Source organism: Hibiscus syriacus, unplaced genomic scaffold (genome assembly GCF_006381635.1).
Source record: "Hibiscus syriacus cultivar Baekdansim isolate YM2019G1 unplaced genomic scaffold, ASM638163v2 tig00002840_pilon, whole genome shotgun sequence".
NCBI lineage: Eukaryota > Viridiplantae > Streptophyta > Magnoliopsida > Malvales > Malvaceae > Hibiscus > Hibiscus syriacus.
In genome coordinates this window covers 11,097,779-11,160,956 of record NW_024061947.1, presented here as the reverse complement: position 1 = coordinate 11,160,956, position 63,178 = coordinate 11,097,779, and the positions used below count along the sequence as shown (strand labels likewise).

Below are 63,178 nucleotides of genomic sequence, written 5' to 3'. Positions count from 1 at the left end.
CTGGCAAGCTTGACAAAGATTATTACTTTTATTCCTTGAAAAAAGGATGTTGCAACTCTTTAACACATTGACAAGGATACCTTAGGAAAGGTGTCCAAGTCTTTTATGTCAGACATCTAAATAATCTAATTTCACATCAGAAAGAAAGTAATTTTGTGAATTTAAATACGTATTAGAAAGAAAACCATGTTGAACACTGTTATCCTTAACAGGCTTATTTGTAGAATGAACAAACTTGTAAAAACCATCACTTTCCACTCCCTTCATAACCACCTCTTGTGTATGAAGATCTTTCACTTGACAATGCCTTGGAAAGAACTCTATAGAAACCTGATTATCCTATGTAAACTTCAACACATATAACACCCTTTTAGTGATACCAGGAACAAACAACAAATTATTCAACTTAAAGTTTTTGTGAGCAGAAACAAGGCTAGACTGACCACGAAAATGTATGGGTAAAGTATTATCATTCCTAACCTGCATTGAGAAATCATTCGTTAGATGATGTGATGCACCTGAATCAGAGTACCATGAATTATCATCTACAACCTCTGGAGTTGCAATGAGAGCTTGAGGTCTTGCTTGTGGTGAATAAGATGTTTGAGATTGATAAGGTACTGCCACTTGAGGAACCATGTGCACAACACCTTGCTACTGTGAGGTAACAGACCTGGAAATGTACTAAGAAGAAATAGAATTAAATGGCATCATAGGAGTATTGATTTAAGGAATAACCTGAGTGTAGCTATGTGGAATAGTAGGCATGGGTGAATAATAAAGAGTAGTAAATGGAGGAATAGTTGTAAGATTGGCCTGACTGGTGGAATACTTCCTATCCCCACTAGAGTTGGTCCTGGAACTATCATTCCTTGTAGACTCGATCTTAAAACTCATATCAATTCTATAATAGCAATGTTCCACCAAATGTCTCATCCTACCGCAGAGCTGACATTGCGGCCGAGAGGACATACCTCGACCTCTGCCCCTATTGTTGTCCCTACTGAACTTCCCAGACTCAGAATAACCACTGGACTGCCCATACACTGTGGCAATATTAGCAGAATTCAAGTTCACACCAGATCCAGACACATCATTTTGAGCCAAATGAGCAGAAGCCATTATATTACTAGACATGTTAGTTTGCCTAGCATCAGCATCAAGAAGGACAGTGCTGATAGCATAAACATTAGAAGAAATCGAACCAGCGGTTAATACAGTAATTATCGAATCGTATTCAGCTGGCAGATCGTTAAGGATGGTTGTCACATGCTCATGCCCAGAAATAACCTCACCACAATTTGCTAAGTTATCACAGATTGGTTTAATTTTTAGCAAGTATTCTCTCATGCTAATCTCATCATTCTTTTGAGAATGAAGAAGTCTGTTGAAGTACATAAGACGAGAGGTTGTTTTACCACTATAGAGTCTATGTAATGTATTCCATATCTCATATGCAGTATTAAGACCTATAAGATGAGGTAAAACATTCTCACTAACAGTAGAGAGAAGTTAGGTAGACAAAGTTCCATCTTGTTCCTCAAACGCCTCAAACTCCAGATTCACAATAAACTGATAGTTATGTACTAAGGTGGGGGTGTAATTTTATTGTCCATATACTTTTGCAATCTGTGAGTTTTTATAGTCAACACTAGCTGATGTCACAATAGATAATTGTGGTCATCAAGAAAAACATTGATTTTCTTAGAGGCAAAGAACCTATAAGGATTGTTTATAGAGACATTGGTAACAATATCAGTATCTCCTATTGCACCAGAAGAAAACCAAACAGAACAAACCAAAAACAAAGAGCAGAACACAAATCTTAACCAAGGCACAAGAGCAGCAGAAGAAATGCAGCAAAAACAAGATCAATCAGCAAAAGCAATCATCAATTTGAACAGCAGCAAGATGAGAAGATAAAAAAACGGAAACAAGAACACTAGAAATCAGAGAAGAGCACACGAAGCGAGAGGCAACAAATCAGAAGCCGAAAGAGAAGTAATCAACAAATTGAAGAGATAAAACCTGATAACTGATGAACGTAGATCTGCAGAAAAACGGACTGATGAAAGATCGATCGACCAATCGATACAACAGCCGAACACCTGAAATTGGGAGAAACTCGAGCAGGAAGCAAAAACTACCGAGGAATGAACAAAAGACAAGCACGACCTCACCGGAGATTGACTGGAAAAAGCTCTGATACCATGTCTGAAAGTCTCACTGATGAATAAACTCAGATGAACAGAGCAAGTGAAAGAGAAAAAGTAGAGAAGAGCTGTTAACCAAGAAATATTAAGTAATGAACATTTAAACTTATATAGGCCTTACAATTGTAACGGCCCAAGTAACAGAATAACCACCAGGTATAACAAACTTATAAAAAATGTATATGATAAGTCTATTCTAACATTTCCCTGGTTTTCTTCTCTTCTGACATTCGAACCTCATCAACGGAAAGAACACCAAGCTTAAGCAAACAGAAATTAAACAAACGTATATGATAAGTCTACTCTAACACAACATACCTTCCCCTACACATAACACCATCGTTAAATATTTGTATATAGATCATCATATAAAACAAAAAGCAGAATCTGAGGTATGCGATCCTTCGTCTAAAGTCTAAAACTAAAATAATGAAGGATGAAACATCTTTACAGTTATATTTCTCCTATTAACTCTGTTTTCCTTTTGTTCAGTTCCTCTCCAACTAACTGCGCAGCGTTAACTGGACTCCCTTTTAAGACTTAAGTTCATTGCATGGTAATTGGAATTCGGACAAAGAGTCAGTCTGATTTCTGCAGCTGCACGTACTTCTGTACGGATCCAGGATCCAAGATCAAAGGCCCTTGACCTGGAATGTGCCTAGTGATCCTAGATCAAAGTGGTGCAGTGGTGTTATGTGCCTAGTGATCGAAATGGAATGGCGCATTGGCTTGTGCTTGATGGGGTGCGTAGAACCGAGCCTTTCAAGGCGTGGTGGTAACTTGTGCAGTGGTTTCTTCTCTGTGCAGGGCTATTTCTTTCTGGTTAGACCTGATGGAAGCTGGTGAATGTCGTGCATGCTTATGGTGTTGGTTTTTGTCGTGTTTAGAGGGAACTGTGTTCTGATGTTGCTAGTCGGTATGGTTGATCTCTAAAGCTACTGGTTTCTTCTTTAGCTGCTCTGTTTGTTATGTTGGCCTTGTCTTTGTCGGTTAAGGTTGATAACCAATCAAAATTTCTTGGTAGGTTTTTGTGGCCTTAGTTATCTTTCCAAGGTTGGGTTGGAGCATCGTTGTCAAGTCATGCAGCCGTATTTTGTCCTTCATCAAGATGGTGTTGGCTTTATTTTGTACTGCTCGGTTTTTTCTGTGTTGGTTGTAGACAGGATGTACCAAGGGGTGCTGAGGTGCGGTCGCACCCCTAGAAATTTAAAATTCCCTTATATTTTAGATATTTTTTTGTATTTTATATGAATTATTTAATTTTGCACATCATAAAATTTTATAATTTTGTATGTTTGTATCCCTGACACAAATTTCTACGTCCATCCCTGGTTGTAGAGATGATGATTGTGTTAAATCTTTCAGAGTGTCAGTTGAAGGGGCTTGTTGTGACGTTAATAGACACTCAGTCACGCAAAGCCTCACCTAAACTGAAGGGGTTACCACAAGCAGCCAAGACCAAATGACTAATACCAAGCTTGAGTGTAGAAAACCCTGCTGTTACTCGTCTATCGAACTCAACCAACAACACAGTTTGATAAGGGGACTAAGCATACAGATAATTTAAAAGCAGACCATATTACTAGTAAACTAAAGAAAATACTAGGTTACTACCCTACCTCCCCCTTACCCCATTACATATGGGAATAGGGTTTTGTTGTTGTTGTTGTTGATTGATAGTATTTAGAACTAAATAATTTAATGGAATGTTTCTTTATAGGTAACCAAAAATATCGCATGTTTCAACAAAACCAAAGGCTTTTCAGCCAAGGAAAGTTGGCAAATTTAGAGCATATATATTAGGGTCGCCTTTTTTTTAGTATAAACTAGGTCCTGCCATAACACGTGAAAAGTTGAATTAAGGATAAATACCCCCAAAACGAGAACCATATAGTAGGAAAACAAAAATGGAGGAAACTAAGCTAAGGCTTGTTTTCCTCTTTTCTGTCACCCTAATTCCAAAAATATGGGCAAACATTGCTGAATTTGATGATTTTTGGAAGCAACGTCAAGAAGAAGAATGGAAGATTGCGTTGGCCTCTTATGAACCGACCCCAGAAAATGTCACGAATCACCTGAATTTTCATGTCAACAAGTAAAACTTTTTCTACCCTTTTCTTTTATCTCTATCTTCTTCTTCTTCTTTTTACATATATTATCTCGGACAACATGTTGCAGGGTTCTTGATAAAGAAAGGGCCAATCAAACCATAGAATTTAAAGGTGTTATAAATAACAGCACGAGAAGATCCTTACGAGGTAAACACAAAAGGTACAAAGGTCCGTGTATGAAAACCAATCCAATTGATAGATGTTGGCGGTGCAAGAATAATTGGGCTAAGAACCGAAAAAGATTGGCAAAATGTGTGCTTGGTTTCGGCTACAAAGCTCGTGGTGGAGTGAATGGAGAATATTATTTAGTGACTGATAATTCTGATGATGATGTTGTAAATCCTAAGCCAGGGACTTTACGTCATGCTGTGATTCAAATGAGACCTTTGTGGATCATTTTTGCTCATGATATGCACATCAAATTGTCGAAAGAGCTATTAGTTCAAAGTGATATGACAATTGATGGTCGTGGAGCAAATATTCATATCGCATATGGATGTGGTATCACACTCCAATTTGTGCACAATGTCATCATCCACAACATTCATATTCATCATATTATTACATGTCAAGGTGGCCTAGTCAGAGACTCCACAGAACATTTCGGTTTACGAACAGTCGCTGATGGAGATGGAATTTCCATCTTTGGATCATCAAATATCTGGCTCGATCATATTTCAATGTCCGAGTGTCAGGATGGACTCATTGACGCAATACAAGGTTCCACTGCCATCACCATCTCGAACTGTCATTTCACCCATCATGACCATGTAAGTTTTACTTTAAAATACTCACCATGCTACGCATTTCGCTACCCAATTTTCAACTAAATATTTTCGAAATTTTCTTTTAGGTGATCTTGTTGGGCGGAAGCGAAGCATTCGAAAAAGATTATTATATGCAAGTCACACTCGCATTCAACCATTTTGGTAAGGAATTGGTACAAAGAATGCCTAGATGTCGATGGGGATTCTTTCATGTCGTCAATAATGACTACACTCACTGGAAAATGTATGCCATTGGTGGTAGTGCACATCCTACCATTGTTAGCCAAGGCAATAGGTTCATTGCTCCAAATGACCCCAATGCTAAAGAGGTAAAGAAAATATAATTAAATAGTAGATAAAATCCATTTATTTTGTATATGTGATTGTACCATTAATTTGTTTTTTGTTCATACATTTCTACAGATAACTAACAGGAACTATGCACCAGAATCAGAATGGAAGCATTGGTTATGGACATCAGAAGGAGATTTGCTCATGAACGGGGCCTTCTTCAGAACTTCTGGGACACCTCCAACTTCTGGTTTCAAATTTAAGAGGAAGGAAATTATCAAAGCCAAGCCCTCAACATTCGTTAGAAGACTAACTCGTTTTGCAGGGGCACTTAAATGCAAAGAAGGATCCAAGTGCTAAAAGGAACTCTTAGTTCTATGAACATCTACATCCTTTTTCTTCTTTCTTGACTCATAAGAAAAAATCTCCTGTGTAAAATGTTAACATGACCTGGGTTAACATGATATATATAAATGGAATAAATGTATTTTTCTTAAATTTAATAAAAATAATTCTTAAAATCTAAAATGATATTAAAGTTGGAAAATTAAAAGTTTAGGAAGGTTGTTTGGTTTAAATTAGGTGAAAAGAAGGGTAAAATTAGACCAATAATCCAAGCGTAATAATTATTTGGGAAATTAAAAAATCAACTCAAACATTAATTTGCAATCTACGACATTTGTTACAGTGAAGGGCAAATTCGTCACACTCACTTGGCGAGTTTGTCCATATATTATTTTTAATTGACCCAGGTTTATGTGTCCCATGAGGTCTAATTGTTTAATATATTTCTCTAAACTCGTCATGCCCACATGAAGAATTACTTTAAAATATATTAATTTTTTTGTAATTAAAATGATATATAATAATTATAAATTTAATTGTTTTTAATCATGAAACTCGTCATGTGGGCGTGACGAGTTCTGTTTAAATTTAAAATTATAGTTGTTAACTGAACAACGTTAGGCAACGAGTAAAATTTTAAATTTCGTTGAAACTCTTCATGCGGGATGACGAGCTTTAAAGTGCTTTTACTAATTAAAAATTATTTCATTTAGTTTGTAAATGTTTTCATGTTCATATCATTTTTTAAAAAAAAAAATCATGTTCATCATTTAAAATTTATTCATCTTCATATCATTTTAAAAAAAATTCATGTTCATCATTTAAAATTTATTCATGTTCATATCATTTACTCGTCAAGAACAATTTTTTGGTATAAATAAATATTTTCATGTTCATATCATTTAAAAAAAATCTTTAAGTAATAATTAAAAAATATATTAAATTTTGACAAATTTAATAATTTCATTTATTTTGTAAATACTTTATCACAAACTAATAATTAAAATTTACTTTTCTAAATACAATCACTAATAATAATAAATTTACTTATATTTTCTTAATTCTTGATGATGTCGAGGAGTGGTTAAATGATAATGACTTGGGGCTCAGCGATTTCTTTGTGGCCGTATATCTTGTGTTCTTTTGTATTTGTTTCTTGTTGATCTGATGTAGTGTACATCAGTCCACCACTTTGATTTCCACCTTCGAGTGATAATGATGGAGAATTTAAGGTATTTGATGTCATCATTGACGTCATTGACTCAAAATACATACCAAAATCACTAGATGATTGAGCATATAGAAAGTATCTCATGGACCCGCAGTTTCTGTCGAAGGTGGTCGAGAGAATGACACTATATCTCATTCCAGTCGAATCTCAATTGAAGCCTGATATGGAGGATAAATATCGTAACTTGCTTGAGATGCAAAATAATCCGCAGAAGAAGAAGAAGATGATGTTGATAATGATTTCTTGACATTTGCATATTTTGCCTTCATTTTTTTCCATTCGACCCTATATACTGGCATTGTTAAATATGGTTTCCCATTTGCTTCATAATTTTAGAGATAGAGAGATATTGTGGAATTAAAATCATCTAGTACAAGCTCAGAAAGAAATGGTACATATAAATGCCTCTCATTCCATTGTTGTATATATGCAACATGCTTTCTCAGTCAATTCCTTTTATGCTTCCCACGTCCATCAATTTTGTTTAGTTCGTCCATGTCAAATATTTGCATTGGAACCGACTGATGGGACACAAACTATCGCAACACGTTATCCGTGACATGGATTTCAATAACGGTGAAATGAAGTAACAGTGTTACGGTACACCACATGTGCTCTCCTTCAATAAAGAATAGTGTTAGACACCGTTGGATATCCGACTCATAATATGAAATCCAATTAAATTGTAAACATACTACATTAGTATTGACAAGTGTCGTTTTACTGTCAAAATAATTTCGGCTTCTTAAAAATAAATAAATAAATAAAGAGTAGAGTAGGGAAACAGGGTTCGTCCACAAGGACTTTGGTGTTTCTAATTAAGTGAATTTTCTGATTTAGAAAAGGATGAGATAAGGTAAAGTTTTGGATGAGATTAAATAGGGGGTTTAAAAGTTGTTTTTTAAATAATAATAATAATTAAATAAAATAAAATAATTAATTAAATAATTTAAAGAGATTGAGATAAAGATAAACTTATAGTGAAATTAGACTCGAACTTCAGCTTTGCCTCAATTACTGTTGATCCTCAGAATAGATTTTTACTTCGTTATTTGTCGGTTACAGTCTATAGGGCCCAACCCCTGTAACTTGTTTTTCTCTCTTGTGAACCGATAAACCAAAATATATTTTTGATATCAGTCATTTACGGATACTAACTATGACTATCGTCGTTAGCACCAACCTATTTTATAGATCTGGAAAAACCCATCTCGAACTATGTTGTCTCAATAAGAATCTAGCCCGATCTCAATTTCCCTTAGCGGATCGCCGCTAAGTGTGTTCACAATAAGCAAACTTGCTACCAATTGATTCTCCCTCCTAACTGTAAATCAGAAAAACTTTCGAACCAACGTCGACTTTTTGATTAACAAGTGTTTTGATTTTAAAAAGATAGGTCGATTACCAATCTTATTCCTCTAGAAAATTGAGAAAATAACTCAAAGTTATTTTAGTGTTTTTTAATCCTCATAATAGGGATTGAGTCATCGCTTCAGCCCTTGGCTATAGAGAAATTAGATAAGTATGGCAATCATACCTAGCATTTTTGAAAATAAAAATAAAACAAAGAAAAATTTTGAAAAAGAAAAGAAAAACTTTTATTAAAATAAGAGAAAGAAGAAGAATGATTTCTGAATGTGTTTCTAGGCTTACCCTGAGATGATATTTGTAGCCTTTAAAATCCTAAAAATAAGGAAAATATAATTCCTAAAATAAAGAGAATTCCTAATGAAAATACTTAAACTATTTAAACTAAAATACTAAAAACAAAGATAAGATAAAATATAATATAATATTTAAACTAATATCCTAAAAACATGAGTTTAACTCAAATTCGAATTGCAGAAACGTTCGACTGATCCATTCGTCCTTCTAGAAGCGTTGGCTGAATCTTTTAGAAGGTGTTGACTCATCGCCTCGTCAATTGTGTCATGCCCACTAATCCAGTCTTGATTCCGAAAATAAAAGAAATGCATAATTCTGTCCTTTTAGTGCAATTTCCAGAATCTATTGTCCTGCATAGAAAATGAATCAAAACTAAAAAAATCAACCACAAAAACTAATAATTAAGGAGCAATTTAAAGTCAAAATAATAACTAAATAAAACACCTATCAAGTACAAATAAAAATAAATTCTCATAATTTAAAAGTTATACAAAAATTTTAGAATATTTATTGCATGTCTACCGACGATATCAATCCTCATTCGTACATCAATTTTCGTCGCATCAGCCAACTTTGCATCAGTAATTCTATGTCGCCATCTAAACAACATAATAAATACAAACTGTAACACCTCCAACCCGTATCCGACCCGAATACGAGTCATATGTGTCACATTGACTTTTCAAAACTTTTACTTTTTCCAAAAGAATGAATTTGCTAACTTTTATTAATCCAAAATACATAATTTACACAAAAATTTAAATTAAAGAGTTTACAAAACTTATCAAATCTTATACAATTCAAATCTTTGAACTACATGCCAACTAGATTTTATACAATAAAATACATATTATTTATTTCTCTTCTGATCTGACCTTCGGTAAGGAGAAATTGACCTGTCTTGCTCCTCATCGATCTATAAGCTCGTCGAAACCTATGTGTGAAACACTCACACGCTAAGTCGTTGACTTAGTGAGACATGTAAAGATATAATGTAAATTATCACTAATTAACAAAATATGTATATATCATGTAACACAAAACAATAATTGTATGCATACATAAATTATCATCAACATGATTATCATTACTTATATTATTATCTCTACTTCCTTTTTATCATATTAACATCTACTTAATAATGCATGAACATTTCACAATTCATATCATAATATAATACAACCAATTCATATACATGCACACATATCATTATTTATTCCAGTCACATTCTTGTCATTATCACTATCATTAATCTATTTATACATATAATTTGTTCTTAACCTTTGAAGTATTTCATACTATATCTTTCACAAACAAATCATATAACATCATACATGATTTCGTTATGTTATTTCTTTGTTTAGCCCATGCATACTCTTGAGAACTTAAGATATGCGAGTACATAGATGTTGTACACAATGTTATCACCACAGCTCGTATAAATCCCACTAGGGGCGCGTAGAATTTGTCCTGAATGACCACTATGTTCCGAAGGACCATTTAGAACCCTGGACTCTTGGCATGCCAACTATACCTATAGCTCTCATAACACATAACATGGGCATTATATTTTTTATCATTTCACATATTCACATAGGCATATCGTTTACTTTCACGCATCACATTACTTCTCACATTTACTTGTATTCTTTTTCATATAACTCATAGTCATGGATCTTATCTCATAAATATATATTCCCAGCCACATGATCTCATATAATTCTTATCGTTTCTTATACAATCACATAATTCCATCATATCATTTAACATATCTTATTACGTTGACATGTATTCACATAATTCATCTAACAGACATAGCCTATCATGTAACATTCTAAGACAATCACATCATTTATCACACATACATACATTCACATAAATCATATATAGAAATGTACTTACCTCCAAACTTACGCATGGACTCAAGTACATCTATGCATCATATCCCTATATGTTTATATTCACATATTTATGAAACCTAGTATCGGAATTAGACTTATCACAAGTATTAATTCCATAACATACTTACACTTATCATCATGTACTCACCTGGGTCTCAATGGACACTACCAAACTCTTGTTCTCTTGAGAATCTTACTCTGACGATATATCCGAACTTTGCTTCCTATCGATATCTACACAAATACGCGATTAATGAATGACGAGATTCAAATTACTTGATATGATTCATATCAATATAAACTAATTAAAACTCTTATTTCAACTTTCCAATTTTAGTGGTATCGGTACCACCCTCACGGAACCAATACCTCTATGCTAGGGTACCGATACCCTACCTTGATATCGATACCAAAATTAACTTCGATGTTCGCCCTGTATCGATACCCTCCATATAGGTACCGATACTTCTTCCATAGGGTATCGATATTGTTCATACAGGTACTGATACCCCTTGCATCATATCCTCGTAAATTGTCTTGTAGTATCGGTACCCACTCAACCGGTACCGATACCCCCTTGCCCAGAAAATGCTTCTTAGCTCGAAATTTCCATCACTTTACCTCAAACTCTAACTATTTACCTCTCGTCATGCCCTTAAACTTATCAATACACATGTAAGCCTTCTTTAAACACTATAACACTTCATTAGCTTCAATATCTCACTATAACTCCTAAATCAAAGAATTTCATCAAACTTTCAATGTGTTCTAAATTCATTTCTAATGCTCTAAACTTCTTAATTCTTCTAATGACAATTCAAATTCATCAATAAAACTTCAAAAAGCTCTTTATATCAAAATTTCATTTCTAAATCCTTAATTAAATTTCCTTTCTAATTCTTTCTTCTTAAAGTTTTAAGCTTATATAAGCTTTCCATAAGCTTATATAACACCCAAAGAATCAAAACCCACTTAGAAATTCAAGAAATCAACAACTAAAATCAAACTCACCTTGAGATGGAACCAACGGGAGAAAGAAGAAGACAAGAGAAAAATAGCTTCCAGAAAAATATCCCCAAAACCCACGTGTTTCACTGTTGAGTTAATCGAATGACGAAATTGGCCAAGAGGGGGGTGAATTGGCAATAAAAATTTTGTGGAAGCTTTTGCAGAAAATTGAAAATAATTGCACAGCGATTTACAGTGGTTCGACTTTCTCAAACAAAGTCTACGTCCACTACCTTAGCTATCCACACTAAGGATTTTCCAACAAATTCACTAATTTGTTCTTTCTTTTGAGGCCAAAGAGATAACCTTACAATTCCCTCAAGAGTATACCCCAACTCTTGAGAACACTCTTTTCTCAAAGAGAAGATTACAAATTTGCAAACTTACAAGAAAACCTCACAAGGTAAGATGTTTGCACAATTCTAGAACAAAGAAAAGAACACTCAAAGATGAATACAACTGAGCACAAAAAGTGTTCTTGAAAGCAAAATGAATATTGAATGAAAATGGGCTTGAAATGCTCAAACTTGAGGTTTGATGCTTTCTCTTTGATTCTCTCTTGATTCTAGTTGCTTGATATTTCTTGTTGTTGATCAATGGCTTCTAAGCTTGCTTAAATACACCTTGGATCACTTCTGAACGTTGGGGATAATTAGAGAAGATATTATAGCCGTTTTAGTGTGAAAACATTTAATAAAACAGCTTGGACAGTGGGGGGAATCGGTTCCCTCTCATAGGGAATCGGTTCCCTAAGTGTAAAATTCAAATATTTCGACCGTTGAACAGGGGGGAATCGGTACCCCCTTGGGGGGAATCGGTTCCCTCCGAGCATTCTGGAAATCTCGGAGCCAAACCATTCAGGGGGGAATCGGTTCCTCCTATGGGGGGGAATCGGTTCCCTCCGAGCATTCTGGAAATCTCGGAGCCAAACCATTCAGGGGGGAATCGGTTCCTCCTATGGGGGGAAATCGGTTCCCTCCGAGCATTCTGGAAATCTCGGAGCCAAACCATTCAGGGGGGAATCGGTTCCTCCTATGGGGGGGAATCGGTTCCCTCTGAGTAATCTGGAATTTTTGACTTTGAATTGGTTCGAAATACTTTATAAAATATTTTGAAATTGTTTTATGATTAAAACTTAATTTTACACTTAAGTAAGGATCAAAAATGATTTTTGAAATATTTGGAGTAATGTTTTGATATTCGAATATACTTAGAAAATCATTTGGAAAATCTTAAAATCCATTTAACTTAATTTGTTATATCGAAATATTAAAATGTTTCAACATTCACTCTATATAAAGGAATCAAAAAATCCTTTAAGCTGAAAAGACTAAATTACCCCTTTAATTCATCCATCTTTTCTATTTAATCCAATATTAAAATTCTTTACTTAAGTCCCTAAACTTTTAACTTATTTCAAAATTGAGCACCAAATTTCCAAAATTTACATTTTAGTCACTGACCTGGTTATTGGGATATTACACAAACTAACAACTACATTATTAATTCAAAATTTCTAAACATATTAATTAATAATATAATTTACTAAAACATAAATTTAAGAAATTACCTTGCAGCTAGAGGAAACTCAATTGGAGTTATTGTTATTGGCGTCAAAATGGAAAGCGATTCCATGCCCATGATTGTAATAAGACTAAACAACCAGTTACATCCACTTTTGACCCATTGTCACGATTATAGCCTTGTAAAGTTCATGGTATTGAAACGTCAAAATCGCAGAACTCCAACTATAATGAAGACACTCACTAAAATTTTCCATTATCGAAAGATACTAAGTGTGCACCAAATTCCTGAATTTATCTAGTAACAATATCTCTTCAATCAGTTGGAGAAGATATGCTCGGGTTGCGTACATGACCTCTTGCTTGGTAGAATGCTAACCACTTGAGATACACTATCCAACCCCGCCTTTTGTATCCGAAATACATCTAACATTTTTCAGTGGCATATTTCCTAATAATCACTTGCAAATCTCATCTCGCTTATAATTGTTATGTCTTACCAATGCTGCACGATTTATTGGAACACCAAGTTGGTAAGCCCCATTTTCCAAAGTAATCGTCGCTTCACCACTAGAAAAATGAAAAATATGAGTTTTGAATCTCAAACGTTCAATCAATGTTGAAATTAGTACATATATCACCCTAAACCCACGAAGAAATGTGACAAGATATAATCCAGATTGTTATAGATAAATAACAATTCGCATGTGGCTTATCATTTTCCATTCATCGACGACGAATACCTTGTTCATCTTCCTATAATTTAAATTTAAACAATTAATAAAATTTTCAAAACAACAACATTAATATTTGACAACGCATCGTTTTAATTGCCAAATAATTTATGCCTTAATCTCAATAAAAATAAAATATAAATAAGTAGAATAGAGAGAGTAAGGGTCAATCCGCAAGGAATATTAAAATTGTTGATGAATTGATCTTGCTTTTGGGGTTAGGCGTGAATTGCAAAAGAAAGTAAAAAATGGGGGTTGTTTGAAGAATTAAAGAAAGTAAAAATTGAAAGAAAGTAAAGTTGAAATAAAAATCTAATTGTAAAAATCAGCCTTCGGCTTTCACTTTGCCTCAAATTCTATCGATCATCGAAATAAATCTTAGCTTCGGATTTACGTCGGTTACAATCTATAGGGTCCAACCCCTATAACTTGTTTTTCTCTCAATTAAACAGACAATCCAAAACAATCTTTGATTGTAAGTCCTTATGTGGACCAATCACGACAATCGTTATTAGAGCCAACTCGATTTAAAAGCTTTAGAAAAATCAGACTCGGATAGTGTCTTACTTAGAATCGAATCCAATCTCAATTTCCCTTAGCGGACCGCCGCTAAGTGTTTTCATATGAAGTCAAATGTGCTACAAGTCAATTCTTCCTCCTAACTATTAATCAAAAACACTATCAATCCAATGTGCATTTTTTGAAAAGAAAATGTTATTGATCATAAAAGGATAGTCAATTACCGATTATTGATCACAAAAAACTGAGAATGTAACTCGAATGGTATTGAGTGCTTTTCAATTCTCACAATCAGAATTGAGTCATCGCTTCAGCCTTTGGCTATGAAAAACTTAGCTAAGTATGATAGAAATCATACTTAGCATTTTAAATGGTCGATTGCCGATCATTAATTCCATAAAATTGAGAATGTAACTCGAAGGGTATTGAGTGCTTTTCAATTCTCACGATCGGAATTGAGTCATCGCTTCAGTCTTTGGCTACGGAAAACTTAGCTAAGTATGATAGAAATCATACTTAGCATTTTAAAAGAAATAAAGAGAAAAACTTGAAAAGTAAGAACTTTATAAAAGAAAGAAAAACAAGAACAACGAATTTGGAAAATTCGAGATATGTTTGAAGTTTACCCAATGGGTATTTATAGCTTCCTAAAACCCCTAAAAATGTTCAAAATAATTCCTAAAAATTACAAAAGATAATTCCATAAATTGTTTGAATAAAATCTCAAAAATAAAGACAATTCCTAAATTTGAGTTTGAATTTGCAGCTGAGTCTTCTGCTTTCACGAAAATGCTAATTGGACCTTCTAGAAGATGTTAACTAGATGTCACGTTAGCTGAGTCATACCCACTGGTCCAGCCTTGACTCTAGAAAAATAAAAATTACAGAATTTCGTTCTTTTTAGCATAGTTTCTGGAATTCAATGCCCTGCACAGAAAATAAGAGAAAACACCCTAATTAACAATATAAACCGATGAATCAATGAGTAATTAACAATAAAATATTAACGAAATTAAACACTCATCAATATTATAATTTGAACTTTTAAAAATATAAGAAATAAATCTTACCAGATTCAGTTCAAGCGATGAAATCTGGACATCATCTAGATGTAACATTTCTTATTAGGTAGACATTTTACAACAAATTCTTTAAAAAATAATTTTTTCTCTCAGTTGTTTTACTTCTCAACAAATCATAATATAAACCTTAAACTCCAAACTCTATTTATAATTCCAAAACCAATGGTCATAAACGGCTAGTTCATGGAACTCGCCATGTGGGCATGACGACAAGGACGGACGTAAGATTTTATGTTATGGGCCGAACTTAAACTTAAGGGGGATGAACTAAAATTCTATGGGGAACTAAAATTCTAGGGAATGTGAAATAGATTTTCAATAGGAAATACATAGAAAAAGTTTAAAATATATAGTAATTTTAAATTTTCAGGGACGGTTGCCCTTACCCATCCCCTCGATCCATCCATGTGTGATGAGTTCCATGAACTAGCCATTATGGCCATTAGCAAATGTTCATTGCCCAACGTTTAGTTAACTACTATAATATTTAAATTTAAACAGAACTCATCATGCCCTCATGATGAGTTTCATGATTAAAAATAATTAATTTATAATTATTATATATTATTTTAATTATAAAAATTAATATATTTTACAGTAACTTGTCACGTGGGAGAAGAAATATATTAAATAATTAGGTTCCACGGGATCCACAGACTTTAGTCCATTAAAAAATACTATCCGAGCAAACTCGTAATGTGAACTTGACGAGTCTATCCTACACTATAGCAGATGGCGTATAAAGCAAATTAAAGTTTGGTTGATCTATTGGGCCTAATAATTAATCTGCTTAGATTATTGATCCAATTTTTTTTTGTTGGGTGACAATTATTGGTCCAATTTTACTGAAAAGAAGCTCTTAAATTCTAACTATTCAAAACCACAAGAGGCGAAACCAATGATAATCATTCTCTAATTTCCCAATCAACTCTTATAAAAATCACAAATTCCCTTCTAATTAAGTTATTTAGTTTTATATTCCAGGAAATATATTCAATAAATTTCCTTTAAAAGAATTTAATTGCTTTGATTATAAATGATTTTGCTTTAACCAACACCTAGTTAGTTTAGTGAGATGAGGTATTATATATCCTTTAATTATGATCAAAGGTTCGAATCTTGACTGTTGTAAATAAAACAAACTGGTTGAAAGAATTGATATTGCCTCGCAGTATTCAATTTAAATTAGTCAATAATTAGATTAAATACACCTATGCACGATGGTAGGTGCCATTGGTTAAATTTTAGCAGGTTAATTGTTTGGTTTATACAAAAATTTTATCGAATTTCTCAATGTAATACAAATAATTTTTTTATCTCAATTTCATATATTTCACCTCAACGAATTTAATTATTTCAGTTAGAAAATCTAAAGTAGCATGTGAGACAAATCATAAAGTGACATGTGTTATTTAAGAAAAAATTATTTACTTTCTATAATAACAAGATTAGTCCTTAGAAGTTTTATATTTTTTTAGTCTCATCCTTAATAATTAAACAATTAAATATTTATTTTAATAAAATATTAAAAATATTTGAGCCAATCAACGATTGACATATGACATAGTATTAAAAAATTAATATTTTCTTGATCGACTTTCTCCTCTGGCCACCATCATCCACATCCAATGCCCTCCTTAGTCTTTACACTCCATCTTATCTACTATCTCCACGCTCTTTGTTTCTGATTCTCTCATTCTTTCTCGTTGCTTTGGATCTCATCGAAGGACGTCTTAATTTTGTTGTCAAGAATGAATGTAAGATTTCATGTTAGGGTATAGGAGAGCGAATTTTTAAAATTTTAGAGATAAAAATAAATTATTAATAAAAAAATATGAATATAAAATTTATGATAATTTAAAATTTTTAGTTAGACCACTACCTAGCCACTTCCTCGATTTATCCAGGGACAGAGCTACCCTTTGCCCTGGGGGCTACCGCTTCTCCCATTTTTTATTATTAAAAAAATACATGGAAATATATTAAATTAGAGTCCCAAATTTTAGTTTATTTTAATTTTATCTTCCTCCTTTTTTTATGATTAATTATACTTTACCCTTAAATTGGAATTATCCTACTTATTTTCATCCCCTAACAACAAACTTAAATCCAACAACCTCTTAAAACTCACACGTCCAGTCCTTTCATTCCCTAATCTTCAATTCTATCATGGGAGGTTGTACGTGCAAGCAAACTTAAGGAGCTAGTCGGCTGCCCTAAATAATTAAGTCTTTAATTTTTTTTAAAAAATAATTAAATTCATCTATCATGTTATAATTCACATATAAATAATTATATATACATCAAAAACAGTTACGCCAATATTATAAATTGTCATACGAATGTCACAATGATCAGCAATGACTTGTGTTTGTCAAATAATCATATTAATCACGAATCAAATTATTTTAGTGGTTAAAGAAATTGTTGTTATTTTTTGAGGTATTGAGTTCGAGCACCAACGACCCCAGCATGTGCGATTGAGTGTTCATTGTCAAATGTTTGAGAGGATTTATAATAGATACTACTTTATAATTACCTTATCTTAATTAAAAAAATAATCATACTAATTAATTTTTGGTGAAGTTTGAGTCTTTTCCGATTTTGAAGGAATATAGTTTGATCTATAATTTTGTAAAGATAACAATTAACTATTTATGCACTTTAATTTAAGAAGTAAATAATTTCACGGAAGGTCTATTTATAGGTAATTGCATGTTCCCACAAAATATCCAAATTAAGCTGGCAAATTCAGAGCATAGATCACCTTTTTTTAGTATAGTTGAAGTTGAAAATGCCCTTCTGAAACAAGTATAAATATTCCAAAAACAAGAACCATATCGTAAGAAAACAATAATGGAGGAAACTAAGCTAAGGCTTATTTTCCTCTTTTCCGTTTTCACCCTAACTCCAAAAATATGGGCAAACATTGCTGAATTTGATGATTTTTGGAAGCAACGTGAAGAAGAAGCATGGAAGACTGCGTTGGCCTCTTATGAACCCAGTCCAGAAAATATCACCAATCATCTCAACTATAATGTCAACAAGTAAATCCTATTATAACCTCTTCTTTCTTCTGTTTCTTCTTTTTATATAACAAATTAACAATCTTTCGTGTATGTACGCAATAATATTAACAATCTTGGACAACATGTTGCAGGGTTCTTGATAAAGCTAGGGCCAACCAAACTACAGAATTTGAAGGCGTTATAACTAATAGAACGAGAAGATCCTTAAGGGGTAAACACAAGAAGAACAAAGGTCCGTGCTTGGCAACCAATCCAATTGATAGATGTTGGCGGTGCAGGAAGAATTGGGCTAAGAATCGAAAAAGATTGGCAAAATGTGTGCTTGGTTTCGGCTACAAAGCTCGTGGTGGAGTGGATGGAGAATATTATTTAGTGACTGATAATTCTGATGATGATGTTGTAAATCCTAAGCCAGGGACTTTACGTCATGCCGTGATTCAAATGAGGCCTTTATGGATTTTTTTTGCTCATGATATGCACATCAAATTGTCGAAAGAGCTGTTAGTTCAAAGTGATATGACGATTGACGGTCGTGGAGCAAACATTCATATAGCATATGGATGTGGTATTACACTCCAATTTGTGCACAATGTCATCATTCACAACATTCACGTTCATCGTATCATTACATGTCAAGGTGGTCTAGTCAGAGACTCTACAGATCATTTCGGTTTAAGAACGGTCGCCGATGGAGATGGGATTTCCATCTTTGGATCATCAAATATCTGGCTCGATCATATTTCAATGTCCGAGTGTCAGGATGGACTCATTGACGCAATACAAGGTTCCACCGCCATCACCATCTCAAACTGCCATTTCACCCATCATGACCATGTAAGTTATACCTCGAAATACTCGTCATGCTACACATCTTATCATTCAATTTTCAACTAAATATTTTCGAAATTTTCTTTTAGGTGATCTTGTTGGGCGGAAACGAATCATTCGAAAAAGATTATTATATGCAAGTCACACTCGCATTCAACCATTTTGGTAAGGAATTGGTACAAAGAATGCCTAGATGTCGATGGGGATTCTTCCATGTAGTCAATAATGACTACACTCACTGGAAAATGTATGCCATTGGTGGTAGCGCTCATCCCACCATTGTTAGCCAAGGCAATAGGTTCATTGCTCCAAATGACCCCAATGCTAAAGAGGTGATGAAAATATAAATAAATAATCTATACCATATGTTATTCTGTAAATGCATAAAAAACATGATGTTACCATAAATGTGTATGTGATTGTACCACTAATTTGTCTTTGTTCATTGAATTTCTGCAGATAACTAACAGGAATTATGCACCAGAATCAGAATGGAAGCATTGGTTATGGACATCAGAAGGAGATTTGCTCATGAACGGAGCCTTCTTCAGAACTTCTGGGACACCTCCAACTTCTGGTTTTAAATTTAAGAAGAAGGAAATTATCAAAGCAAAGCCGTCAACATTCGTTAGAAGACTTACTCGTTTTGCAGGGACGCTCAAGTGCAAAGAAGGATCCAAGTGCTAGAAATAACTCTCAATTCTATCAATATCTGCAATTTTTCTTCTTGCTTCACGTATAAGAAGAATTTAATCTTCTCTAAAATATGTTAATATGACACAGATTGTCACTATATATAAATGAAATATTTGTAATTTCATCTTAAATTTAACAAAATCAATTCTTCAAATATATATATATATATATATCGACCATTGCAATGGCCATCATTCTGACCACCGTCGACTATCATCGTTGACAATCAATATTGAGTTCTAAAATTTCCTTCTGGACTCATTTATCCCTTCTAAACATGAATCTGATGTCTATTTAATCAGAAAAACACTTTAAATTCAATAAATCTAGTGTTGAACGCTTGATTTTCTTATTCTTTTATCTCTATCGTTTATTATTGAACGGAGTCCGAATGGAAATGTACGTGTTACTCCTTACCTTAGAGGGGCTTTTCTACTATTGAGATTTTCAAACGAAGGCTCTGATCGCTAGAGATCACCAATGTTGAATCAATTCAGTTGGAAATTTTTAAGTGTGTTACCTAAGAATCATAAGGCAGGATCGAAGATTAAATTGATTGCTGTTGTTATTAAACTCTTGCTGCAAAAGATGCTTGTATTAAGAATGAAATCTATAAATCCTCAAGCTAACAAAACAACACATTGCACTCCAATATAAAATGACGTGGCTAGGTGGCTAATTAACAAGACACGCCATCTTCGTTTTGGCATGCGTTAAGTAGGGATGGTTGCAGAGTTAATGTGACGATTGATTTAGCTATAATAGCTGAAGCAATGGTATGGATGGGTGTTCGATTAACGGTTGATTTGAGATGAAAAACGATGAAACATGGGACAATGATGACCGACAACGAAAAGGGCACTCAATAGAGACAATGAAATTACTAAGAAGATGATGAGATGAAAAAAAAAAACATGAGGTGGACCACTGGCGTAGTTTACCCTTTTCTTTTTTAACTTTTTAAACATCAGTGGTGAAAACAAAAACTACTCCAAACATAAGTGACCACTGGCGTAGTTTACTCTTTTCTTTTTTGTAATTCAGCATATATAATGGTAAAATTTAAGTTTAAATGCATAACAAAACTCATTTTTTATCCAAAGAAAGAAACTATTTTAGTTCTTACAGTTATTGTTATAAAAATTATTGTAATTGATTAAATGTAATTCAATTAATATCATGATATGTTGATAAATTTAAATATTATATTTTAATACCTTGATAAGATTAATGATTATTTTACAAATTTTGATAAACTTTAATGACCATTTTATAATTATTTGGGAAATGGAATGACCATTATATAATATTTAAAAGTATTTTGACCAAAATAACCCCTTTGACATAATTCGGTGACCTCTAATATACTTTGAAATTGAGGGTCCCCTCGTCAGCCCGTGCCCGTCTCCACGTCATCAATTCAGTAATGAATCTAACGACTCAGTTTCCCCATTCCTTTTCCGTTAACAGTCCAAACGAACGCCGTTTATCCCCAATCCAATTTTTTTTTCCTCTTATTTCTTTCTCTTTGTTCACACTCTCCTCCCAAAAAAAAATCTCATTTCTCTCTCTTTAAAAACTCGCATTCTCTTACTATACCCCTCTATACATACTTCTCTCTCTCTTCAAGAGTAAAGTTTTATCTCGAGAATTCATGTCGGTATGTAATCTTTCCGGGCTTTTGTTTCCCTTTTCATTTCTGTTCAAATTCATTAATAGAAAGGTCTAATTTTGTTGTGTGATTTAATTTCTGTTCTTTTATTTTGTAGTTTTGAGCTTTGGGTTGTTTTGAATCATATAGTTTTTGGGTTTCTTATTCTGGGTTTTAAGTGAAAAATTCATTTGCTGATGATGATCAGAGTTCTAAATTTACCTTTTGCATCTTTTGATAGCTGCTTTCCTTGATGCGTTTTGCTGCTTTTTTCTGGAAAATGGATTTTTTTTTCTTTTTTTTTATGTTTAACTGATGAATTGTATGCATTTATTTATGTAATGACATTATTTACGGATTGGAAATATTTTTTTGCAAGATAAATTTACATTGGATGAAGATGGAATGTGTTGACAAATGGGTGAATTGTTTCGATGTGTTTATAGAATCTTTGTATGAATATGATTCAGGAAGGTTTGATCAATTTATCACTGATTTTGTGTGGAAAATGTAGTTTCTGATTAATTGTAGAAGCTGGGAAGTAGGAAGCGGTAAGCTAGGATTTTGATCAAGTTCTTTTCAATACTCGGTGTAGATATTGAAGGACGCTCAGCAGAGAAAATTAGCTTTTCTTGGGGGTTTCAGAGGGCATGTCTTGTTACTTATGTCTTATTGGATATTTGTGAGTTGTATTACGATTAAACTCTAGTTTCCTACCTTATCTCTAACTTTTATATCCTAGTTTGTAGGAAAGATAACTTCTAACCTATCTAGAACTCTTATCTACTCTTGTATAAGAACCCCTAATGTATCCCCTTGTAATCAACAGAAAATCTGAATAAAATAAAAGCTTTTCTTCTTAAAAACCCTACTTCTACATGGTATCAGTTTAGGTTAGATCCTTTATTGCCTTCTCTCGGCTACTATGGTCAATCCCCTCATCAGGGAAAATTCTTCTACTACTACACAAGAATCACCGTCAAAGTTGTCATCATGGACTAGAAATTTAAAAATTACTCGGCCTTCCTCTTCTTCTCAAGAAGACTCGTTATCAACAGGGAATGTTGGACAGTCCGCTTTTTCGTGGTTTACTAGTGGGTTGGACTTGTGCTCACCTTCAAAATATCCCAATGCGGATGATAACTCTGATGGAGCTTCAACACCAACCTAATCTGGCTTTTTCAGAACAATTAAAAAAGGCATAGTTGACTCATCTAAAAATGTTGTGACAGCTATGCAGGTTAAGGCTCGGCATGTTGTTTCAAAAAACAAACGAAGATACTAGGAGGGAGTATTTGACTTAGAAACGACATACTTCACCGGTCGCCGGCAACCTTCGAAATCATCCCAGCGTGAATCGCAAGGAAATTTTGTTCCGAATCTGCAGGCGGTTCTTTTAGCTGTCATCGAATGGAGGAACTCAAACAGAATTTTGGTCAACTTCAGTCTGCTTCCGAGCCCAAACATGCTTGTGTTGTCCGCAAAGGTAGTCCCGACTTTGCTACGTTATCCCCTTCACCTGGTTTTGTCTCTCGGAAATTTCTCTTGGAAATTTCAATCTTTATCGAATTTTTCAAAAAAGATGGTTCCTCTTGTTGCGTTCACACAGCAGATGGTTCTCTTTCGCCTATTGTGGGTTGTGGCTCGATTCGTCTTAATCGCCACATTGTTTTATCTAATGTTCTTTATGTTCCGAATTTGGCTTGCAATCTTCTCTCGGTTAGTAAATTGTCTGCGGATTTGAGCTGCACTTTTCGTTTTAACTCTAATGTGTGTGAATTTCAGGATTTGAACTTGGGATGGTGATTGGTGGACTTTACATTCTCGAAGCCTCTCCTCCCGTTCTAACCCGAGTAAACTGGCCTATTATATCTTCCTTTGTTTCCATATCCCCTAATGATGTGGCTGTCGAGATTATCATGTGGCACTTTAGGTTAGGTCATCCCAGTTTTAGTTATCTTGCAAAGATGTTTCCCAAACTTTTCATGAACAAAAATCTCGCATCATTTTCTTGTGATATTTGTCTTCTTGCCAAGCACATTCACAATTCATACCCTCCTTCTCCATCTCGTTCGCCTAAACCATTTTCTTTAATCCATAGTGACATTTGGGGATCTTCTCGTGTCAAAGGCTTAAATGGGGTTCATTGGTTTGTTTCCTTTATTGATGATCATTCTCGTACTACATGGACTTTTTTGTATGAGGGAAAATTTGAGGCCGGTGACATTTAAACGCTTCCATAAAACACAATTTCAGAGTTTTATTAGCTTTTTTAAGTACGATAATGGTAGTGAATATTTCTCTCACTCGTTGGGTTCTTTCTTTTAGGAAAAAGGAATTGTCCATATCACTTCTTGTGTTGATACTCCTCAACAAAATGGAGTAGTCGAACGTAAAAATCGTCATCTTCTTGATAACCTGAATACTTCTTTTTTCTACTCATGTTCATACCTTTGGGTTGAGGCTCTCTTAACCGTAACTTTTCTCATTAATCGTATGCCAAGTAAACTTCTTGCCTTTAAATGTCCTCGGGATATTCTTTCACAAATTTTTCCTCATTTCTAACCTTTCACCACATTTGCTCCTCTTCGTGTCTTTGGTTGTACAGTCTTTGTCCATGATCATAACCACACTAAATCTAAGCTTGATCCTCGAGCAATCCAGTGTGTCTTTGTGGGGTACTCATCTCTTCAGAAAGGTTAATGATGCTACTCTCCTTCTACCAAAAAGTTCTTCACAGCTATGGATTTTACATTCCAAGAACATAAATTGTTCTTCTCAAAAGATGAAATCCAGGGGGAGAGTGAGTATGAATTTCAACTTTTTCCAATTAATATTGAACTACCCATCAATCTATCTCCTACTGAACCACCACTACTCAACCATCACTTGACATCACTAAACTTCCACCTAACACCACTACATCCGATGCTGAAAACCAGACCGTTAATCCAGCTGAATCTCCTAAAACGCCAAGACCATCTATGACACCCCTTATTCCCCAAACTGATCTCCTTACCTATAAATGTCGACCCAAACATGTCCCACAGACCACTACGCAGCCATGCATTGTCAAGAGCCAGAACCAGGTTTAAATTCCTTGACAAGCGAAGGAGACGATCAAAGTAATTTGGATGTGATGATAGATACTAGTGAGTTATCGATTGCTCAAAGAAAGGGAGTACGACGATGTACAACTCATCCTATCAATAAATTTATTGCTTATGGTAAACTAATGTCTGGTTTTAAAACATTTACAGCTCAGGTTGACAGTATTCACATTCCAGAGACCATAGAAGAAGCATTAAAAAGTCCCGAGTGGAAGCATGCAATAGAAGAACTTTCGGCCCTTAAAAACAACAAAACCTAGGTTATTGTCGATCTTCCTAAAGACAATAAACCAGTCGGCTGCAAATGGGTCTTTACTGTGAAATATAAGGCAGATGGTAGTGTTGAGCGGTATAAAGCTAGACTTGTGGCAAAGGGTTCACTCAGACTCATGGACAAGACTAGCAAGAGACTTTTGCTCCGGTTGCAAAACTCAATTTGGATCGAGTACTATTATCCTTAGCCGTAAATAAGGATTGGATATTTCATCAGCTAGATGTCAAAAATGCATTCCTCAACGGCAATCTTGAAGAAGAGGTCTATATGCGAGTTCCACCAGCGGTAACAATTCAATCTGGAAATCAACGAGTATGCAAGTTGTTACAGTCTTTATATGGTCTAAAACAGTTTCCTCGGGCATGGTTTGACATATTCACGAAGGTACTTTTGCAAGACAACTATACACAATGTCAGTCTGATCAAACTTTGTAAAAACTGCTCCAGACAAGAAAAATGCGATCTTGATTGTCTACGTTGATGACATCATCATCACGGGAGATGACTTAGTAGAAATTTAGAAATAAAAGACGTTACTAGCAAAAGAATTCGAAACCAAGGACTTAGTATGCAAGTTGTTAAAGTCTTTATATGATCTAAAACAGTCTCCTCGGGCTTGGTTTGACAGATTCACGAACATACTTTTGCAAGAAAACTATAAACAATGTCAATCTGATCACACTTTGTTTGTAAAAATTGCTCCAGACAAGAAAAAGGTTAACTTGGTTATCTACCTTGAGATATTTTCTGGGCATTAAAGGGGCAAGATCAAGAGAAGGAATTGTCATAAATCAAAGAAAGTACATTCTAGACTTACTTTCTAAGAATAGAATGACCGATTGCAAGCCCTCGAAAACTCCCATGGAAGTGAATTTGAAGTTAAAAAAAGATGGGAATCCTGTAAACAAGGAGCAGTGTCAAAGGTTAGTTGGTAAGCTCATCTATCTATCTCTAACTAGGCCAGACATCACCTTCTATGTTAGCATTTTGAGGCAATACATGAATGATCCTAGAGAATAACATGTGGAGGCAGTAAATCGAATTTTGAGATATCTAAAGATGACATCGGGACATGGGTTGATTTTCAGAAAACATGAAGATAGAGCAGTAAAGATTTTCTCAAATTCGAGCTGGGCTAGAGAATTAACTGATAGAAAGTCAACCACGGGTTATTGTTCGTTTGTTTGGGGAAACTTGGTGACTTGGAGAAGCAAGAAACAAGTCATAGTTTCCAGGAGCAGTGCAGAAGCAAAATATCGGGCGATAGCACTCGGGATCTGTGAAGGTGTTTGGTTACAAAGGCTCTTAACCGAACTAGAGATGTACGACAACAACCACTTTCAGCTTCAGAGTGACAGTAAATCAGCAATAAGTATTGCTAAGAATCCATTACATCACGACAGAACAAAACATGTGGAGATCAGTAGACACTTTATTGCAGAGAAAGTAAATGACGGAACAGTGAACTAAAATACATCTCTTCACAAAATCAGCTAGCCGATGTCTTGACCAAGGCACTTCTGAGGATTACTATCGATGAAATTATATCCAAGTTGGGTCTTTATAACATTTACTCCCCAGCATGAGGGGGAGTGTGAGTTGTTTTACGATTAAACTCTAGTTTCCTACCTTTTCTCTAACTTTAATATCCTAGTTTGTAGAAAATATAACTTCTAACCTATCTAGAACTCTTATCTACTTTTGTATAAAAACCCCTAAATGTATCCTCTTGTAATCAACAGAAAATCTGAATAAAATAAAAGCTTTCTTCTTGAAAACCCTACTTCTACAATATCTAATCTACAAATAGCAGCTTGATTGTGAATATCGTAATCCATATATTTCTTCACAATCTGACATAGATGAGTCTTTTATGTCAATCTTTTTGCATTGAATTGACCTGCTCTAAATAAATAGAGTTCTTTATGGGATCTATGGTATCCTATATTTTTAAAGATGTCACTAAATTATGCTAGGTATTTGCATGACTTGCTACTATTTTGATACTTTATGTAACTTCGTGTTCGACCTTTTGCAGATTCCTTTTTGTCTTGTTGCTGGATAAGTTAAGCTTTTCACTGTATCTTTCCGAGAATGTGATTATTTCATGTTATCTGGTTGTGGCTTCATATTGATAATGCATATGATTTTATATGGTCATTTTTATCTCCATGAATGGTCATTGTGATTTACATTCAATTATTGCTCATGTAGAGGCTTTCTGTTTGAACTGTGTATTTTGCACTGTTGCTATTTTGGCATGGCTTTCTTTCATTGTTCTACCCACTTAACATCCCCCTTGGATAAAGATTGTTATGTCAGCAATTATACCGTTGTTTAAAATACTTGTTTCATGAACCATTTATGATTTTTTGTTTGATATCCTAATTAAAAAATGTGATTACGATGACAAGGGTTTGTGGAATGCTTTCTCTGCAGCAATAACCAGTGTTACTGTTCAGTTAATTTGAACTACACTGTTTATTTAGGTTTTTAATAATGCAAGCTGCAACACAACATGCCTTTTTAGCCACACCGTGCTATGAACCAGACAATGTGATCTAAGCTCTGCTGAGTTGCATTTGTTTGTTCTTTTTTTTTCTCCTTTAGTAAGCAGTTTCACTAGCATTTACGGTTTAGATTGTATCAGTAATCTTATCTTCGGTTGAATGTGTTGCTAGTTCAGAACAGAAAAGATTTGCTGGTATGTCAATCTTACAAAAATAGAAGTCTATAGTGATGTGAAAAATGAAAAACATCTTATGTCTAACACTAGAAAGTACCCTGGCAGCTTGAGAAACAGTTGATAGTGGGTTATCATAGCCTCCTTTTTCCCTTAAGCCTATTTTTAGAGTTTAAGAACTATCAATGTAGACAAGTAATTGTTTTTCTGTAAGGCATGCCCTTGTTTATTGATCGTGGACAAATTCTTAATTTTTAGCTTTGAATAATTCTGTATGCTTGTTGGAGAGGACTAGCAATTAATGAAACAGTGTGAAATTGAATACATCGTAGCAATTTGCTACCTGGCAAAACTCGGACATGCTTTATTTTGGCCATGTTACCTTGATGTTCTGTCCATCTGCTTACCTTTTTATAAGTGTCTCGATGGGAATTCACTTTTTACTTTGCCCAATAGGAAAAGGGTCAGCCATTGCCTAAATTTGGTGAATGGGATGTCAATGATCCTGCCTCTGCTGAGGGATTTACTGTAATCTTTAACAAGGCAAGGGACGAGAAGAAAACAGGTGGCAAACCTGAGTCACCAGCAAAGGCTGATCCTCATGCTAAGCCTAGAGCGGAACCTGGCAAAACCCAACCTGTAAGTAATGTATAATGATATGCTGTTGGCATCTAATAACAGTTCCCCTGAATGTTGCACCATTTCCATATGCAATGATCGTTATAAACTGTTGCTGTGATGATTTTTCAGAAAAAATGGTTTTGCTGCATTCAAACTCCAGCTGCAAAATGATGAACTCAAATAAGGCTAAGAGCTTCCACAAGAATGTTAAAGCCCCGCCATATATGCCGATACAAGATAGGAACTATAGGGCTTGATAAGCCCGTCTAGATTTCCATTTTGTGGTGTAAAATTTAATTCTGGGGGAAGAATTAAACAAGACAAACGCTTGCTGTATCTATATATTGATTTGGTGGGTTGTTATCAGAAACTGTGTTATTTCATTGCCTTTTCCGCCTGTGTTACAAATCCTTAGTGCTTTGCTGTTATACATGTAATTGGTGTGTTTTCAAAAAGTCGTTTTTCTTTTTTTCTTTTCATTTTCATCTGTTTCTCTTCTTTTTTATTGGAGATGTATCTCAAAGGAAGTTCATAACATGCAGAATAACCTGTTTTCAGATAATGGCCGGATTTCGATGGCAGTTTATAACATGTAGAGAAACAGGTTTTCCGACTATGGCTGAACATCATTCATCAATGGGACCATAAAACAAATTTCACCAATCATACTTTGAAGTCTATGTCACTCAACAATGTTAAATGTGGAGTCTCAACCGAAACGGTTAATGTCAGTGACCTCATGTATTAATGTGTACATCGAGTGCCTGAGATGACAATAGTCTGCAGGATCCCTTAACTAACAAAACATTGCAGTGCCGTGCAAAAACTAAACCCGGGACATTCCAAGCTTTCTTTCAAAAAGGCGTCGGAGTAGGTAAACTTGCAGAACACTGGCTCCGATTAGTGCTGCAGATTCGTAAAAGGCCTTGTGAACCGCTCTTCTACTCATAACTTCATTTACTGCATTACAGTAAGAAAATTATTAGAGGGAAAAATAAACTGGAAAGGATTCATATGAGAGCGTTTTAAGCAATGTCTACATCAAAGGTTTCTTTTTCGTCCTCACAATATTCAACGAAACTTATATATTAGTTCTCCGATAAAACCATGTACAGTTACATATATCGAAATAAACTCTTCTTTTATCGAGTGAGTAAAATATTGTGAAAAATCATTCCTAGTATTCAGATCTAAAAGATCTATTAAACATAGTGTAGCAACCTAAATCACAAGATAAACATTCCAGGTACCTATGAGTCTGAAGGTATAGTAGCAGATATATAAGTTCCAAAGGTATCAAAGTCAGAACATCATCCGGAATTGTCTTAGTTAAAAATAGAAAAAGGTTCAGACAAATATACCTATTGCCTGACGTTCTGTCTGAGCCTCTAACCAGTGCTGTTCGAACTGGATGTTATAAAGAGCTTCCTCTAACTTGGATATTTGCTCTAACAAAGGGTTGAAATGCTCTGCAGATGAACAGAAGCCGGTACGCTTCATATTAAAGGTTCAGCAAGGGAAGAGAAACATTAAAGCAAGTGAAACATGACTTACCATCCTTCGCATGTTGATCATAGTACGTAAAATGGCTTTCATGGACATCAAAGTCAACTGTCTCGTAATAAGGAGATTTATTACTGAAGCAGAAACGGTGTACTCCTTTTTTATGAGCAACAAACTCAAATTTCTCACTTATCTTGTCCCGATAATCTTGAATCTGATCACCAGAAGGTCCTTTTACCTAATAATTGCAACAAGTGGTAAGTTCGATAAGACAGACTTCTGAGTTCCCAAACAATTTTGCAAATAGGCAATTCTAAGGAAAATTGGGGGGAGGGGGGGACCCTTTACGTTCATCTCATTCTTCGACTTGAAAGCACTACAAGTAAAATCTTTTCAGAGCCTGATTGCAGAATCTAACTTATTCAGATCAAAATAACATAGTACCACCCTAAAAGATCACCAAAGTTCGGAGAAAAATAACAACTCTTAATAGCATTTGCAGCTGATGGGTTTCTAGAAGCCAAAAAGTTGGAATCTGTTTCCGTTTCTAGTCAGCGTTAATGACATGAAAAATACATTAGTGCTACAATCCTATGTTTTCGGTATAATACTAACTGTAGTTTCAAATTTGATTTGCTGACTTCGAGAAATAGGTATGGGGTAAAGGTGGTGTCCAAATCTGAGAACCGGACTCACAATCAGCTCATGAAGGAGTGAGATCTGATTTAAATTCATAAGATCACCCACTTTCACACGCTATTAACTTGCAGTTCACACTCTTAACAATGCCCTAAGTAAGAAATATCAATAGTGCAATAACTGAACTACATGCTAGCAATTGAAATACGAGTACACGAAGTTAGAAAGAGATGAGGAAGCTTACCACAAGATCAACACCCTCGTGACTATTATGCCAAGATGAATCGGACTTAATGACAACAAACGACACATGAACCGTATCCCCTTCATACTTAACATCGTGAGAGAAGCATTCTTCTCTATCGATTACAAATCTAATCCCAAACACGCCATTCGGGATACACAAGAATACTAGCAATATAACAGCAACAAATTCAAGGGATCCGATTTTCATCTGCAGAATCATAGTCAAAGGTTCCTAGTCATGAAACATGATATAAAAAATATGAATACATCATTACATTGCACTAATTTCATTGTAAAAATAACAAATTATATAAAATCAAAGACCAACAGATTAATACTTCACAAAACCCAACATAATAATAAAATCTAAACAGTAACAAGTAATGGAATCAAAAACCCAGAGAAAATGCCCACCAAATCACTCATTTCCCCCCTTCAAGTTCATGATAATTGATTGAAATTAAGAGAGAGAGAGAGAAATCCCCACCAAACATTTACAAAAAAACATGAAGAAGAAGAAAACCTGTTCAAACCAGAAATTTTCAGGTAAACGCCGCAAATATCGAAGGAAAAGCGAAGAAGAAACATATAAACAAGGTGAAATAGATCATAAAAGATGCAAGAAGGATATTAAAACAATTGTTTATTTTTTTACAAAAAAAAAGCTATAATTTTTTATAAAAATTTTACCTTTTCTCCCCACGTTGTTCCTGTTTTTTTTTTTTTTTTTTGAAGAGTTTACAAGAACGTGAAAGATTTAGATCGTGTTTTGAAGACGGACACTACGAGAGGAAAGAGTTTTAAATGTCCGAGGAAGTTGTCTTCGCCGTGGTTACAATCGTCTGTATCTCATGTGCAGAATAACATTTTCTTTATCTAGCGTGGCTGAGCAACGAAACCGAGAAAATCGAAAAATCGATACGAATCGAGTAAAATGGTTCGGTTTGGTTCGATTTGGTTTTAAACGGTTCGGTTTTTGGTTCGGTTTAAAGGCTTCATTTTTTGATTCGGTTCGGTTCGAGTTTTCCATATGGAACCCATTTGTTCCATATTGAACCGAATAGGCAATTTTTGTAAAAAAAATTATAGTTTCAAGTGATTTTTTTATTGAAAAACCGATAAACCGAACCGAACCGAAAAACCCAAACCGTTAAAAAAACCGAACCGAACCGAAAAAATCGGTTTCGGTTTTTTAACTATTCGGTTTCGGTTTCGATTTAAATATTGAAAACCCGTTTATTTCGGTTCGGTTCAATTTTTGGTAAAAAACCAAACCGAACCGAACCGAATACACCCCTAACCCTATTGTTGTTGTTTTTTTCTTTTCTTTGAAATTATTTTTTAAGGTGTAAAACGAAAGGAAATTATATTTATTATAAAATTGTAAAAATACTTCTAAATAAATATTTATAATCATAAATTAATTAATTATTGAAATCAAATAAATTGAATCGATTTTACTATAAAACCAAAATAACCGAGTTAGTTTCTTCCTTTAAGAATTATTTATTTATAGAATAAAATATCATTGTCAAATAAAATGTCTATATACAATTAATTAAATGTTTTAATTTAATTATTTTTTATTTTTGTATTGTGATTTTACTTTGATATATGAGATATAAGTTAATTTATGAGAATAATAATCAAAACAATATTTTTGATCAAATGGTATTTAAATAATATTATTTACTGAAATGATATTTTTTTTAAAGATATTGAAACGTTGTTATTTTTGGTAAAGGTGCATCATATGGAAAGTATTTTTCAAAATACTTGTAGGTTTGTTGGGTCTCAAATTAGCACCATCTAGGATTAAAGGGTTTTTTTTCTCAATACGGCGTCCGTCATATTTATTTGGTCCACTAGAATAACTTTAATTTTATTTTGGGATCTACATCATTTTTTACAGTGTCAAGAGAATGTAACAAATTTTATGGGATATTATTTTTATATTATATGTCTAATATTTTATTTTATTTTTTTTGAAAATAATTATTATGTGAATTTAAAATTTGAAAATAAAAATATACTAGACGAGCTCCGTCTGGGTTTAAAATTTATAACCATTTAGATTTGAAAATAATTGTTGGATGTGAATAGTTCCAACGTTCTTTTTTTAAAATTTTAACTATAAATAGGAGTTGAGTTAGTAGATAGAGTTATAGGAGAATAAAAACATGTATTTGTGGGAATAATATTTTAGGTAATTTTTAGAAGATCATCTTTAGTCTTATTACTTTGATATTGATGATTCGGGTTCAAGCTTGTATTCAGATGAATAGTGGGTGAACAAATCAATAAAGTCTATTCTTAATCAACATAAAGAGTTGAAAAGTGAGGAGGATGAGAAGAAGGAGAAGAAGAAGAAGAAGAAGAAGAAGAAGAAGAATGAAGAGTTAGCAAGCGGACACAACAAACTACTCATAAAAAAGAATGAGAATAAAAAAAATAATAATGTAAAAATTGAGAGGATCAAGAAGAAGAAAAGTTTTTTGTTTTGTTGAAAAAATATTTTAAATAAATGTATGAATTTGAATTTAGTTAAATGTTATAGTTTGCAATTATAAATATTAATGATTTTATTTTATGTTTATGGTTTCATAAGGTTAGTTATATTTATGTCCTTATGTTGATGTATTTAGTTTGTAGTTTTTTTTCTTAATATACATTTATGAAGGTCTAATATAATATTTATAGTTTGTTATTCTTTTCAATATAATCTATCACATTTTGGAAAGCAATAAAAGTTAAAATAATTCGTCGTCTCTATATGACGAGTTCTAATGTATTTTTTTTAAATTTTAAATTCACATAATAATTTAAAAAATATTTTTTTAATGGGCCTGCAATTAATCACAATAATATTTTAAAATTTTGGACATGCAATATAAAAATATTATTTTATCGAGGTGACGAATTCTTCTGATACTGTAAAAAATAATGTATATCCCAAAATAAAATAAAGGTTACCCTATTGGGCCAAATAAATACAGCAGGCGCCGTATTAGCCCAAAAGAACCAGAATTAAAGTGAATGAAATGAAAATAGCGGATCAGAAATTTTAAAAAATATATATACGAATTTTATTTAAAAAGAAATAATGTTCATGTTACGTGTCGAAGATATGTGTTTGTACGGACACAAGGCCTACAAAATCTAAAATTTTGATGTTAAAATCGAAAATCTCTTTTACGTTGAAATTAAAAATCTAAATTTTGTTCAAATCATGGAATGACAAATACAGAAAATGAAATGAAAATTCATCAAGTCAATAATGTAAAACAAGTACAAGCTGACACAGCCAATACAACTGAATTGATGGCTATGGAGCTTGGCATCTTGCCATTGTCCTTCCTAATGAAAACTCCTTGGTACAAAGGCCAGTTGATGAGAACAAGAATGGCACAAAGAACAAGTTGCAGAGGCATTGTCTCACAGGTTCTAATGATACCCTCATTCATGATTGCTCTCTTCATCAATCCAGCCAAGCAGACTAGATTCACCGATGTGATCGTTGCCAGCACGGTGAACGTCGGAGACGAGCCTCCGAACTCCATTATCTCTTTCACGTATCTGTCGTAGACTTCCTGTTACGAGGCTTTCGCCGTGATTACGAATGCTGTATCCGGATTTAGTCCTAATGTTTTCGCGATGGTGTAGATGAAGACCAAGAGATAGGAGCTTGTTCTTTTGTAAAGCCATATCCTTTGTTCATTCCACCACCCTAGGACAGTGCCGCCGCTCCATAGGAACTCTGCCAGGCTATACGTATACTTCGAGATTATGACGTATGCAAACGGAAGAAACCATGGACTTGACAACTGGATATGTTCATAACGTGTTAATTTCAGCCATCAACGGATTAAATCGGAAATCAATCGGAAGTAACGTACCTCGGGGAACAAAGGAATGCCTCTTAGAAGATAAAGGGAAGGGGCAACAGAGTAGTACAGCACTGCCAAGCAATTAGAGGCCCAGAAGCAGTAACAGCAATGTCCTAGCTGAAGGCCTAAGCTGATCTTTCCATTGGCAAACCAAGCCGGACTGTATTTCGAAAGTAATATCTGAAAGTCACCTTCGGACCATCTCTTGTGTTGCACCAGAGTCTGTGCAAGCGTTGTTGCTGCAACTCCGAGAAAAGCCTTCCTTTCAGGATTATAATACACTGACTTCCATCCCCGGCATTGGATCGATAAACCTGTAATCACATCTTCAACTGGACACCCATATTTAAGTCCCATCTGAAATCAAACATGCATCAAGGTGAGAGTAAGCATTGCATAAATACATAATTCCATGTGTGCTCGAGTGAGGGAGAGTAAGAGACATATACATCCTTGCCCCACTCGGTGTTATTTTCGTATGCACAACTAGCAAGGACCTTTGATTTTTCTTCCAATACATCTGCAGCTTCTACCCTTTCTTTGCCGATTGCGATTTCGAATTCATTGTCACTTTCCCTGCTAAACTTTCTTCCACATAGTACATCTTTTCTGTGAAAGCAGCCATCTCCAACATAAAGGGGGACTCCATAGCCATCCAAACCATGAAACTTCACCTGTTATTTTTCAATATTTCACATTGAAACAACGAGATGCTTACCGGAATCATAATTACCTCGCTAATTACTCTGAGTGAACTGCCATATAGGTAGTTCTTGGTAGTATTGTCAAAATTGTGGAAACTGTACAAAAGCAATCTCATGGCCCTTTTTATCATACATGAAGAAGCAAAGAGCATCCCTCACAGCAAGTGAATTATTCGAGTACATGTCGCAGTCCACATTTAGAATAATCGGGCATCTGCTAATTTCAGACGATACCCTTATCTGCATTTCGTGTAATGTCAAGCTGTTAGGCTTGTTGGCATCAGAAAAATCAAGTGTAGGTTGCTCGGTTGCATAGATAAGTAGGTTCTAAAACCATTTAATTATTTTAATTTAGTCCTTTTGTATTCATTAATTGCTTTAAATTTTTATCTTTAATTTCAATTTCTTGAATATAGTCTTAGAATTTTAGGTTTTAATTTAAACCTTTTGATTTAGATTTAGAATATTTTAGTACTAATCTAGATTACTTAGATTTCAGGTCTAGTTCTTAAATTTAGACTCCTTTAAATTTAGTCCTTAAATTAGGAGAATTCTTAATTTGGTCATCGCTTTTGCTCGAGGTTCCACTTTGATTATTCGAATTGTAATATTGATTAAAATTAATTTAAGTTAATATTAGAGCCTCCACTTTAGATTAGATTTCAATTTAGTCCCTTTAATTTAAGGAGTAATTTGAGTTGGCCCTCGCCTAAATGCTCAAGGGACCATATCGATTATTCGATTTAGTAACAAATTAAAATCCAATATGATTAATACTAAAGCCTATATTTTTAAGTTTATGCCTCTAATTTCTTTAATTTTCATAATTTGACATTTTAAGATAGAAAAAGCCTTAATCTATATTTAGTTTAATTAGGATTAATAATAAGTTGTTTGATTGCATCTTATTTTAAAACCTAATCTCCCACGGAAGCTGCTCTCATCCTAGCATTGGGGGCAGCCTACTATCCTACCTCCCCCTTACTCTATTACATATGGAAACAGGGTCAGCTAATTAATATATTATTTTAAAACCTAAGGTAATGTTCACTTATTATGGAGTCAATAGTATATATCCCGCAAGTATGTTCAGGAGGTGACTACTGGTGATCCCGAATTAGGTCGACATCATTTTCAAGACTGCATCATGATTTCTAAAATTGAGGCAATGTCCGGTTATTAGGCATAATAGTTGATCTCCCGTATTCATGTTAGGGGGCGAACACTATTGGCTTAAAAAAACGGATATCCTTTTCAACTGTGCATCCATAGTGAATTTTTTATTAAACAGAGATCGAACTCAAAATTTCCAAATCTAAATATAGAGTAATCAACTAGGTACCAATTTTTAGGCGTTATAGTGGTGTTAATCCTTCCCCACGCGTAATTGACTCTCGAACCTATTTTCTAGTTTTTGAAGACCCTAAAACTTAGTATTTTTATAAAAATAAAATGTTTTATTAAAATTACCCAGTTTTTAAGATGCTCCCATCGCACCTTAAAATGATTGGTAGCGAGTCCTCACATTTTAAAATATTTTCAAAGAAAACCCCTAAGTGATACGAGTTTTTTCACACCCGGACGAAATACAGTGTTGACAATGAACTAAAATTTGGATTTACATATCATCTCTCTTTCTTCCTCCTGTTTAGAGAAAACAGGGGAAAACAGTTTTATCTATACATTTTAGTTCTTTGCTTTAATAGAAAAAGAACAAGCTAACCATCATCAGGCAAATCATATATGTTTTGGTGTTTATGAACATGCTATTGATTTGGTCTCAGTTTCTAAGGAGATTCATGGACTTACAGGAGCTTAATAAGATGTTAAAAGACTGAAAACTATACCATTTAACATGTTACTAAGAGAAAGTGGTAAGGAATTACCCACCTCTTTTTCTAGCCATTTTATTGGTTAATAATTCTAGAAAGTGTTTTGGGACTATGAGGTTGCTTCTCTAATGATAAAGTAAGAATTGGGGGAGAAAAAGGAAGAAAGAACAGAGCTTAAAGTAACTTCAATGATAAGCTACTCAAAATGAAAACGCGTATTTTGTAGCTTAAAAAACTCCCGCATATGTTTTTAACTTTTACCGGTTTACAGGTCCTGGTTATTGACATTTTTGTAATGGATTTTAGTAAGTTCTATTGGTTGTTGTCCGAAACTAATCTGTGTTATGGACCACCTTCAGGCTCGACAACCGGAAGGTCAGACTCGGACGTGCAAGTAAGGATTTTCGGCTCCCTGCGGAGCTTGACAACAACCGATAGTCCTAGTCAAGAGACTGCCCCCTCAAATACCAGAGGTACTCAAAGCATTTCGAGAACAAACGCCAGTGAAAATCCGGAGGCTCCGGAAGTCGTCGATTTTGTTGCTGCCGAATTAGCTCGATGCAAGCCATGCCAACTTCTGATATCCCACACTTTAGGACACATATCCCACACCTTCATAAGCTAAAATTGCCCATTCTGATATGAAAAGAGAGTATTAAAAGCTAGATAAGCAAGAAGGTGCTTACTTTTAAGACACACTGTGAGTCATTAACACCTAAAGTTTAATGAATTTTGAGCTTCCATTTTCCTGGAGGGAATTGATATTCTACGTAACTTTGAAATGCGATTCAACAGATTTCTTGTACAGAGGAAAAGTGAATTTTGAAGTTACTACTCATGGATTAGTCATATTTAATATTGAGACATTCTACATGAGTATCCAGTAAAGTACAATCTTGGAAAGCCCAACTCTCTCTTTCTCAATAAAAAATGGCTTAATAAAAAATTAGTGTGACTATATTTAAAATTAAATTTGGAGCTTAAAAACTTTTTATTAAAAGTAAATATCTAATATTTTCTACATTCTATTTTTATGTGATTATCGTTAAAAATTATTAAAAAACAAATATCATATTTATATACTTTTAAAAATAAAATATTATTAAAAATATTTTTTTAAAAATATAAATGTAACACTTATTATTTATTTTTTAAATGATAGAATTCTAAGAATGTAACATAAAAAAAATATTAAACATTTATTTTTTACAAAAAATTCTTTAAACACATTTTTTTTTATATAAATTAGACATTATTTTTATATTAAACCATAAAAAAATCAGTATTACATGTTTTCTCTCTCTGCGCTATCCTTGCTTATATAATTTTTTTTTGTCTCAAACAACTTTCAAATATTCACTCTCTTTCTCTCTCTGATGTTGCAAATATTTACTATTTGAATCATTCCAAAACACTAAAATAGAAGGTAGCTAAGCCAAGCCCTTTTTGACTAAAATCCGCGAAAGTTTTGTTTTTCTTTTTCCCCCAGAAGCCTAATTGTCTCTCCGCAGAGAAAATTTAATCAAATATTATTGGGAGATTTCTGTCCAAAGTTTGGGTCTTTCTTGGTGGGTTTTGGTGTTTAAGTTGAACGATTAAAAGGGTTTTTTTAAGAAGAAGGAATACTATGAAGAACAAAGATGTTCATCAAGCTGTGAAGGGCTTTTAGTTTTTGACAAGGTAGTTCTTCAATCTTCCTTTTATTTTTCATTTGACTACTTTTTGTTAACTGGGTTTTGATTGTTCCTTTTTGGTGTTAGCTGTCGTGGGTAAAGTTTTGCTCTTTTTTTTTACAGGATTTTTGTTTGTTTTGTTAAATCGTCTTTTATAGTTAATTTCACTTCTATGCTTGACTTTGAGATATCAATTTTGTCATGTTCTTGAATTCTAGAAAACTTTCTCAAATATATTCCTTTCTTTGATGTTGAGCTAGGGTTCTGTTGCTCGAATTTCTGGGCCAAAGTTTAAGCTTCCTGTTCTAAGAGAAGGTGATTAGATAGTTGATTTGGTTGAAGACTTGAGAAGGATATTTAAGGTATGGTCAGCTTCATGGTGTTGAAATCTTCATTGATGATTTTGACTGTTTTTGCACTGTAATATATTTTCATTGATGTATGTTGTAGTGAGATTTTAATATGAACTTTCGGGAAATCTATTTTTCTGTTTGTTGATTAGTGTATCTTTGCCAGCCTGATGTTACTGGTCTATGTCGTGATAGAGCAATCAACTTAAGATGCCGATAAATGTAGTAATACAAAAGAATCTTTTGGTTCTAGAGGGGTCTCGAAAGTTTCTTTGAGATTCTGTTTCACACTCTTTCTGCTGAGACGTGTTGGTTTTGGAGATCATATTGCACATCATTAAGTTTCTGTAATTTGTCTGATTCATGCTGAGTTTTCTCCCCTTCGTTCAATTTGTGAACTCCAGACAAACATTGAACACACAAAACGTTATGGTTGCGAAGGGGCGTCAGAGTGCTACCAACTCTCCGAAAGTGGAGGTGGGAGAGATAGACACTAGTGCACCTTTCCAATCTGTTAAAGATGCTGTCACTCTTTTTGGTGAAGGCGCTTTCTCCGGGGAAAAGCCAGCCATAAAAAAGGCAAAAGCTCAATCTGCAGAGGTACCACTGACTTGAGGAAGTTTTCTTCCTTCTTTCACATGAAATGTTGTGTCAATTCGTAGCAGCATCTGTGTTTTCGAGAGTTAGATATACATATGGCGTGTTCAAGGTTTTCCTTTCTGGTTTTATTCCTTTGTTCTCATTCATATATAATGGTTGTAAATGTTAAAACGTCTAAGAACCGTACAATTGAGGATCATGAATATCTACTTTTACGTGAAGGCTGAGAAGCCTATGTAGCAACTAGACCTTCTTATGGAGTGTTTTGCCGTCTTCCTAAGATGTGTTTATAAATATTCTCATAACTATGTATACAATTGGAGCTTCATGGATTGTTTTCTGGGAAATTGAGTTATATTAGAGATTGCATGACCGCTAATATTCATCTGTTATTTGTTTTTGAGTTGCAGAGAGTTATAGCTAAGGAGACTCAGCTTCATCTCACTCAGAAAGAGTTGAAAAAGTTGAAGGACCAACTAGAAAATGCTGAGACAACTAAGGCTCAAGCACTTGTAGAGCTAGAAAGGGCAAAAAAAACCCTCGAGGAACTGTCTCATAAACTCAAAACTGTTAACGAGTCAAAAGAATCTGCAATCAAGGCTACAGAAGCTGCAAAGAATCAGGCAAAGCAGATTGAAGAAGCAAATTCTTGTATTTTTCCTGAACCTGACTGGGCTAGGAGCCAGGTCTTGGAAACTGCTAGGGAACAATACATGACTGTGATAACCAAGCTCGATGCTGCTAAACAAGATTTGAGGAAGGTTCGTCAGGACTGTGATGCGTCCATAGAAGCGAAAATTGCTGCCTTCAAACAAACAGAAGAAGCTGAACATGCAGCAAAGGTTAACATTGAGAAGGTTGGAGAGCAGTCTAAGGAGATTTCATATGTACAGGAATCAATTGGACAAGTGAAGCTTGCATCTCTTAAAGCACAGCAAGAACAAGCCAAAATGTTTGCTGAAAAGGATACTCTAAGGCAATCATATAAAGCTACCCTTGAAGAGTCTACAGAGAAGTTGTTTGCTTTGAAGAATGAATTTGACCTTGAGCTTATGCGAAATCTCGAAGCCCAACTGGTTGAAACAGATAATCAGATTGGGGCTTTGCAGAAGCAGATGGAAAATGCAAAGGCTTCTGATATGGAGTATGTGCAAATGGTTACTTCTGAGCTAGATGGCGCTAGAGAATCACTGCAAAAAGTCGCTGACGAGGAGAAGTCCCTGAGAAGTTTGGTGGAGTCTCTTACAGTGGAACTAGAGAATGTGAAGAAAGAGCATTCTGAGCTGCAGGAGAAGGAAGCAGAAACAGAGTCCATTGCCGGGAATCTGCATGTTAAGCTTCGGAAAAGTAAAGCAGAGCTTGAAACTTTCCTTGCAGAGGAATCCAAAACAAGAGGTGACTGTGATGAAATGATTTCAACCCTTCAACAGCTATCGGTAGAAACAGAAAATGAACGGCAAGAAGCGGAAGAGATGAAAAAGGAAGCTGAGAAGCTGAAGCTGGAAGCTGAAACCTCGAGAACTGCACTCGACGAAGCGGAGAAGCAGCTGGCAGTTGCCCTGGAAGAAGCTGAAGTTGCAAAAGATGCTGAGACTAGGGCACTTGATCAAATAAAGATGCTTTCTGAGAAAACAAATGCTGCACGGGCCTCATCCTCTGAATCTGGAGCCAATATAACTATCTCCAGGGAAGAAGTCGAGTCGTTAAGCCGTAAAGTTGAAGAGTCTGATAATTTAGCTGAAATGAAAGTGGCAGCTGCTATAGCTCAATTAGAAGCTGTGAAGGCTAGTGAAAATGAGGCCCTTAAGAGGTTAGAGGCAACTCGGAAAGAGATTGAAGACATGAAGGTTGCAACTGCAGACGCTTTGAAGAGGGCTGAGATGGCTGAAGCTGCAAAGAGAGCTGTGGAGGGAGAGCTTCGAAGGTGGCGCGAAAGGGAACAGAAGAAAGCAGCCGAAGCTGCATCTTGGATTCTGGAAGAAGCACGGATGTCAACAGAATCATCCCCGCAGCACTTCAGAATTCAAAAGCCTCCCAACCCAACAGAAAAAATTGTTCAGGTCAGCAAGTTAGAAAAGGAGAAGTCGTCCATCTCGAAAAAGGTTCTTTTACCTAATATCAGTGGCATCTTCAATCGAAGAAAGAACCAAATTGAGGGTGGATCTCCCTCTTTTCTGCCTGGTGAGAAGCCTATGTAACATTGTACTTGCCTGATCTTTGCACATTTTGTCAATGGTTGAGAGGAACATCTATATGGTTGTGTACATCTCATAACTGTGAAATCAAATCCCCGTTATTCTTGTCTGGTGTGAGGAATTTAAATTGGAAATATCCAAGGATTAGTTTGCAAGCAACATGGAGTAAATGACACCTGTGTATATGACTATTATTTGATGACTTAGCCATGGAAATGAATGCTTGTGTTATGCCACCGGCATTTTAGATGTCAAAAGCTCTTTTGAGAGCAATGTGGCAGCAATGATGGTGATGAGCATTTGGCAGTAAGCAAATTTAAGCTTTTAATGCTTCTGGTCCCTAAAATGACTTGTTTTTCAAGCCTGGTGGAATGCATCCAGGCAATGGCAACCTCCATTTATTTCATATAAGTTGGTGACCAACTTTAAGAATTAAAGTCTTCTAATCTTATTTCAGTGGAACAAATTAAACATTTTCCTTAAATTAGGCTAATGGTGCCCCAAAATACTAATAAAATGTTCAATATTGAATATACAAATCACTATCATTTACATCAAATATCCAAGAATACATACGCAACATGTTTTCATCACATCCTGATTATCAGCCTGAAACTTATTTGCATTATTTTGATTGAACAATGAGAAGCAGATGAATCATATATATATATATATATATATATATATATATATATATATATATATCTTAATACTTGATTTTGACAAATGAAAGCTAGTCCACTTAGATGGATCACCCTGAAAAATGAGAAGACCCCCAAGTCTTGAGTCAATAGAAAACTTAGCAAATTATCCTAAAGTCTGTGTGTTAGCAGACAAGCATGAAGACAAAACCATAAACAAGAACATTACAAAAAACATTAATTTGGGAGAGAGAAAAATGTGAAAATCCATCCATAAAAAAATATAGAAATTATCATAATTTTCAAAACAAATCCTTTAAAAAAATCGTCTTTCCTGCACCCCTCTCAAACCAAGAACATTCTCTTGAAACAAAACTCTTCCTATTTATCCATCCCCTAAAGCCCTTCCTTCCTACCTCTCTTTTGTCCCTTGAAATGATGTCAAGTGGCAGAGAAAGAGAAGAATCATTAACTTTCCAAACAAACCCATCATCGCCTTCTTCTCCAATCACAGTTTCAGACCACCTTGACAGTTGTCTCCAAGACCCAACTTCCCACATCGGAAGTGCTGCCGGGAGTTACTCAAACGAGGGTCTTCTGGCTGCTGAAACAGCTAGTCCCAGTAACAGTTATGACGAGTTTGGTTTCTCCAGGCCCGACTTTAGACAGCAAAGTCCAATCTCCGGCACTGTCCAGTTCTATGAACGCCACGTCTTCCTTTGCTACAAAAGCCCATCAGTTTGGCCTCCAAGGATTGAGGCTGCTGAGTTTGATCGTTTGCCTAGGTTGTTGTCTGCTGCTGTTTTGGCCAGGAAGACTGATATGATAAAAGAGGTTGGTGTGCTTTTCTTATTTTTTGTATTTGGATTGGTTTTCTATTCGAGAGATTTCAAGCCCTGATTAGTTCTTTTAGCTCCATTGGTTTAATATTTTTTTAGGTGATCTCAAAATGCAGAAACCTGTGGTTATTTTATTATTTAAATCCCATTTTTAATAATTAATTTGGGTTTTAATATCTTCTTTTTGGTCTGCCTGTATGAATAGATTGTCTTAAGATTTTGGAGCTTTGAAGGAACACTCTTTGCTACCTTTTTAGATGCAATTTTGACATTTTGTTACCACATTGTTATGTTTTCTAAAGGTTCTTATGAAGGGAAATGTGTTTTGTTTTGTTGTGTTTATAGTTTAAAATCCACCTTATTAACTTTTGTTTGGTTTCATCTTTAGTAGATTCATATAGGCTTTCAATGCTTTGTTAAGTAGCTTTGTTAAGTAGCTGTGTTTAGGAGTGATTTGGAGGTATGCAAGCTGTGTAAGTCCTTACCAACAGGAACAGATATAAAAATTGGCCATGAAATGACATGCTTTAGAAGAAAAATAAACCATATGATGGTTGGCTGTTGGTTTATCTGGTCTTGTAGGAGTTCTATTAGTCCTGAATTTTGAATGATTGTAGTTGGAATTTGTTAACAAGCATCACCTAAATTTTTTAGTTCCTCGCTTCCAGCATGCTTACATCATCTATTTCCGCTTGTCTTCTTTTAGACCTGCTTAACGATATGCGAGGGGCACGATGGAATTGAGACATAAGGGGATGTATTGATATTTCCAGACATGATTAGATACAGGTCTATTGCAGATCCATTGAGGTTTCTTTAGATGTTTTCTTTTATTTCCTTTATTTTAACGCTTTATACTGATCGCTCTTTTAGCTAAGAATGCAGGAGATTGACCCATTTTGATGTTGATACATTTGTTGAAGAAGTGCTCGTCAAGAACGGTGAGTGGCTGCCTGGAACTCCTGAAAAACTACAAGGGTCATTTGTTTTTGTTTGTTCTCATGGATCCCGAGATCACCGTTGTGGAGTTTGTGGACCTCCACTGGTTAGCAGATTCAAAGAAGAGATAGTTTTGCATGGTCTTCAAGGTAGAGTGTCTATTAGCCCATGCTCACGCATTGAGGGGCATAAGTAAGCAGGAAATGTTATCATATTTGAATCAAATACCAACGGAGAAGTCACGGGACACTGGTAGGAATGTTATCTTTTCCGGTGGTTGTTTCGTTGAATCTCCCTTAATTTGTTAATTAAGCTAGCTGCTAGCCTAGTTATTTTGCTTTATATATTTTCTGAAAATTTAAAATGAAGTACATATATATTTTATGCAGGTATGGATATGTTACTCCTGATGATGTACCTGCACTGCTAGAGTGGCATATTGGGAAGGGAGAAATTATAGACGAGTTATGGAGGTAACTTTTTTAGGCACCAACTTGTTTTATTGCTATCATCGATTCTTCTTTCGGTGTTGCTTTCATGTATAGAATACAATATAAGAGTATTAAGAATGCAATATGCAAAAACTTTTAGTCTTTAAGGTGGGGCAAACATGAAATAGAAGTTGCAGTGGGTAATTTGACTTGAAACAGGATGTATGCATGTAAAACGGGGCTAGAAGGTGCTCGAAATCTTCGCCTTCTACTGCTCCGTAGTGAATAGTAGGAACTAGGTAGTACCTTGGCTATATATTCTTACTGAACAGAAAATATTCTGATTGTAGAAACATAGAATTTGACAAGCTTACTATGTATTAATAAGGCAATTAGGTGATTATTTTGGGGGTCAAATGGGTTTATCCGAAGAAGAACAGAAGAAATTTCAAGAGCTAAGGCGCCTAGCAAACGGTGAGACTACTATGGAAGGAAGCACTAAAGAGGAAACACAAAGACAAATGGATGAGATGAGCACAACTGCCTGTCGATCTCAAGACGAGTTTGTACGCGCTGTTGGCAAGGAAATGGCAGTGCTTGTTGCCATGACCCTGCACAACCTCAAAAGTCAGGTATTGTGGTCACCGACGATGGGGGTGTAAAGTTGACACCCGAAAAGAAAAAGGGTGGAAAGAAACTTAATTCAATGATCAACAGCGAAAAAGGTTCACAAGATTTGTGCCAAGCCAACTTCATGCTCCCAGCTCTCGCTGTTTGTGCTGCTGCATCGATCGCTGTTGCTTATAGCTGCTATAAACAGCCAGCATAAAAATACGAGGATGATACTTTGCATTGTTCATATTAATGATGTTTTGGAGTTCCCTATGTTTCTACAAGAAATTTGTTTGGCATTTGCCAAAAACCACGTATTCGTGGACATATTCTGATTATCATCTTCCTCCGTTATAATGAAAATGTCTCGGTTGGTTGGTACGTTCAAGACTTACTCTAAAACCACAAGAATTATAAGATGATGTAAAGCTCCAAATTTCCAATGAATCAATAATATCAACCATCAATCTATCTTACGAAAATCATTCAAGAAAGGTGCATTTAGTAGAACTGGGTGGATCTTGTTTCATACAGAATCTAGTAAATAAAGAAAAGGTATGCACTATTATCCACAACAAGGTGGCATGCCACAGGTCACACTAAATTAGTTTGCCCCCCAAATCTGAATCGAGCTGATGCAAGAGGGCTCTGCTATAACATTTGATGGTTGAAATACAAGATGAGTTCGGTGTCTTTGCAACATGTCGGCAACAGTTACATAGTTGGGGTACAATGTAAAATCTAATAACCGTTTACTTTAAGACCGTTTAAGGAGCTGCACAAACCAGTTATGATCTGCAAGCTTGTGCAACTCGGATTCGATTGTCAGTGCAATTTTGGTGTCGTCTGGATCCGGCTCGGGGAATTCGACATGAACTGACCCCTCTCTGACCAGTGAACCTGTCTCTTTACGTAAGCTTGTTGCTTCAAGTAACTGTAAAGCTGTTGATGGTAGGCGTGATCCAACGAGAACAATTATCTACCTTTCCATTGTTGCTGCGACGTGTGGATCCAGAACCTTCTTTTCTACAAAAATGTGGGAGGGGTGAATAATCCATTATCTGCATAGTTGGGAAGAACATGTCAAAAGTCGGAAATATTCCGAAGAAAGCTGGATAAAGCAAAAAAACAAATCATGCCAAAGCAAGCAAACTTCATTCAATACGATGCATCTATATATATATATACACACACACAAATAAAGATTACATGAGAACCGAAATGATGAACGCCTCAATCTTTGCATTATCCATATGGATTAATAATCTAAATATAGTTGAATGCAAACTTTCAAGAGTTTCAATAAACATGGATGGAAGGGTATTCTTACTTTCAGCAATTCTTCCTTTCCAGAACCTTGAAGCACCTGAATTTTCCTCTTCGTCCGTTCTTGCAAGAGAGGTTTCACGGCCTGTTAATACTTGCAGATGAGCATTAGGCTTTCTTTTTGTAAAAATAGCAAGAGAAGTGGAATTAAGAAGCATAAAAACCTTCCAACACACCGAAAATATATACGGTGCATTGACAATATAATATGTCTGTCTTCTCAGGATAATTCAGGTCATCGATTGTTGATATAGTGGTAAGTAACTGCATGAACAAATAGCGCAGGAGAGTGATCAACGTTACAAAGAGAGTTAGCTCGGTAATGAGCAGGTTATATGATACTAAAGTGTACCTTTATTTGATTCAATACTGAAAGCCTCAAGCCAGTCATATCCAAAACCTTCAGACATGTACTGATATGTCGTCCGTACTTTTCTGAGGCTGTAGGCTATAACAATCGCAACATTGTCGAATACATAATAAGTTAGCAAGCAATTATGTGAGTAAAAAGCATCAGATTGGCAAAGCCATACTCTCCAATAGTACACGATCTCGTTATTCGTTCATCTGAATGTGCGACTGTACATAGTAATTCACCTAGAACACAGAATCACAGATTAAAGTGTCATAGAAATAACTCCATACGGTGCAAGCTAAAGTACATGCAACTTATGCTAAAAGATGCCTTCCACTCAACCACAACTACTAATTTGTTTACCTTTCTAGCATATTAAGTATCCAAGTCAGCTAGCATTATTAATAAAACACCTCCGCGAGAAGGACAAGGGCATAATGGAAGAGGGGGGAAAATGCAGTTATGGTCAATCTCCGGAAGAATATGAAGAAAACTTCAAAGTATTTCATGCCCTCAATTAATCTCTTGAATTTGTTCATTTAAACATAAAAAACAACTTACTTTTTCCTAATAAATTATACTGAAAACAAGTTTTTTTTTTTTTTTTGCAGAAAAAACATATTGTTAATATGAACCACAAAAATATATCTTCGTGTGAGTTAGTTTCAACCATCAAGCCCGATTCAAAGGATGCAATGCCAAATTTAGGAATAGAATTAGAACGAGTTACGATCTCCTTACAGATGCCCTATCATATGTGCTAAGCCCAACATCAATAGCAATGACAGGAAGACCCTGTAAATGTTAGTAGGAAAGGGATGTGTCAATTAGTGTTAGGTATGGCTCATAAATATACCGAGAAAGTCTTGTAGTGGGGATTATGATTATGTGGGTTGGGGGTGTGGGGTCTGCGGCCCCGCGGTATGGTACAGGGTTATTTTTGTAAATATGTACCAGGGTTTATTTATTATAAAAGGAGATGTAACCTAAACCTATGAGATATTGAATTGAATAAAATTTCTAGCGCCGCCTAAGACACCGAGGACGTAAGCACATTGCTGAATCTCGTTAAAATTCTTGTTTTCTTTCTGTTTTCTTTACTCGATTATTCAACAATTGGTATCAGATGTCAGGAGCCAAATTCGAAGTTTCGAAATTCGATGGTCAGGATAACTTCAGATTATGGCAAACAAGGGGTGAAGGATCTGTTGGCGCAGCAAGAGATCCTGAAGGCTTTGCGACCTACAAAGCCGGCGTCGATGGAGGAGGAAGATTGGGAAGAATTACAGTAGCAAGCGGCATGAACCATACGATTATGATTGGCGGACGAGGTCATGTATCACGTCATGCATCTGTCGTCTCCAGATGAAATTTGGAAGAAGTTGGAAAGTCAATTTATGTCCAATTCCTTAATGACTAAACTGTATCTAAAGCAGCAGTTGTATGGGCTGAAGATGCAGGACGATCATGATTTGGCATAACACGTGAATGTCTTCAATCAAATCGTTTCTGATTTGGCTCGGCTTGATGTGAAAATTGAGGATGAAGACAAAGAGATGATTCTGTTGTGTTCGTTGCCTCCCTCTTACGAACACATGGTGACTACTCTTACATATGGGAAAGAGAGTATCAAAGTTGAGGAGATCACTGCAGCCTTGTTGGCTCACAATCAGCGAAAGCAGAATGCAGGGACAACTCTCAAGCTGATAGCTTATATGTCAAGGGTAATCGAGACCGTGGATGGAAGCCAGAGAAGGCAGGGTCTGGGAAGCGGAATTTCAAATTCAAATCTAGGGATAAAAAGACAATTCACTGTTACAAGTGCAAGGAGGCGGGACATATGAAGCGAGACTGTCTGAAGTTGAAAAAACAGACTGATGAGAAGCGTGATGACTCATCCAAGTTTGTGAATGTGGTCGAGGATGACAATTCTGATTGCAGTGAGGGTGGTATGCTCTCTATTTCAACGACTCGACTGACAGATGTCTGGATTCTTGATTCTGGATGTTCTTATCATATCACGGTAAATAGGGAATGGTTTTCGACATACAGGTCAGTTAATTCTGGTTTTGTTTATTTGAGTGATGATCGATGTTGCAATATTGTTGGTATTGGTGATGTCAGAATTAAGATGTATGATGGTTTTGTTCGGACGTTGTGTGGTGTTCGGCATATCCCAGATTTGAAGAAGAATTTGATTTCTTTGGGAACTTTGCACAAGAATGGTTTTATCCCTAAGGCTAATGAGGATAGGGAAAGCATTCGGATTGTTAAAGGAGCTTTGACTGTGATGAAAGGAAAGATGACTGCAGGGAATATTTACAGATTGTTAGGGAGTACCGTTGTAGGTGGAGTTCATTCTGTTGAGTCCTGTGATGATACTATTAAACTGTGGCATATGCATCTTGCTCATCTTAGTGAACGTGGTATGGCTGAATTACATAAAAGAAATCTGTTGCATGGTGTTAAAAGTTGTAAGCTCGATTTTTGCAAGTATTGTGTTCTTGGTAAACAGACTAAAGTTCGTTTCAAGACTGGGAAGCACACAACTGAAGGGATTCTTGATTGTGTGCATTCTGATGTATGGGGGCCATCCACGACATCGTCTTTGGGTGGATCTAGGTATTATGTTACTTTTACTGACGATTTTTCACGGAAAGTTTGGGTATATTTTTTGAAACATAAGTCTGACTTTTAGAGAAGTTCAAGTTGTGGAAAGCTGAGGTAGAAAACCAAACAGGACGAAAAATCAAGTGTTTGCGGTCTGACAATGGTACGGAGTACACAGATTCACGGTTTCTAAACTTCTGTAAGGAGCATGGAGTCTTTGAATCACAATCGTACATGGGAGTTAGTTTGCCTTCTTGAGGGTAAGAAGCCTATTGGTTGCAAATGGGTGTTTAAGAAGAAACCAGCAGTAACAGAAAAAAAGAAGTTCAAGGCTCGTTTGGTAGCAAAGGGTTTTTCACAACAAAAAGGAGTTGATTATGATGAAATTTTTTCTCCTTGGTCAGGCACACTTCAATCAAAGCAGTACTTGCATTGGTGGCTAGTTGGGATTTGCATTTAGAGCAGATGGATGTTAAAACTATTTTTTTTGCATGGTGATTTAGAGGAGAAGATCTACATGCAGCAGCCTGAAGGTTTCACTCAACCTGGAAACGAGCATTTAGTTTGCAGATTGAAGAAATCTTTGTACGGGTTGAAACAATCTCCGAGACAATGGCACAAACGGTTTGACTCCTATATGATCAAGATTGGCTACAAGCGATGAGTATGATTGTTGTGTCTATGTTAAGAGCCTTGATGATGGTTCTTTTATTTTTTTTTACTGCATGTTGATGATATGTTAATTGCTGCGAAGAACATGGATGGTGTTATCGGTTTGAAAACTTTATTGAGTCAGGAATTTAATATGAAAGATTTAGGTGCTGCAAAGAAAATTCTTGAAATGAAAATTTGCATAGACAGAGACTCAAGGAAACTGTGGCTATCTCAACGGGGTTATGTTGAGAGAATGCTAGAAAGGTTTGCGTTGAGCAACGCAAAACCAGTGAGCACTCCATTGGCGAATCACTTTAAATTCTTATCAGAATAGTGCCCTAAGACAGATAAGGAAGCTGAAGATATGGCAAAGGTTCCATATTGTAATGATGTTGGTTGTTAGATGTATGCAATGGTATGTACTTGTCCTGATTTAGCTCATGTTGTTAGTCAAGTTTGTAAGTACATCTCTAAACCTGGTAAGCAACATTGGGAAGCAGTCAAGTGGATCTTTAGGTACTTAAAGGGTACTGTGGGACATGAAATTATTTTTGATAGTCAGCGGGATAATCCTTTGGTTGTAGGATATGTGGATTCAGACTATGTGAGTGACTTGGATAATAGAAGATCTACGACAGGGTATGTCTTTACTCTTGATGGAGGGCCTATTTGTTGGAAGTCTACTGTTCAATTTGTTGTGGCATTATCTACAACTGAAGCTGAATACATGACAGCGGCTGAAGCTGCAAAAGAAGCTTTATGGCTTACTGGTTTAGTGAAGGAGTTGGGTGTTCAGTAAGGTGGAATTCAATTACTTTGTGACAATCAAAGTACTATTCACTTGGCTAAGAATCAGGTATATCGTGCTAGAACTAAGCATATTGATGTAAGGTTTCACAAGATTAGAGAGTTTGTTACATCTGGAGAGATTTTGTTACAGAAGGTACATACTGATGAGAATGTTGCTAATATGTTTACCAAGCCAGTTACGACAGACAAGTTCATGCATTGCTTGGACTTGTTGAGTGTTTCGAGTTGTTAAAGAAGTAAGGTAACCCAACCCACATTGAATGTTTTCTAAGGGGCAGGATATTCGTCAAGGTGGAGATTTGTTAGATATGGCTCATAAATATACCGAGAAAGTCTCGTAGTGAGGGTTACGATTATGTGGGTTAGGGGTGCGGGAGCTGCGGCCCCTCGGTATGGTATAAGATTATTTTTATAAATATGTAGCAGGATTTATTTATTATAAAATGAGATGTAACCTAAACCTATAAGACATTTAATTGAATAAAAATTCTAACGCAGACTAAGACACCGAGAACGTAAGCACATTGTTGAACCTCGTTAAAATTCTTGTGTTCTTTCTGTTTTCTTTACCCGATTATTCAATAATTAGTCACCATGGAACAACTTTTGAATGAAACAAAAGTTTTTCTCCCAAAAAGAGACCCTAATAGCAGCATATTCTACATATTGTCACATGAAAACAAATAAATGTTAATATGAACATATATATCTTAATAAAAAAAGTAAATACCTCTTTTGAGTAGCCCGACAATCCTACAAGATGAGAATATCGCACTGCTCTATATATATCAGTCGGAATAATTGGTTTCTACATAAAGAAAAAGTAAAATGAGAGTTCTCAGGAATCATCAATTGCCACAAGTCAGCATGATCTCTATAAGTATATAGAAAAGCACATTGTTTTACAATGTTATAAATACACTAGGAATCAATTAGGGTTTAACGAGAAAACTCACTGCTAATATGTTGTCAATCTCATTCTGTAGTCTCCATTGTAAGCAATCAATTAACTGGAACAGGAAACAATTTAGAATATAATAAACAAAAAGAAGTCGGTATATTGATGCACAACGTTTTGTTATAGCTTAAGTTCAATGGGTGAATCTCACCATTTTATGGGCTTTCTGAACATTCCAATCTCTCTCTTTGAGAAACCGCACTAAAGTTTCAGTTGGATACCCATGGTGCATGTTCTACAGACCAATAAAATCAACATTAAATAAAACTTAAGCGGGTCATAGTATAGACCTTCATATATATATAACGCCATATTCATCCGTCCTATCCACTCAAGTGAATAATGATAGGTAGGTACACTGCAGTAAACAAAGCAGCACATGCAAGTCATTTAACTAAACGAAGACTCGTATAGTTAAAGATTTAATTCCTTCATAACACCTCAAATGTCACTAAAATTTGAGGCAGACGAAAAGAAAATCGTTTTAAGTATTTCATTTATCTATACACTAATTAGCTCTAGATACTTTATATCAATACTAAAACTTCGACATATCCAGCTTGTACGGTTAATATCCTTAGATACTTTATTTTGGCTACTAATATCTTCATCTATTCTTCGATTTAAATATATTTATATGTAACCAGGAAAAAAACTATTCTACAAATAATTTAAGATGATCTTACATTTCAATTGTACCACCTAAACGTCGAATGATCCCTAACGCAATAGCAACTTGTTTCAGAAACTAATCAGAAAGGTCACGCTAGCAGGAAGAAATAACTAAGCTCTTTGCAACTATTTGCCAAGTTGCTCAACTATTTAATTATCCCCAGAAACTAGCAAAATACTGAGAAACAAAGTTCCAAACTGAGTCAAATCAACTTCACTAAACCAAAAGGTTTCATAATTGATATAAATCAATCGAGAGATAGATCAGATTCAACACATATGAACTTGCATGCAGCCAAGCAGTTGGATCGGTTCCACAGCAGAAGTTCTAGTAATCAAAAGAAACTTGCCAAAATGGTACTAAAAAGGAAAAGTCTAATTCTAGCTATTATTCAGCTCCTTATCTCAGCACCCAATTACAAAAATTAAAACAATAATAATCATAATAAGCTAACCTGAAATGTCGCCTTCATCTGCTCATCAATTGTTAGTCAAATTCACCAGGAAAGAAAAAAAAGTTAGCAATTTGCAGATCGACAGAAAAGAAACCCAAAGAAGAAAATATAAAAAAGAATCGATTTTTTTCCTTTAATGTTACCATTTTCCATCAAAGACAGAAATTGCTTGATAGCTTCTTGATGAGCATTGCTCATTTTGTCTTTCGAGTTCAATTTCCTTTCACACCGATAACAAAAAAGACGGTAAAGAACAAAACTTTGGTAACGAGGAACTAAAACTTTCACTAAAAACAAAAGCTCTCCTGTGTGACTCGGTTCTTGATGTTGCTCTCTTTATAGTTCAAGTTCGAAAATTTAAGCTCAAACTAAGGTATCGTTTGGTTGGTCGGAATCATGTAATTAGAGAAAATGAAATTCAATTTTATTATTTTCTCATGTTTGGTTTAAATTTTTGATAAAAATTGGAATATAATTTCATCAAGGGAGTTAAAGTAAATTCAATCTATAATATGATGAAATTGAAATTCTTTGAAAGAGGAAATGTGAAATTTGATTATACTACACTCATTAATCTTTTGGTATTCAGGTCAATTTTTTTTAAAAAAAATCAGGATTGGTTCGGATTTTTTTTTTAAATTTCGGGTTCGGGTTGGGTTTTTTAAAGTTTGATATTCGGGTTTGGGTCGGGTTTTTTTAAGTGTGATATTCGGATCAAGTTTGGGTCGGGTTTTTTTAAGTGTGATATTCGGGCCGGATTCGGGTTTAGGGTGAAAAATACCCGACCCGACCCGACCCGAAAAAAATATATAATTTTACCTTATATATTTAAGAATAATTACAATAATACATCTCTATATATAATTTTTTTCAATTAAGTCATTATTTTTATCGAATAAAAATATTTTTTTTATTATTTCAGGTCGGGTCTCGGGTGGAGGTTCCCTTGTTCTCGGGTCGGGTCGGGTGGACCAAAAACTCGACCCAACCCGACCAATGATCATCCTTAATTAGGATGATTTTAACTTATGATGTTTATTAGTATGATTTTTATAATTTATTGAAATGAATAATCAATAAATGAAATGAAATTTTAATATTTTTAAATTTTTATAATATATTGTTACATGTAAGTTATAAAACAAACTAAAATTAAGCAAAAAAAACAAGAAGGATTATTCTGTCATTTTATATTGCTGAAATTAAATTCATCTGACATGTTTGCGAACCAAACGGAATATGAAATTAGATTCTAATTCAATTTCCTACCAACTAAACAGGTTTCAGATTCAGATTATAATTTCTTCACAGATTTCAATTCTCTCATAAACATTCCACCGAACCAAACGCCACCTAATAACAAAATAAAGCATGAAACTTTTTTAGAAAGGAATTAGATTGAAAATAAAAGTCGGTTCCTTACTTTTTGAATGAAGCTGCTTGAGAATAAATTATTAAAGGAAAACATATTTGGCTTTTACATGAACGGTTAAAACGGAAAGAAGGAAAATGTTTTATAAAATACCATATGCATGCATATACAGTATTTATGCCTTCGCTTTTTTATCTCTTTTTGGGCAATAACATATCTTCCGGGACGGTGCCAGAACCAGAATCTGATATTAGGAGGATAATGGATACTTAAATAATAAAATTGAAAAATAAGAGTTCAATTGATTAATGTTTAAACTTATAAGGTCCTAAAGAGTTATTAGACTTTAAAAAGTGAGGACCAATAACACCTCCCATGACCTACGTGGTATAATGATAAAGCAGTCACTGAATTTTTAGGATACTTTCATTTTAGTCACCAAAATTTTAAAATTTATATCACTATATCTAAACTTTTAATTCTATTTCAATACGATCGTCTACATTATCTCTCGTTAAAAAGATATTGACATAAAATTTTCAATTAATAGAGAAATTATCAATTAATCTCAATGATAGGAATGCTATGTCTTTTTTTCGTTGTTATCTTTGTCATCATTTGATGGTTTCTCTAGCCAAAAAGATCAACAAACTACTATTCTTCTTCTTATCTTTATGATTTTTCATGGCCAATAGTCGGATCAACTAGAAACTAATTAGGTTAATATTGTGATCAAACGGATTCTTTCCACTGTTGAGATTAATCAACGATCGCTCCGTTCGCCAAAAATTTACTCCTGATGGTAGCTACAAATTTGAAACCTTAGGGCCTTCTAAAAAAATTTATACATCACATCAGTATTTCTTAACGACGTTGAATATGATGAAAGCAAACTAAAATTTTAATGATTATAATACAAAATTTAAAAGTTTGATGATCAAAGTGAAAATGACTTAAACGTTTAGTGAACAGAAATGTAGTTTACCCTAAATTTAATAATAAAATTAATACTTGATAATAGTTAATTATTCACCATACACTTGTAATAGTTGTTTATTGGTTGATGTAACTTGACATATACCTTGGCACACCCAAAGGGACGTGTTCCTATGCTATTTCTTTCTAGTTCCACCTTGGCATAAATGGTTGGCCCTTTACCTTATCAATAGGTGATTAAAAAATTCCTTTAATTATCATCACTAATTTAAAAAAAATACATTTTTATTTTTTTCCATGTAAGTTACTATTTTTTTGTAATTATTTTTATTTATTTATTTATATTTAATTTATTGATCGATTAAATCAAATCAAATATTATAAAGTTTATTATAAGATGATCTCCTAATTCAATTTGTTTTATTCGTAACTTTAAGATTCCAACTTTTAATTTTATTTAAGAAATTTAATACCTTATTTCCATTAAACCAATTTATTGTTGATATTTTTATTTTTATTATTATTATTATTATTATTATTATTATTTGAATTGTAAAGAGTGTCAAAGATACATTATGATTTCAATACGGGGGGGTATGAAAGTCCCTATGGAGGATAGCGAAGATAGACTCTAGAGCATCGTTGGAGAGGGTGATACCCTGGTCACGATCACAGCCGAATTTTACAAGCGTATTCGCAGTCATGTTGGCTTCACGTGGGACCCATTCAAATTGAACTTCCCATTGTCATTGACAAAGATTATAGATGGCACAAACCAAAGAAAGGGAGCTGTCTGTACCTGCATTAGATTGAGAAACAAGCTGCACAGCTTCAAGGCAGTCTGAAGTGGGGAGCAACATCCCGTAGTTTTAATATATCCAAGGATCCATCTGCCCGAGCTGTCACGGAAGATGCCTCCAGCAGTGCTATGTTGATTGTCCCTCGTAACAGCACCATCAGTATTGATGGCAACCCAACCCAAAGGCGGTTTGTCCCACTGGATGACCTGAGGTGTGTCCTGGGAAGGCCTAAACCGTGGTATTTCTGAACATGCAAAGTGGCGTGCCCAAGCTAGAGCAGCAAAAAAAGTGTCTTCCACCGATTTGCAACCTTGATTGAAGATTAGCTCGTTCATGCGTTTACATAGGAGCCAGACAAGTGAAACAAAAAGAAAATGCCAAGGGCATTCCCAGCCAGTACGAGAGTCACTGGAGCAAATGTTAGCTAGAATCCATGGTTGCAAATCAAGAGTAAAGAAAGAGCGTCGGCGGGTGGGATCTAGGATACGACGCCGAAGGTTTCGAGTCTCATTGCAATCACGGATAATGTGGAGAATAGTCTCCTCCAGATCGCAAAGAGGGCAAGATGGGTTGACAAATGACTTCCCAGTTGATCAAAGAGCAAGTAGAGTGCGCATATGTGGAACCCCAAATAAAGTAACGAATCAGCTTTTCAATTTCGTGGCAGATCGCCATCAGAAGCATAGAAGTTTGCATGAAGTAGATTGGAATAGAGGCGAACACCGATTTGGCTAAAGTGACTCGTCCAGCAGTTGAAAGAGAACTTGTCGCCCAACCCTCAAGCAAGCCTCTCATTTTCTCAAGGATAAACTCATAGTCACTGCGTCGACTTCTGCCATGTCGCACAAGAATACTCAAATACTTGCCCAGTTCTGCCACCCGTTGGAAACCAAGACAATCACGGATAGTTTCCTTCAGTGATGCACTAGTGTTCGGCGAGAAATAGACAGTGGTCTTCCTTTTATTTACTCGATGGCCAGAGTAATGGCCAAAATTTGCCTCGCTCAGGGTGAAAGAGAGCTGTGAGGGCCTCATTCCATTGCAATTGAAAGGACGAAGATGTGGTGCAGTGCATAATAATACGAATCAGATTTGGCGGAAAGCCAGCTTAGATCAGAGTATCGTGAATAAAATCTCACCGTAACCTGTCAAAGGCTTTTTTGAGATCAACTTTGATTGCCATCCAGCCTTTGTGACCCTTAGAATGTCTCATGGAGTGGATGACCTCTTGATTAAGAATGATGTTCTCGGTGATATTTCGGTCAGAAATGAAACTCGTCTGGTTTGGAGAGATGATAGATGGCATGATAAGCTTCATACGGCGTACAATTATTTTAGTAAGCAACTTGTAGATCACGGTGCAAAGACTTAGGACGAAAATCCGTCAACGATTCCAGGTTCTCGGTTTTGGGAATAAAGACGATAACAGTTCTGTATAAGTCTGGATCAAGATTCCCACCCCTGAAGATATCCTAGATACTGGAGCAGATATAGTCGCCAACAATCGACCATTGTTTTTGAAAAAACTCCGCATGGAGTCCATCATGTCCCGGGGCCTTCAAGGGCGACATTTCATTCAAAGCAGCCCGAATCTCTTCAGGCGAGGGAACCACATCAAGAGCTGCCCAGGAAGACTGCGGAATGGAAGGAGAGTTGCCAAAGATGGGATAACTATCCCGCAAAGGCTCATGAAGGGAAAATAGCTCTCGGAAATGCTCGACTCCAGCCGCTTAGAGAGCATCACTATCATCAGACCATTCACCATTAATTTTAAGGGCCAAGATACGATTCCGTCGCTTTCTGGCCTTGGCTCTGCGACGAAAATAAGCTGTATTGCGGTCCCCAAAGGTGATCCAGTCAGCTCGAGAACGTTGACGCAAAAGGAGCTCCTCCTGATCAAGAATGGATTCATTCTCAGAAATTAAAGAGGCCTCCAACTCAGAGAGGAAAGTAAAATTTTGGCAGTGAACCACCTTTTGAATACCCCGAATACATGCCATCATATTCCGTTTTTTGGAGCCTATGAACCCGAAAACAGATTTATTCCGAGCTTCAACAGCTTTGGAAAAAATGAACTGTCTGGTTCGGTTCTCATGTTGATCCCTACAATTGATTAAGAAGATCAAAACTAACTCGATCCGTCACAAATTAGATAATTACACTTCAGGTCACTTAGCTATGAGGTTGATAATAAACAATTCACTTTTTCTTTAAAAATTATAAATATGTCATTCAGTTAAAATATTGTTACAAACAAATCATCGGCCCGTTAAATATTATATAAGAATAATGGTACGACTTGATATAATAATAATTTGAGTCATCAATACTTATACAATCTATCAATTTGGTTCTAGTTCAAAATAATTTAATAAATTTAATCATCCATATTTAAAATTTTCATATTTTAGTCTTTGTTCTTCTTCAATAAATGTTAAAATACTTTTATCTTACTTTTCTAATGCAATAATAGCTTAACAATAACTCATGGTTTTCAGAACCGGGCCGGTTAGCGAACCGATCATGCTATCGATTTACTGGTTCAACCAGTCGAATCGGTCTGATCGGTCGAAAGAACCGGACGACGTCATAATTATTTAAAAAAATTAAATAAAAATAATTTTTTATATCACAAGTCATATTCAAAGCAAGTCATAACATATATAAGTTAAAAACCATAAAATCAAGTGAAACAAAATGATTCAAATTAACTACAATATAATATTTAAGGTAAAATATATTAAATAATAAATATAATTATATAACTATAATTAAAAAAAATTGGGGTTAAAAAAATCATAACAAAATTATATTGTTTGGTTTAATTTTTTTTAAAAAAAACATTCCCACATAGCTAAGAAACATAGAAGAGCATCCCAAAAGTCTAAGAGTAAAAATATGAGAACAAAACAATCTCACATTGCTAAGAAACATAGAAGCACATCACAACTAACTTCTATAAATAATAGAGATAATTTGGCATTCAAAATCATTGAGTCTTTTGGTGAGCATTGAGTGAACTATTCTTTCACTTCAATCAAGCTCGAATTTTAGGCTTCAATCGAGTTTCTAATTTTTTTTTTTGAGTTCAAGTCTTTTTGAGTTCAAGTTTCAATATTATATTTCGAGTTTGAGTTGAACTTGATAATTTTTAGCTTGTGAGTTTGAGTTGAGTTGAGCTTACTTTTAAAGTTTTCAAGTTCGAGTCGAGCTCAGCAATACTCGAGTTCGACTTGGCTCGTTTAACAAACGACGTTGTTTGGTTTATTTTTTTTAAAAACAAAAAACCCGGTTTTTTCTGATTTTTTCCGATTTTTAGTCAGTCAGGTTCGAACGGTTCAACGGTTCTGGCCGGTTCACTAATAGCGGTTCAACCGGTTTAGATTGAACCGGACTAAGCAACGGTTCCCGGTTGAACCGGCCGATCCGATCCAATTTTCAAAATAGAGCAATAACTTGTTGCTAATTTGTGGTTGAATGTCGTTATTCAACTATTACTTTGATCCAATGAACTCGTTTACTTTTACCGTATACAAAAAATATAACAACCCGAATATTTACAAAATAATATTTAATTGAAATTGGAGGTTAATTGTGAAAATTGGTAAATTGTTGGTGACTAAATCAAAATTTATGAGAGTTTATAGGCCATTTTAGAAGTGAAGGAAATCCAAGGACCAAGCCTTGAATTTACCCTAAAACTGTCGGCAGCTTTGATTATAAGCGTACATTTGGTTTTGATTTTCAGAACCAAAATGCTCCCAATTTTCCTTTCCCATACGCAGTTTCCAACTCCGATTCCGACGCCGTCCAAATTCCTATCATCATTTTAAAACCACCGTTGTGTTCATCATCGAGCGAGGAACAAACCCTTCAAATTAATTGAAGCGAAACGCGGCCAAACGTCGGGAATTTCCAATCAAAGTAGCGACGGTTTTGTTAGCTCTATCGCCGAGGAAATCTTAAATTCACCGCTGATCGTTGCTCCGTTTACGACACCTCCCGCACCATCGTGTTCCTTGTGCCGTTCCGAGTTCACCGGTGTCAACCTTGTCCGCCGTAGACGGCGGCGCGTGAGGAGGTGGTGCAGTCAAAGATTCGGCCGATTTGAAATCGAGCTCTCCGCCGTTCAAAAATTTGAACCGATCGTTGTAAGTATCTTGAAATCGCTCAAAATAATTTTTAGAAATTTTTCTGGGATTTTTAGGGCCCCGGAGGACGCCTCACGCGCCACACGCACCGCCGCAGGGCGAGTGGCTGCTGGAAACCGGTTTAACCGGTTTTCAACCGGTTCTGACCGGTTTGACCGGTTTCAACCGGTTCGAACCGGTTTGACCGGTCTGACCCGACCCGACCGTTGACCCGACCTGACCCGACCGTTGACCCGACCCGACCGTTGATCGTTGACCGTTGACTTTCTTTGACCAAAATTTAAAATGGCTTTGACCGAGCATTAAACGACCGTTAATCTTTTCCGAGTATACCTATCCTGATAGTTTTCGACGTGCCGAATCCGTTTCCGTGGTCCGTTTTGTCAAATTCGAATCCGAAGGTCTCCAAATCTACGGTCAAAGTGGTTGACTTTGACTTTGACCAAGAATTTGAATTTTCGAAAAGTCATACTTTATGTTTTTCGACGCCCTGATTCCGATTCAGCAATCCGTTTGGCCAAATTCAGACTCGAAATACCTCAAATTGATAGTCAAACCCGAAAAATGCGTATATACTTAAGAAGTTTAGCTTTGAACAATTAAATAGGATTTGAGACTGATAAATATTATTGTTTGAAGGTACAAGAGACTCTCCGAATCGTTCGACAGCTCGACCCAGCTCTTCTAGATCAGTTAAACCACGTGTGCCAGTATTCACCCGTTCGAAAACTGTAGCAGAGCGTGGTGAAACCAGCAATCAGTAGATTTGTTATTTGAATCTATTGTCGAGGTGTGTTCCCTACTTATTATTGAACTGTTTTATTGGTTTTAATATGTGGTACACCGAATTCATTGGTTATTGTTTTATGGATGCACCAATTTAATGTGACAATTTATGGAATATGGCTGCTATCTAATTTTTGTTTTGAAATGGTATATGATTACCATGTTTTTGGATTTATGGAAATTATGTCACGGTGCAATTGAATTTTTGGAATTGAATTACGATGGAATAGCTCTGATCAAGCTAACTGGGCCTAATGTGACTCTTGAGGGCCCCAAGATGTTTCATTAGGTCGGCTTTCCTTTGCTGTGTGCTTAGGGTAAGCTATATGGACTTATTGATTTGGGCTTAAGGATACAAGCTTCAGAGCCTATCCTTAAGTCGGCTTTCTTTTTGCTATGTGCATAAAGTAAGCTATATGGAAAATAATTTTGGGAACTACTGATGGTGTACCAGAAAAGGGTTTAAACTATGATTTTCAAAAAGTTAAACTCTTTTACGAATTTGTGAGATTACTAGACTATGATTTGTACCTATTGTGATTTTATGGAAATGTTGGGACACACTGAGCCTAGCTCACCTTTTGAAATGTTTTCCCCCTTTCAGATACTGTTGGGTAGATACCTTGGTTCGAGCACTTGGAGGATCAACATATCTCTTGAAATAAATCAGATTGTAATGTTTTTATCTGGCAAGTTGACTTTATTTTGGTGACATGGACCTTATTTTAAAATATCAGATTTTATAATGATAACACTTTTGCTAATACTGCTCGGTTTATTGTGATTTTGAATTTGAAGACATGTTTTAAATTAAATTATTATTTATTTGTACTATATTTACGAGTTGGATTTTGATAGTATAAATTGTTTATAATTTCATGTTATTTATAATGTGATTTTATATTGATGGAATAACGGTTGCGAAAAATGTCTTTAATAATTATAATGTGATCCACTAGACTTAGTCGAAACGCATAGGCCGGGTCTAGGGGGTTACATTTATTGGTATCAGAGCTTTTGGTTTTTAACCCTCGGACTGTATATAAGTCCACATTGAAAATACGGTGTTGAAATATTTTACAAAACGAGTTACTAAGGCCATGCCACAAAGTTATTAAGATTTTAACTATGTATGAGACTCCAAGTGCTTATCTAACCCTAAGTTTTATCTTCTGTAGTAAACTTGAGATCCATCAAAATGAGTGCTAGACGTAGTCGTCGAACTAGCCGTGGACGAGGTCGAGTGGCTAGATTCGCAGATCCGATCGATGAGATATGGGTAGATCCCCCACCTCCGATAGGTGATCATGCTCCTACGACCCCAACGGATCTGCCTCCTGCCGCTGGTATTGGTATGACTACACCGATAATAGGAGCGACCGATATTGAGTCAGAGTCTACCGGAGTTGCTTTGGATGAGAATTTTGGTAGACAATTTCTGCAGTTAATACAGGGAGCAGTCAGAGCTACTGGTGTTGTATCTGAGGTTCCTATTTCGCAGACTTTGATTGCCAATGGAGTTAGAACTTTTGGGGGACAGATAGGTGGAGCTCCTACTGAAGCTGAGGATTGGCTCCAGGATACAGAGAGACGCATGGATCAGTTGGGTTTGGACTCAACTAAGAGATATCAGGGTGATGTGGCGATGTTAGATGGCAATGCCTACACTTGGTGGGAGTAAGTGACCAGTAGTGTTCCTACCGATCGTTTGACCTGGAATTTCTTTAAGGATCGCTTTCGGAGCCGTTTTCTGGGAGAGCGCTACTTAGCTCAGAGACGACAACAGTTTCAAGACCTGGTTCAGGGAGACATGACTGTTTCTGAATATGAGATCGAGTTCCTGAAGTTGCTGAAGTATGGATTCAGTATGGTACCTACGGAGAGAGATCGATGTCGTAAATTTGCCCTTGGACTCAGATA

At 35.3% G+C, this 63,178-nt stretch overlaps 4 protein-coding genes and 3 pseudogenes across 6 annotated transcripts; 5 read left to right on the top strand and 2 right to left on the bottom strand.

Moving 5' to 3' along the window:
* The first annotated feature begins 4,120 nt into the window (after positions 1-4,120).
* On the top strand, positions 4,121-5,850 carry LOC120157967 (pectate lyase-like). Its single transcript, XM_039168921.1, has 4 exons — positions 4,121-4,308; positions 4,392-5,094; positions 5,178-5,420; positions 5,515-5,850. The coding sequence occupies exons 1-4, from the start codon at positions 4,121-4,123 to the stop codon at positions 5,740-5,742; spliced, it is 1,362 nt and encodes a 453-aa protein (XP_039024852.1). The 3' UTR covers positions 5,743-5,850.
* Positions 5,851-18,240: 12,390 nt separating this feature from the next.
* LOC120157908 (pectate lyase-like) lies at positions 18,241-19,997 on the top strand. Its single transcript, XM_039168888.1, has 4 exons — positions 18,241-18,437; positions 18,551-19,253; positions 19,337-19,579; positions 19,707-19,997. Exons 1-4 carry the CDS (start codon positions 18,247-18,249, stop codon positions 19,932-19,934), a joined length of 1,365 nt encoding a protein of 454 aa, XP_039024819.1. The 5' UTR covers positions 18,241-18,246; the 3' UTR covers positions 19,935-19,997.
* A 1,499-nt stretch (positions 19,998-21,496) lies between these two features.
* On the top strand, positions 21,497-28,732 carry LOC120157928 (protein NOI4-like). Of its 2 annotated transcripts, XM_039168899.1 has the most exons (4): positions 21,497-21,603; positions 22,190-22,276; positions 28,118-28,300; positions 28,412-28,732. In XM_039168899.1, the coding sequence occupies exons 1-4, from the start codon at positions 21,598-21,600 to the stop codon at positions 28,451-28,453; spliced, it is 318 nt and encodes a 105-aa protein (XP_039024830.1). In that variant the 5' UTR covers positions 21,497-21,597; the 3' UTR covers positions 28,454-28,732. The 2 variants fall into 2 exon arrangements, with proteins under 2 accessions (XP_039024830.1, XP_039024835.1); XM_039168904.1 differs by lacking the exon at positions 22,190-22,276.
* A 274-nt stretch (positions 28,733-29,006) lies between these two features.
* Positions 29,007-35,541, bottom strand: LOC120157946 (annotated as a pseudogene).
* Positions 35,542-38,371: 2,830 nt separating this feature from the next.
* Positions 38,372-42,070, top strand: LOC120157889 (WEB family protein At5g55860-like). 2 transcript variants are annotated; one of them, XM_039168878.1, is made up of 4 exons: positions 38,372-38,773; positions 39,027-39,128; positions 39,521-39,716; positions 40,127-42,070. In XM_039168878.1, the coding sequence occupies exons 3-4, from the start codon at positions 39,546-39,548 to the stop codon at positions 41,912-41,914; spliced, it is 1,959 nt and encodes a 652-aa protein (XP_039024809.1). In that variant the 5' UTR covers positions 38,372-38,773; positions 39,027-39,128; positions 39,521-39,545; the 3' UTR covers positions 41,915-42,070. The 2 variants fall into 2 exon arrangements, with proteins under 2 accessions (XP_039024809.1, XP_039024814.1); XM_039168883.1 differs by having other exon boundaries at positions 39,027-39,133.
* An 823-nt stretch (positions 42,071-42,893) lies between these two features.
* On the top strand, positions 42,894-45,753 carry LOC120157917 (annotated as a pseudogene).
* Positions 45,754-45,857: 104 nt separating this feature from the next.
* LOC120157957 lies at positions 45,858-53,575 on the bottom strand (annotated as a pseudogene).
* Between the last annotated feature and the right edge of the window lie 9,603 nt (positions 53,576-63,178).

Excerpts from the sequence above, each read along its gene's own strand:
- LOC120157889 (XM_039168878.1), top strand. The coding sequence starts at position 39,546 with ATGGTTGCGAAGGGGCGTCAGAGTGCTACCAACTCTCCGAAAGTGGAG. Across the intron at positions 39,717-40,126 it reads CAAAAGCTCAATCTGCAGAG|AGAGTTATAGCTAAGGAGAC; the intron begins GTACCACTGACT and ends TTTGAGTTGCAG.
- LOC120157908 (XM_039168888.1), top strand. The coding sequence starts at position 18,247 with ATGGAGGAAACTAAGCTAAGGCTTATTTTCCTCTTTTCCGTTTTCACC. Across the intron at positions 19,254-19,336 it reads ATTTCACCCATCATGACCAT|GTGATCTTGTTGGGCGGAAA; the intron begins GTAAGTTATACC and ends ATTTTCTTTTAG. Across the intron at positions 19,580-19,706 it reads ATGACCCCAATGCTAAAGAG|ATAACTAACAGGAATTATGC; the intron begins GTGATGAAAATA and ends GAATTTCTGCAG.
- LOC120157967 (XM_039168921.1), top strand. The coding sequence starts at position 4,121 with ATGGAGGAAACTAAGCTAAGGCTTGTTTTCCTCTTTTCTGTCACCCTA. Across the intron at positions 4,309-4,391 it reads CTGAATTTTCATGTCAACAA|GGTTCTTGATAAAGAAAGGG; the intron begins GTAAAACTTTTT and ends AACATGTTGCAG. Across the intron at positions 5,095-5,177 it reads ATTTCACCCATCATGACCAT|GTGATCTTGTTGGGCGGAAG; the intron begins GTAAGTTTTACT and ends ATTTTCTTTTAG.
- LOC120157928 (XM_039168899.1), top strand. Across the intron at positions 22,277-28,117 it reads TTATGTCTTATTGGATATTT|GAAAAGGGTCAGCCATTGCC; the intron begins GTGAGTTGTATT and ends TTTGCCCAATAG. Across the intron at positions 28,301-28,411 it reads AACCTGGCAAAACCCAACCT|AAAAAATGGTTTTGCTGCAT; the intron begins GTAAGTAATGTA and ends ATGATTTTTCAG.